This window comes from Monodon monoceros, unplaced genomic scaffold (genome assembly GCF_005190385.1).
Source record: "Monodon monoceros isolate NGI ecotype Baffin Bay Population unplaced genomic scaffold, NGI_Narwhal_1 Super_Scaffold_16, whole genome shotgun sequence".
NCBI lineage: Eukaryota > Metazoa > Chordata > Mammalia > Artiodactyla > Monodontidae > Monodon > Monodon monoceros.
In genome coordinates, this window is record NW_021703772.1 from 12193614 (window position 1) to 12265702 (window position 72089).

General features: G+C 38.3%; 2 long non-coding RNA genes across 3 annotated transcripts; both read left to right on the forward strand.

The window, feature by feature from the left end:
• Positions 1-4359: 4359 nt before the first annotated feature.
• Positions 4360-58804, forward strand: LOC114897167. Of its 2 annotated transcripts, none has more exons than XR_003794021.1 (3): positions 4360-4474; positions 58180-58230; positions 58603-58804. It is a non-coding gene; the product is annotated as an uncharacterized LOC114897167 (long non-coding RNA). The 2 variants fall into 2 exon arrangements; XR_003794022.1 differs by lacking the exon at positions 4360-4474 and adding an exon at positions 57144-57177.
• Positions 58805-60930: 2126 nt separating this feature from the next.
• LOC114897166 lies at positions 60931-71984 on the forward strand. The gene is made up of 3 exons (XR_003794020.1): positions 60931-62130; positions 62260-62403; positions 70287-71984. It is a non-coding gene; the product is annotated as an uncharacterized LOC114897166 (long non-coding RNA).
• The last annotated feature ends 105 nt before the right edge of the window (positions 71985-72089 follow it).

Here is a 72089-nt window from a genome sequence, read left to right on the forward strand (position 1 = left end):
ATAGAGTTATTTTTTTTTTTTTGCGATATGCGGACTTCTCACTGTGGCCTCTCCCGTTGCGGAGCACAGGCTCCGGACGCGCAGGCTCAGCGGCCATGGCTCACGGGCCCAGCCGCTCCGCGGCATGTGGGATCTTCCCGGACCGGGGCACGAGCCCGTGTCCCCTGCATCGGCAGGCAAACTCTCAACCACTGCGCCACCGGGGAAGCCCTCTAACAGAGTTTTGAAGAGGGACCTTTTAGGGTGGCTTTGGAATGTTTAGAGATACACATTGCCTGGCACTTCTGAAAGCCAGGTAGAATGCCTTTGTTCTGTGTCCTTACGAAATGGGTATATTCATGAAGGGGATGCAGAAAAGAGAACACTTTTGCTCCACACTAATTATCAACAAGGGGTCCCTTCTCCTTAGGCCAGTGACTACTGAAATTAAAATATTGGATACAGGAGACAATCACCCTGTATTTGTGGTTTCAGATCAACCTCAGAGTGCTAACCATAAGCTGAGCAGCATGAGGAGTATAAAGATTAAGGAACAAACACACAAATGAGAAAGATGGTACATGAAACAAAGAACACTGCAAAGCCATCAGTGATTAACTGTCAAAATGCTGTGGAAGTCGCATTTAGAGCATGCTGGCCAATAGATCATGGCACCTGGCAAAGTCAGCTGCAGCTGAAGAAAAGCCTGAATAAAAGGGACTTTTATATAACCACAGTTATGTTTCAGCAACTCAGTGACAAAAGTTGTCACCTGGCAAGGAGTATGAAGTGAAGACATGAGCATTAGTAGGGGATCTGATACATGTGTCCGCTCTGCACGGAGAAGCTTGAGCAAGTCTCCGGTCTGCCCTGGGTCTCATTCTTGTCACTCTAAGATGTTTCTTGATGATTCAGCTAAGGGCACTTGGTCCACAACCGCAGGAACCAATTTTGCCTGCTTAAGCAGAAAAGTGATTTACTGGAAAGATGTGTGGTTGTTCACAGAATCTAGTAGAATGCTGATGGAACCAGGTTCACTTTGGGAGTCTAGGAAGTAAAAAAAAAAAAAGCAAGAATGTCACCCCTGGGATGAATCCAGCTTTTTTGCCCTTTGCTCGAGGATCAACTTTCAGGCAGAATCCGATCTGCTTAGTTTGAGTCACGTGGAGGAGACTGGGGATGGACAAGGTACTTTGCTTGGCAGACCCTCTAAACTGTATCCAGTGAAAAAAGTAGAAAAGGAGAAATGGAATATCTTTTGCCACCTTCCAGTCAATGCACAGCACTATTCTGACTCTGAGTGCTGGTAGTTACATTATCTTGGACAAGTTAATGAAAATCATTTGTATCTCTTTCCTCATTTGCAGTGACAGTGCCTAATTCAAAGTGTGGTTGAGAGGTTACATTCATGTAATTATGTTAAATCTTCCAGTGAATGGAACATAGTAAACACTCAATGAATAGTCTTTTCTTCCTCTTAATCTTTGGAGGAAGGACTGGTATATGGTTTAGGATGTGTCACAAATATCTACAAGTATGTTTTTCTATGCATGGCCATGTTAATGGCTTTCTCATGTCTATCTATGCTTGTCTATTCATGAGCGTGTCACTATCAACGAATGTTTATCAGTACTTCTTTGGGTACACAGTGCTGAGATACAAAGATGTATATATGATATGGTGTTCTGAGAAATTGTAAAATGCTAAATAAACATAAGTTAATAAACACATCAGTTATAAAACATATGTGGCAATGTTTCCAAGTGCTAAGTAAGAACTTCTAAGCAAAGTGTAACCACAGAAGTTTATAATGATTATATAGCTTTTTTTTAAAGAAAACTTAAAAAATATTAACTATATCATATACTCAGAAAAGCCCACAGGTCATAAGTAGATGGCTCAATGAATTTTCAAAGTGAACACACCCATGTAACTACTACTTGGGTGAAGAAATAGAACATTTCTAGTGGCCAAGAAGGATCTCCTTGAGCTCTGCTTATTCAGTAGCCATCTTTCTGTAAAAAATACCTTCACTTCTACCACCTTGGGTTCATTTTGCCAGTTTCTGAACTTTGTGTCAGTGGAATCGTGCAGTGATAAATTTCTTTATATATGGTTTCTTTTGCTCAACATTATACTTGTGAGATTCGTGCATGCTGTTGTGAATAGCAATAGTTTGTTTCCACTGTTGTTCAGCATTCCATAGTATGAATATATTAATAATTTTTTATCTGTTCTACTGTTGGTGGACATTAGTGTTGTTTCTGATTTGAGCTATTAGGGATCGAGATGCTATAAGCATTCTTGTAACAGTCTTTTGCTGCACCCATGCATGCATTTCTTATGAGTATGTTCCTAGGGATTGAATTGGAGGGTTTTAGGATATATCTTCAGTTTTAGTAGATATTATTTTCCAAACCAGTTGTACCAGCTTATAGTCTCACCACCAGTATTTAAACGTTTTAGTTGTCACACGTTTTCCTCCTTCTTAACTTTACCCTTTGCTGTGGGTGTGTGGTGTTATCTCGCTGTAGTTTTAATTTGCATTTCCAGCCTAATAACTGTCCTTACCATCCTTTCCTTTCTGTTTATTGAGCACTTGGATATTCTACTGTGAAATGCTCATTCATGTATTTGCTCATTTTTCTCTTGGGTTGTTAAATTTTCTTATTAATTTGTAGACATTAAAAAATATTTTGGACACAAAATAATATAAAAACCTTTTCCTTCAATGTGTGTTGCCTTTGTAATCTCTTAATTAATTGATGAATTGAGGTTAATTCATTTTTAATAAATTAAGAAATTAATTCTTAATTTTAATATAGTATAATTTATCAGTCTTATCTTGCATGGTTAGGTTTTTGTTTGTATCATGTGTAAGATAACCATCAAGGGGTTGACAAGGTGTTTCCTTCTGAGGGCTGTGAGGACAATATATTCTATGTCTTTCTCCTAGTTATCTTTTTGGGAGACACAGTTCAACACAGAGAGGGGTTCTATCAGAGCACATTGTTATCCAGAAGGGTATAGTATTTCAAGTGGGAATATGGGGGAAATCAGACATTTTACTATTTTATTATCATATTTTATCATATTTCATTGTCATGTGTGCATCTATATACAGGCAAAAGTTGAACGTTAGGGTATAGGACTATCTGGTGAATGTCTATTTTTCTTCTACTGAGTAATAATTTCTATCTTGATTCCTTTCCCTATCCCTTCCAGAACTGCCTGCAACAATTTGTATGCTAGATCCTGTCCAAAGATGTTTTGAATTTCACTATTATTATTGTTATTTTTTAACAAAAACAATCCTGTGAATTTATTTAGTATACATTTTTAAAGTGTTATTTCAAATCAGTGAAAAAAAGGAAGGGGTTCAATAAATAGTATTGGAAATTTATTGGAAATTGGAAACTAGAAATTTAAGAGAAAAATTAAATTGAATCTATAACACACAATTCCAAATTTCCAAAGCAGACTAAAAGGAAAACATTTAAAAGTATCAGCGGAATCACTTTAGCACAAAGAGCGACCTCCTGCTCAGCAGGCATGGCGCCAGAGAATTTCACTATTATTTTTAATGGAGGGTCTTCTCACCTGCAGCTGGCTGCTAGCTCTATCCATCTCCTGTCCGCGTCACTATCTACTTCCTCTCAACGATGGGCAATGGGCTTCCTGACCTTATGCGCTTGCATCATTGGAGCTGAGAACATTCTCTCCACCAGCAGCTCCTGCCCGCTCCACACTCCTGTAGTTTCTGTCAAGCTACTAGATTATGGAATTAATCTTGCCCAGAGGAAGGGGAATTTGAAAGAGCCTTAGGCCAGCAGCTCATGGTGGCTTGTTCCTTTATGATCCCGTTCTGTGGCTCTTACGTTCCTTTGTGAGCACAAAAGGAAAAAAAACCTTCCTTTCCCTTCACATACAGAGCCTAGACCTTTCAGTCTTGCACTTCTATCTCTGAGTCCTACTCACTTCCACCTAATCTAGGGCCCTTTAAGAGACTCAGCCAGATGAGAGGACTTAGAAAGAACAGATGTTTGCCTATTGGGGCCAGATCACTAAGACGTTCCTGCACGTATATTCTTCTCTCAAATATTTTTTGACATCTTCTTTGTTAAGTAAGCCCCATTCAGCTACCCTGGCCTTGTTCTCCGAATATGTATGTATGCTTTATTGCTGTCTCTAGTTCTGTCCAACCAAGAAATACTTTTCTCACCACGCTCCATTTTCTCTTTTCCCTCTAATTTCATCACTCAAGCTCTGGGCCCAGCAGTGATTAGCACTCTTTGAAGCACTGCCCTTGCTGTAACTTTGGACTATTCCCTTACTTAGAGTCAACACCCCTAGACTAAAGTCCTCTGCATGTGCCCCAGGGATCAAGACTGGAACCTGCCTACCTTCTTCTAAGTGTGGATTTAGAAGCCTTTGCGTGATGGAGAAAGACACCTCTTCCAGGTGGATGCAGCCGTGCTCCTGGACGCACTCCATGGTGAGTGGAGACGGATCCCCCCACTCAGTCACTCTCCCTGGCATCTTTATGCAGTGAACAAACTGCATAAAGAATGGGAGAGCCCTGTGCCTGGACCTCTTCCCTTTTTCTCTTGTATGAATCCTGCCCTCCTTTAGTTGCTGCCCCCGCCTTTTTTAACCTTCAAAAAGTTTATCTCTTGAATATCCACATCCAAGCCTTTTAGCTCTGGCCCACTTTGTCACTAACTTAATCACAGTGGTGGATTCAGGAGCAATCACAGAGCAACTGAAATAGCCATTTAGTCATGTTGGGGGTGCGAATCGGAGTTCCCAGAATCCTGGACGGGAAATTTGATGCCTAAGACCCGAAGTGCAAAGATATACATATCTATTGAAAGATTGGGTCCGGTTCACATTTACTATTTCAATACCCACAAGTGATTGAGATTTCATAAAACCATAAAGGAGGTAATAATATTATTCATAACAGTACATAAGTGCACTCAGAATCTAGGTTTTCTCATTGATTCAAGACAAAACATTAAGACAGCCTATCTGTTATAAAAAGGTCTTGGTTTATTAAAAATCCATTGTACAGTTGAAGTGAATTGACCACTTTTCTTGAAAGACTGTTTAAATATAGCAATAAGAAAATGGATGCATATTAAAAAAAAATTGGGTGCCAATAGCTGGTTCTGAAGCTCATTAAAACAAATGAAAGACTTGGAATGTTTTCTTTATTTTTTTTTTTTTTCTTTTTGGCAGAAATTACACATCCACATTGCAAGCTTAATGATTCTATGTTTGTGATTAAAACTTGAGTAATATTTTTTTTTCCTTTGAAGAACATAATAAATGCATGTGGCCTCCATAATATTCGGTACTTCTCTGTCGTATGGTAGAATTTCTGGGTGCTTAAAAATATTAACTCCTTTGCATAATAATACTCAGGAATAATTTTTATCTTATGGCTCCCATTATATCAATGAGAAAATAAAAATAAAAGGATTGTGTCAGGTCGGTGGCAGGATCTCACAAATTCAGTCACACATGTAACCCAAGCCCAGGGTTACGGCCCCCTGTGGGGAACTGGGAAAGACCTTATCGGATTAGTTGCCATATGGGCTCATGAAGTTGAATCATAACACCTCGCCTCCCTTCCCTGCTTCCTATCGTATGGACCTTCCGTGGGTGATATTAATTTATAAGAATCCGTATGTAATTCCAATTACGCTTAATCTACACAGAATTAAAAACACAAATCTTGTTCCCAGAGGCAATGTAGAATGCACTATTGATGAACGACTTATCTGTTCCCTGCTTTCCAAACATACCAGTTTATTAATTCCTTAGTATGTTTTCTCCATTCCAATGCCCTCCACCCCCAACAGAAAGCAAATCCAAAAATAAGTAGTTGGTCCCTAAATCGAATAGGGGCAAAATCAAATCGAATCCCGTCCCAGGAAACCCTAACATTTTCTAATCAATGGGCCTCATTCCTCATTCCCGCAGTCCTTGGTCAGCCTGGCAGCCAGCCTGGTTGGCTCTGGGCAGCAGGGCACTAAAGGATGACCCTGGTTGTCTGTTTCACAAAGCTGGAGGTTTTGCTCAGTTGCTTGGCCAATCAAATAGGATTCTATTTAAAATAGCATTTTTATTTTTCAACCTTGGCCTCTGAAGTCTTCCAGAATATTGGAAACCTGTTAAAGCATAAACATATGTCACACAGAGAGAGGGATAGTCAAAGAAATCAGGATGGCAGAGTCAAAGATGCAAATTAAAACCCAGGAAGAATCAATTACATAGGCACCAAAGGTCTGGTTAAATGATTAAATGAGACAGAAGTTCATCTTGAGATGAATAAATTACAGGAATGTGTGAAAAAAAAATGAAGGCACGAGAGACTTGTGAAAGGGAGGATGAGTGAATAGCTGTGAGAGAAGAGAGTTAATACAGGTGATGTGCACACGGTCTCAGGTTTTGGTTATTAGATTGATTAAATATGCAAAAATGTTGCCATAGCCTCTGGGTAATTGTACAAAACATGAATGCAAACGGTGGACTCCCACTGCTAGAAGAATAACAAGAGGAAAGGCTTTGCATTCCTCAGGGGGCTGTGAGCACATGTCTCTGGAAACACCACACTATTCCTCTTTGTACCCAGTGCTCTGTCCTCAAGCTTCATCATGACGAACTGAGCCTTTTGGTCTCCCTCCTGCCTGGCTGAAGAGCCCTGGGTTAGGCTGCCTTATAATAATCTCTGTCATTGTGTATGTTTCCCTAAGTGCTTTCATGTATATCACTTAATGCTTAAAACTATGTGAGAATGGCAAGCATCACTACAGTTCCAGCTTTCTGGGGCTGCAACTGGAAAACAGAGAAACTTAGGTAGCCAGTCACATAGAGCCAGGAGCTGCCCTAGGGCTGCCATGTGCAGTTAGGCAGGTTGAGCAGCACACAAGATTGCTGGTTAAGAGGGTGAAAGGCGGCTATAATGCAAACCCTGTTCTCTTCACCACGCTGTGCACCTTGACACAAGCTTTTCTTCCTGGAGGTAGGGGCATTGTTTCCTAGTTGGCAAAGGAAAAATTTAAAGACCAGCAGTGGCCCTGAGCTGGCCTTGGGTCTCCCACTCTGGTTTGGTCCTGCCCTAAGTTAGTTCTCTTCCTTCCTCTCTTTTACCCAATTCAGGGTCCTCCCTTCATCTCAGGCTCAACAGCCTGAAAATACTACCATGCTCAGTTATCTAGGTCTTTTAATTGTTTCTCAGGGTTTTTTTTTCCACGTAATAATCCTTTTAATTTTTTATTGTTCTTCACTGTTTCAAAGGGCTTACATTGTCTTAAAAACAACCTCATCCAGAAATGCTTACCCTCACCTCACAGAGAAACACCTCAGGGAGAATTTCTCAAGGGTGGGAGGAAAAGCCTGGGTTAGAGGCGGATCAGATCCCTGGTTTCAGGCCTGCTCACCGTGCGACATTGCCTCAGGCCCAACTCCATAAGAATCTCTCCTGGCTTCTTTCTAAGTAACTGTACCTATTTTTACCTCTTCCGTGAATCTATTCATGGTTTCATCAGATAGGCCAATAATACCCAGCTTCTTCCGTGCTGAAATTTGATGAAATGTCCACTTAGTTTTGGCCCAAGGCAAGGACCCTGGCTTAATTCCTTTTGTTAACATTCCTACTGAATGCTGAGTTTCCATGGGATCTGTCACTCCTCCCCACTCGTCCCCACCTAAACCTCTAAAGGGGCCAATCGATCCCATCTCCATGTTTCCTCCCATCAGACTGAATCGATTCAGAAATCATCTCTGTGGGCAGGATAGAGGAATGAGTTTTATTTATGGTTATAAATAGGATGTGGCTGGGATCCAACACCAAAATGCAGTTCTGATTATCTACCTACCCCGTCCCAGTCTGCAGAGCTGGGGGACAAAGCTTCCTATGAGGCGTGGGGACCTAGAGGAGGAAGAAAGGGCTTGCCTGAAGGGCAGGTTGTTTCCAGAAAGAGATCCCTGAGCAGCATGCGTTGTCCCATCAGGCCCCCCTGGCCCCCACCCCTAAGGGAGGCTCTTGCCACTTTCCTCCTCACTGGGGACGAGAGGCTGGTTGATGGAGAGAGAGGCAGGAGCTTCTTCCCGGCTCTTTCCTTGGGAAGGCGGAGGGAGTGGCAGAAGAGCCAGTTTTATGGGCCACGGAAGGACTGTTGGTGGCAGGATGTTCTGGTTCCTAGGAATGGAAACGGTCTTGAGGTGGCCTTAGGTGAGCCCTTTCTCAGAGCATCTCTGAGGGCTTCCGTGTCCCCTCCGTGGGGTGCATGGCCTCCTCTCCAAGACACCTCTACTGAGAAAGACTTTTGGAGTAAAATGCGGTTTATGGAGATTGGGCAACCCTCCTGGCTACTGTGTAATGGGAACTCCCGCTCTGTGGGTGTATATGAGGAGATGCTGCTCAAAGGGCAGGGGGGAAATCTCCCCTCTCTCTCTCTTTCTATTTTTTTTGTAAGCTATTAATGATTTTGCCTGACAATTCCCTGAGAAGAATTTTCTCTGTATGAATAGCAACATGAAGAACACACTCATTATGAAATTATTTATGCTACTGGATTACTCAAAAGCCAGAAACAGTGGCCTGAGACCCAGGAGACCGACTATCATCCTGATATTGGCACTAACTACCTGTGGGGTGCTGGCTACGTCTGGAAATGTCTCTTAACCACTTTGGATGTCAGCGCTGTAATCTGTATAACAAGATGGTTAGGGAATTCCCTGGCGGTCCAGTGGTTGGGACGCAGCCCTTCCATTGCAGGGGGCGTGGGTTTGAAAGATACATGTATATGTATAACAGAATCACTTTGCTGTACACCTGAAACTACCACAACATTGTTAATCAACTATACTCCAATCTAAAATAAAAAGTTAAAAAAAGAAGACGGTTATATCAGCTGGATCCTTCCAGGCTCAATGTCTCCCAAGTCATGAGCTCTGAGATCTTCAGAACAGTAAGAAGGCTCCTGGCTGGTGAGGTATTAAACATCAACTCGTTCATCTCCATAATGATTTTTTAAAGCACTAGGAAGGAGTCGAAGTTGACACAAATGCCTGGAATATCTCTAGTTGTCACTGTCTTAGCAAGAGGCCCAACGGCTTCCTTATCTGATTTACGAGTGGAGATGTTTTATTTACAAACACTGTCTAATCAGAGAAGACACAGCACACCGCAGAGAAATGTGATGGTAACAGGTTCAGAAGACTGCCGAGTAATACTTCACAGGTAAATTATCTCTGTGAACACAACCTGTTGCTGCTGAGAACGGGTTATTTCTTTAAGTCTCTGGAGCACTAAAGAAGACATTGATTTCCCATAGATACAAATCAGCAGAGAGTGTGAATATACATTTTATAGGAAAATCTATATAGGAGGAAATAAGGGAAGAATAAATGGAGTTCTTTAGTGGTGAGGATTAAGTATATGAAAGACTATATTGTTATAGATGCTCACTCCTCATTTCTGTGGGATGGTAAATGAGGGCAGCTTACAACAAAGAAAGGAACATTTTAACTGGACAATGTCCATTTTTACAGAAATGTTCAGGTAAGGGGAAAAAGTGAGACAGCACTAAGCCAGATTCCAGGAATATATGTGGCAGAGGTTTTTTCTTTAAAGTTCAAAATTGGTATTCTGCCCCCCCCCTTTTTTTTTTCCTAAGGAAATATTTTGAAAACTGAAACTTGTACTGGGAACTAGTGACCAGTCATAAGTCTTTTCTACCCTGGAAACTTGGTTGACATCCAATTTGGACAGATTAGCTAAGTGTTATTCCAATTATAGTCCAGCCTGGTTTTTGTTTTTGAAATTGGGTAGTTTTATTACAATTAATTCACATTAACTTCAGCTAAGAGAAAATATTACACCATCTGTCAGAATTCCCAATTTTCTTTTAAGCTGGTGACCTTTTGTAAGTCTTGATGGTAGTATACAGCTTGTTCTTGCTGTTGAATCTACTGAGGTTAGATTCTGTTTATTTCTGAAGCTACCAAGTAGACCATCTCCAAACAATAAATATTTATCCTCTTTAAATGAAATGTGCAACTTAAAATTATAGAAAGACTCAGAAGTAAAAGTGACTTGCATAGGCTCACACAGTTGGTTCCTGATATGGGCAGGACACCTCTTCTCTCTGTTTATGGAGAAGAATTTTGGAGAAGAAGTTTTGTGGTTGCCATGATTTTGAGATAAATGGATACTTGAGTCTCTCTTTCTGTCACTTTCTCTCTGTCTCTCTCACACACACACCCAACTTTTAGTATATATATTATAGGCAGAAAGAAACCAAATGTATTACTTACAATTATAGACAAGTCTTACGTGTCTGGGAAATTCAACTTGAAAATACAATTCATCAACAGTAAATGGCAGTAGGGGGATATGAATGGCTTGAGGCCACTTCCACATTACAAATGCATTGGGAAATCCCAAGCCAATTTACTATCTGTTGAGTAGAGGAGAAATTTCGGAAAGACTGACTCTAGTTTGAGATATAGATAGATAGATAGATAGATACAGATATAGATAAGTGTATGTATGTACAGGCACAGACACACACATACACACGGTGCATTTTAAGAAAACAACACACATACTGCTCTATTGCACTGTACATCTCCAGCGGCCATCATTCACATGAAGTACAGTGTGAATGGTAACCCCTACCCATGCTCCTGCTCCAAATTGTACAATGTGTAGTGCTGGACATTACTTTTGAATATGTCGGAGTTTTCATCACATAAATGTTTAATTTCATCAGGCATGTTTTAAGATTCTTTTAAAACTTCTTAATCATGTATGAGTTCTTAGGTATCATTTTTTATGAGTGAACTCATTTTGCCAGAAAACGAATTGTATTTAGAAAATCAATCTAATTTGGATGAGGCTGCTGGATTTGACAAGACTTACTTCAGAGGTTGTTAATTTGTTATAAGTAGATTTAATGTAGGTGAAACCCATTCTACTTGTTGGGAAGATAAACAGTGAAACCAGGAAGTTCCCCAATAGAGCATAAGCTAAGACAATTCTCCCCTTGGCATCTACTGTGATGTCTGGAATTCCTAATAATAGTCATCCCTTTGAGTCATGGCCTTGTCTGCAGAAGGGCTCCTACAGGGCCTTGTTAAAATTATGATGTGCCCTACTCAAGTGGGGCAACATGTACCCCATTAACCATTATTGTTAATTCAACAAATAAAACATTTATTAAGAATCTTATATTTTCCTGACAGTAAGCTTTGGTTCATGTATAATTCCACTTACTTCCAAAGAGAAGTTGAACCAACCTAAAGTAAAAAGCCTATACACACAAACTTGTTCTAAAAGTGTAATGATAATTATCTGAAAAGGCAGATGACGAGAAGTGTGTATGTTTTGATGGGGTGTTTGAGTGCGTTTAATAGTTGTGTTTGCAGAGTGTCGGTCATGATTTACTATTCCATTAGCTAGAAGCATGATCTGCATGGGATAAATTCATTAATATGCATTTATGGTCTTTCCTCCATCTCCCCACCCCTGGTGCTAAACAATGTTCTCAGAACCATTACACACTTTCCACAGCTGAGTAGAAAGTTTTGAGATGGACAAGCCCCCAGTGTGTATTCTGGTTCTTTCCTGCTTTTGCACATATTTTTCCTGTTTAGCTTCAACATGTTGATAAGTTTAAGGGATGCCATTTCTCTCTACTTTTTTTTAACCCACATTTGATTGGAGAGTCAGCACTTATTTTCTCTTCGGAAGTCCTATCTCATCAATGGAAGCTCTGTGAATGAGAGCAAAATGCACAAGCGAATTCAGGAGGAGGGATTAAAGATTCAGAGTTTATATCTGAGAAGAACACAGATTCGAGGGACTGTAGAATCACTCATTCAAAGACAAATATAGATTTAAGAATCAATTATTTATGTAGAGGTTTTAGTTCAAAAACCACAATTATATAATTTATTTTTCTATATTCCTCATGGATGTTGCTTCTTGTGTGATTGGAATGTAAGGGTTATGTATATTCATTTAGAAGAATGAAGTGTGTGTAGAGGATATTTGTTTGAGGTGTCCAGCAACATGTGCTCTTTCCTTCTCTTTGCTGACCATCTTCTACTCTGTCTATTTGATTCAGTTAGGCTGTCATATCTGATGCCAGGAGTGGAGTCTATGACTCAAGCTTGGCCATTCAGTGCATCAAAGCACCTTAACCACAATGAGTATTGCAGAGGCGGAAAGGAGTGAATCAGGGAATATGCAGGAGCTCTTGGGAAGAAACATTTTCTCTTCTCTGTTGGATTGAACATGGGAGAGCATGAGCTTGGAGTTGTCAGTAGTCACCACAAGGAGCCTGAAAATTAAGTCAACACAGTAGGAGGCACAGTCAAGAGATGGAGAAATTTCAACTCTAGGGCTTTATTTGAGCCCCTGGATCAAACCATACCTGAAGCTAGAGCTCAAGTGTGGGCATTACCAATGACAAACTCATAAGCCCCCAAAAGGTTCTGGTTAGGTCTATCAACTTCTTCAACTTCTTAAACATAAGCAAATGCTGAGGTCTTCAGACATAAGGGTTATTGAATATTATCTCGTTTTTTAAAGATTTGTGAACTTTAATGAATTTAATTTTTATTCCCTCCCTTTAAAAAAAGAAATCACTCAAAGATTTCAAGTTAAATTACAAGAAAAGCTATCCTTCTGAATTCCTTCAACTACATGTAGGCAGTTTTACCTTTCTAACTTTCACAATAATTTGCACCACTTCTGTGATAAAGTTATTTGTATGCCTGTCTTACAGGCATACAGTTTAAACTTTAAACAAGTTTAAAATTCTTTGGAGAAAGAACCGGTCTTGTACATGTTATAACACGTTCCTCTCATACTACACCATATACATTAATTGAAGTTACTTGAAAGCATGTGTGAAGTCAGATTATGGATGTTTAAAATTCAGGAAGTGAGCCAAAAAATTAGGTAAAGAAATTAAATGTGGAGCCAAGATTTATTGATACTTGAAATTAGCCATTTTTAATCGTTGACTACCCAGTAATGAAGGGGAAGGGACATATGTGGAACCAGAATAACAGCTAATCCTTGTATAAGATAGGCTTTGTTTCAAAACCATTCAAAGACATGTAGTTACACACAGTTATTTACTAAAAAGGTTGATTTAAAAAGGTGGTGAATTTTCTCTACTTTGTCATTTGTTTATGTGTATATCTCTTGCACTAGACTGGCAGCTCCTTAACTTACATCCGTAAGGCTTGATGCTCAATTCATATTTATTGAATGAATGAATACAGTATAGAATGAATGAAAGATTTTTTTCCTCTTATCTTTATTGCTCATTTTAAGCATTTCCTTCTATTTTTTTCCTACTGCTCTCTACTGTTTCTGCCTGACATTTGGGTGGCTCATTGTAGGGTGTGTGTGTGTGTGTGTGTGTGTGTGCGTGCACTTGCATTTTTGTGTGCGTATGGCAGCAGTGGCGGGAGTTAGGGGTACTGTGAACCTTGGATCTTTCTAGAACTCTTTAAAAATATTTCTGCCTCTTGCTTCAGTTCCCTGTGTGTATATTGCATTTACATTTTATTTCAGGTCTCAGGTGAGGTATCAGAGCACAAATGGATGGCTTTGATTGTGCATATTTTGGGTGCATTGGTTGGGAGGGTGAAGAATATAGGAGATGCCTGTGTTCTTCACATTGCCACAGAACTGGCCTTGCTCACAGGGATTCTGGCTTTGTCTGTGTGAAAGGAACAGCCAGACTGTGAAACAGTTTGCCTGTTTTGGCCCCTTACATTTTTGGATCGTTCCATAACCCAATCAATTGTGTAGGAATTGGCTCTAAGTTTGCCCAAATGTAGTAAGCTGAGTACATAGGCACACTTAGGTACTTGCATGGCCACCCCCACTGTGCCTGGCCTGAGCATCTTGTAGACGAGTCCAGACTCTTAGTGATTCAGGACGTGCACGGACATCATGGGAGGCAGGAGAGAGTTAGGGTTAATGGCACAAGCTCTGAAGTTGGACTGTCTGGGTTCAAGCTGAGGCTCTGTCACTTACTAGCATGTGGATTTGAGTATGATATTTGCCTAATATGTGTTTCAGTTTCCTCACCTGTGAAATGGGGATAGGTCTTACCTCACTGGGGTTGTTATAAAAATTGAGTAAGATAATCCATGAAACATGCTTAGCTTAATGCCTGCCAAATAGTGACTCTCAGCAGTTGTTGGCTATGATCCTGTCATCATCGCCACCACCATCATCACCTCCATTATTATTAGCATCAGCGTCATCCATAGGACAGCTCTTCTTGATAACTAGGCCAGAGGAAGGAGTGTTGAAATTTGAGGAAGGAATACGAGATTTCATGTCAGGGCAGATGATCTTTAAAAGTTGGGGACCACATGTAAATCAGGTTAGGATTAGGGTTTAAGCGCCTGTGGATGTACTTGCTTCTTCTCCTTGATGAGATCAAAGGAGATCAAAAGCTGGATCAAAAGCTGGATCATGATTTGTTCACTGAAAATCTATAATAGTCCTTAGGTAATTTATTATGGGTAACTTTTTGATGGTGAGTCGTAAATATTACCTTTGTGTAAAAAGACATATGCAAGCAAAAACAGTCACAGGGATTTACAAAAGGCAAGATGGGGAAACAAGTTAAGAAGATCTCTCTCTCTCTCTCATCTATCTATCTATCTATCTATCTATCTACCTATCTAATAATCTATCTATCCATCCATCCATCTAATATATCTACCTATCTATCACTGGTCTTTATATATAAAAGCAGCTTTTTTGGGTTTCTGGTTTCTCTTTTCTCATATAAATCTTGGGGATCTCTGTCATATCTTTATATCATAATTCCTTTCTACTCCAGAAATGACAGCAAAACAACACTTGGAGAGAAATGTATTCCTATGTGAGCTACTGCATGAGTGTATCATATAATATGTGGTGGGTGCAGCTGTGAGGTCTGCTGGCAGAGGCAGGATTTGAAACAACTCTGGGAGAGGGACCACTCCTACTGTCCCAAAGCCTGGGATGGGTGGAAGGAACACATCAAAACACGTTCTCTAAGTAAGCAACAAACTAGAAACCCTTATTGTGCCTTTGTGACTCTATCAGTTTGTTTTTGAGCTGTGAGTTGTCCTTAAGTGGAAAGTATAAACTGCAGTGATTTCTGAGGACATCAGCTTCATTATTCCCATGTCCAGGCTCACTCAGTTTCCCTCCTCCAGACAACAGCTTTGCCCAGCCTAATGCTGCTTGACTGTTTAGAATTCCTGACTAGTTCTTCCACATTCTTCAACCCAGAAGGTATAATAGTCTTTTATGGAAGGGCCACCTTCTATTTACCTTCTGAGAAGGAGGGAGATTAAAAAAAAAGAAGGAAAAGGTGAGATACAGTGACAAAGGCACAGAAATAGCCAAGACACTGGACAGAGACAGGAGAAGCTGATCCACATATTCCAACTTTGGGCTTGAAAGGAAATAATACTTTATAAGTCCACACAGGAACTGCAATTCTGCTGGGTGTTTTTTTCTCCTATGGAATATGTTCCTTTTTACAGAGCTGAAAATTACTTTTCCTCTTCTCTAGGTTTCTTTCTTACCCTTGGTTATGTTCCTTTATAACATGTACTTCTCTTTCTCTTTTTAAAGCTTTGTTTTCCTTTGTTCTCCTTCCACAAGACCTTTCTGGTTTTCCCTTGCTTTCTTTAAATTGCATGTGTGTGTGTGTGTGTGTGTGCTTGTGCATGTGTCTGTTTGAATAAGAGTCTAAGGGGGAGGAAATTTAAAAACTGGGGAAACCAACTGAGTTTGGAAAAAGTTATGTTCTATGAGGCACATTCTTTTTGCCATGTGTTTTGAGACACATATCCTGCTCAGACGTGCAGTATACCAAAAGAGTGCAAACAGTGGGAAAACTGTCTCCCTTTCCAGCTTCCATATAGGTTACATGGACCGAGATCACAGCTTCTAGGATGGAGAGGTAACTTTTCTGCTTTTAGGTGAAAAGTCAGTCAAGAGACAGCACTTAGCACCTGGTGCTGGAGTCTGCAACAGGACACAAAAGTTATTTAACAAGTTGCACAATGAAAGAATGTTGTTTGTGCAAGACCTGATGAGCAGAAGTGCTTATTAGGTGTACCTTGTTAAATCAGTGCCTGATTTAATCATAATGATTGTCTTTTGTGGTGGGGTTAAATTACAGAGCATCTGCTATGTAAACAGGTAGACAATTGAAGTCCCACTGGAAAGAAAATCACCCATCTGGGCGCTCCTGGAAATATCTGATTCCTCCAAGGTAGAGAAGAATTTGAAAAATCTGACATTACAGCATTCAGGCAGCTGGGGAAAGGAGCTGCAGCTTTTACTCCAAGACACATATACTTTCGGTCTAACTTTCACTCCCGCAGGATGAAAAGCAAACCCAAACACAGCTAACTCATAATCACTTTTCCTATTCTGGAAAACCCTTAAGAGCTGCTTTAAAAGTTATGGTTCTTTCGGGTTTCCTTGACTTTTAAGTCTTAGGTAGAGCCTGCAATTGTAATTACTGTGCTTCTCTCTTCCAAGACCTGAAAAATTTAATGGGTACCTCAGGAGAAAAGTTTAGTTTTGTTTTAAAACTGTGCTATGTTAAAGCTTGGAAATATTATTTATTTTTCATTTCAAATCAAAGTCATTAAGTCATTATTAAAAAAATGTTCAGTGTTTGGAGAGTAAGGTCATATACCTCAAGGTCATATGAAAAGTTTTACAATGGCAATTCCCGTGGAACTTATGAAATCTAAAATACAAGGGTTATTTTTATTCTTTGAGATTATTTTAAAAGTAATTGAAAGATTCTTTTTTCTTCTTAAAGAAAGAATACACATACAAATGCACACACACATATACACTACATTTGGAATGACTAACATGATTTACCAAATAAAATTTATCAATGATCTCTTTTTAGCAATTGTCTTTCTTAATATGTAAAGTTCTGTTAGATTCTGCTGCATCATTTAGTACCTGTGAGTTGAAATAATATTTGAAATATTGTTAGATATCATGTAAAAGGAAAAAAAGAGGAAATCAATTCAAAATAAATACTAAATATATTCACACTCAAATGTAAATGATGCCAAGAAAAAACAGTGGTGAAAAGTTTTATTTTGGAGTAGTGCTTTGGCTCTCTATAATTTCATGCTTATAAAGCACACACATTCTATCTAAATTGGCTCCAAAAGCCTTTTGTGTCGTTATTCATGACACACACGCCTGGTTCTGGACCTCAGTTTCTACCCAACACCCAATATAACATAAACCTTATAAGTGTGAAATTAAGTTAAATGACGTATGTCCTATAACTGTTAATAAGTATGCAAAAGCATGACTTAATTTTCTTGATTTTTTTATTATGCACTATTTTATTTTCTAATAAATATGTTTTGCTTAAACCTCCAAAAGACAGGAGTTTGAGCAATATACGTCTGTCTAAACCCTGTTCTGCAAATAATTTTTGTTTGCTTCCCTAGGAAGTATAACTTTTGACCCATTTGAGATGAACTCTTCCATCTGAAAAACTTTGCTCTCAAAAGTGATGGGTTTTGGGCTTCCCTGGTGACTCAGTGGTTGAGAATCTGCCTGCTAATGCAGGGGACACGAGTACGAGCCCAGGTCTGGGAGGATCCCACATGCCATGGAGCAACTAGGCCCGTGAGGCACAACTGCTGAGCCTGTGCGTCTGGAGCCTGTGCTCTGCAGCGGGAGAGGCTGCGATAGTGAGAGGCCCGTGCACCGCGATGAAGAGTGGCCCCCACTTGCCACAACTAGAGAAAGCCCTCGCACAGAAACGAAGACCCAACACAGCAAAAATAAATAAATTAATTAATAAAACTCCTACCCCCAACATCAAAAAAAAAAAAGTGATAGGTTTTAAGATGTAAATCAAACACTAACATCTTATTAACAATTCAAAAGTAACAAGAATAAAATATCTCAACTTTCACTATACCTCTAGGTTTGAAGGCAGTCTGTATTAAATGACCAAGGTGTGCAGTGAAATTTGAGTACCATCCCAGACTGTAGGCAAAATATATTTCACATGTCAACCTTAAGATACAGCAATGTATTATAGTCTGCCTTCTTAGAATGCCCTTCTCTGTCCTTCCAAGTTACCTACTATTCAAGGACAGATCAAGTGCTCCTCTGTGAAGCTTTCCTCACAGCTCCTGTCTGATTTCCATCACATGCAGGAGTTTCCCTCTGCCATGTTCCCAGCATAACTCTTCACACATCTATTGTAGTTATTGTATTATAATTATTTGGATGTGTATATTGCTAGATGGTATATTATTTGAGAGAAGTGAGCATGTATTTAGCTATATGTTCTCAAAACTGAATCCAATATCAGGCATAGAATAGATGTTTAATAAACATTTGTCACATGGAACAATACATTCAGCAGGAAACTTCAAGTCCTGTCATCTGGTAATCAGTGGCTTTCAAGGTCTCTGTACAGTAATGTTCTGTAAAAGCATTTCTTTTCATCAGAACTGAGAACACACACAAGCACAACTGACAGTTTTATGACACAGCATTTTCCTTCCCTCAGTAGGTGTGATGTACACTGATTTTTTTGTATTGCATTGTATCATATTCCATTCCATTTCATCCAGTCCTACCCTACCCTATTCTATCCTATTCTAATTTTTAAATTTGGCTCTAATCTACTACATTGATTTCCTGAATTACTTGGTAACCCACAGTTTGAAAAACACTATTTCATCTTTGTGGCTTTTGGCACTCTATTTTTAAAATTATGGTTTCAAGGTAATCTGTCCTATTTTTAAAGGCTTTCAGAGATTCAGATTATTATAGCCGTCTTCTAAACACTTGTTCCACTGGAAATAATCAATGTAGAAATAAAATGTTACTTCAAAATCTTCCTATTAGAAAATTTCTTCCAATGCTTCTCTAGTATATTTTGTTCAAGAGATTAGCAAAATTATCTAGTGCTGATTTTACCCAGTCTACTACAGTGTCCCATAAGAGGTGCTAAGGACTGAAGTATTAAAAAGGTCATGTGTCCTGATAGTTGACTGGAAGCCATGACACATAGCATATCTGAACTCATGTAACAAGAAATCAGTTACCAAGAAAATTGCGAAAGAGTTTTCTTGAAATAACTACATGGAACACTCAAAGTTAAAGTCTAAGAAACTTGTAATTCTTGACTCCAAACCCACAGAGAAAAAAATATTGAACAAAATTATTTCCATGATCCAGGAAGTTAGTACCACAAATCAACTTACAAAAACATTTAACTACACACCATGGTCATCCCATCCTGCTGTGCTTCAGTTACAATGGGGTGACTACTCACAAGGAAACCTTCACTGGAAAATGTATAGTCAGGAGGCAGATCCTTTTCTCTGTGAAGTCAGAGAGAACTAGTCAACTTCTTGCTGATTTTCATGATCTTATCTACCATACATGGGCTCTTCAAGTAAAGATGGTCCTTCTGAGTAACTCAAAGGGATCCCTTTTGGAAATGACAATGTTTTTGATGTTTTGTCATGCCTGAGCTAAATATAAGCACTGCATCTTACTATCCTTAATGTGGGGCTTTTGATAGGTAGGTAGATACCGTCTTTAAAATCCAGCAGAGTCAAAAATTCTTTGACTCTCCTAACTCAATAAAGTTTTATTCTCTAGAATTGCACCGTCCAATATGGAGGCATAAGCCACGTGGGACAATGGAAATTCAATTAAAATTGAATAAAATAAAAATTCAATTATTGAGTCACAGCGGTCACATTTAAAGTGTTCAATATCCATTCCTGCAGGAGGCTCTATTGAACAGCACAGTTCTCAATAGAGAATGTCTTATTTGGTTAACATCTGATTTCTTTGGTCGTTTGTCTGATTGTTGAAAAGGAAAGGTGGCAGGAGGGTTGAGATGTGATGGTGGAGACTTGTTCATTCACACAGGAAAATATTTATTTTTGACTGTATAATGGCCTCTTATCTTACAGTCTTTATTCCCTCTATAAGTGTGTCATTGACATGGGTCCATTCTAGCTCCTGATTTGATCTTTCTCCTCACTGCTTCCAGAGGTACACTGCTCAATCACAGGTCAGTGTAAGTCTATTTTTTCTTAAGAAAACTTCAAAATGCTCAGAGTACCTTTTATTCTTGTTTTAGATTCGACCTGGCATGAATCAGTAGCTCTTAATCTCTTCCTCTGTGTAGCTTTGTTCTGGTGACACTCTTAGCCACCTACCCATACATCTTTAGTCCTTGGCTGTCACTGTTCCTTGGAGCTCCATGAAAGGTGTCAATGCCTCTTGGTTCAGTTTACATGACAGAACCTTTGTGAAAACTTCTGTGATCCCGTCAAACTCAAACTCACCCCTACATTTTTAAGTGCTCACAGCATTTTACTTGCACCTCTACTACAGCACTTTTTTTCCCAGTTAGAGTTTTACATGTCTAACTTTCTCACTGGATTATAAGCTTTTTGAAGAAAAAGAGACCCGGCATCTTTGTATCCTCCACAGCTTTCTACACATAACTGCTTAACAAGGTAGAGAGAGAGTTAAATTTAATTTGGAGTGAGGAATAAAACAACTGGCTAACTGAAGTTGAGTGAGAGTTTGCTTCAAGAAACACTGCTGGGAGTTTGGTTGGGTTGTGAAGGATGCAGACAGGAGGAGGACTGAACTTACCACAAGAAATCTAACCTTGGCCGCCCTGAAGAGCATAACAGAATTGTGAGGCGGCACTGCAGGCTGCCAATGTTTCATAGGTCACAAAACACCACAAGGCATTCCTCCTGATGGAGATCAAGCTCAGGCAGCATGAGTCACTCTCTCCCTGAGCTCATGGGGCACTTAATCCACAGCTCTACTCTGTTCTGTGTCCTTAGGCTGGGCACTTTTTGCTGTCAATGCCACCATCTTACTCCATCTCCCCTCCCCACCGCATGCTCTGCTCCATCCATCCTAGTTCCTAGTTTCATACATTCCATAAGGAGGTTCTCAGTAAACTGTAGCTGAATGAATCCAACTGTGAGCTAAGAAATGAGTGAAAGGTGGCCACAGGTACAATGTAAAACATGTAAGATTGTCAAGTACAAATAGGAATGCAGAACATGTTGCCAGAGTTATTTTATTTATTTTCAAACAGCGTGGGGTCTTTGGGTCATCTCCCCCATTTAACCCAGCCATATCTTGGCATGCCTGGAATTCTAAATGCTGTTTGATCAATCATCACTTTTTTTTTTCCACAAAAGGGCCTGTTTTTACTAGAGATAAAACTCTCTTTCCTCATCTTCAAAAGGAAGCTCAAAATGTTTAAAAAAAAATTCCTCCCTTTGACTTTTCTCTCTCTATGTTTCCTGGGGTCAATGTGAAGTGAATTTGGAGACTCAGAGCTGGGAGTGTGAGGAACGTGGAACTCTTCCCAAGAGTGGGAGGGAAGTTCATCAAAGCACACTTGTGGTCAAGGAAGCTTAAAAATAAAGCTGATTTCTAAAGGTGAAAAAGAAAACATTCATTAAGCTTTCAATAAGCTGCTTTTTTTCTTAAGAAATTAGCTGATTTACTTACCATAAAAAAAAAAAAAAAAAAAGCTGTGGGCAGAGGAATACGTAATCCACTCTTCCAAAAGGATCCTTTGAGTAAAAAGAACACATAAATTCTAAGAAAAGTTAGTTAGAAAGAACAGTTTATTCTCACTGGTGCCTTCTCATCACATCAGTATTTATTCCCTCCAAGTGCACTTTATTTATTCATTTTAAACCATCATAGGTGTCTACATTTTGGTCAGGACATAAAGAACTTTTCTTACCACGAAGACCCTTTGGGGACACCACGTGGAGACCTCAGCTATCCTTTTAAATTCTCAGAACTCCAAAATCTAATGTCTGCAGAGACAAACAGGAGGGCTACTGCAAGAAGGCAGAAGCCTAAGTAGTTAGGATGTAGGCTTCTTACCAAGAAAATCACTGGGCTGTTCCAACACGAGCTGGTTTGCCATCAATCCATAAGATGGAGATAGGGTGTGCCAGTTTCAGACTGTGTAACTTCTATTTACTGAAACTGTAACACATATTCATTGTAAGCTACAATTATCCACAGTTTAGTCTGTTTATGAAACCGTTTTGTGGTTATTTATTAAAAATAAAATTTATGTGTGCTTATTGAAGCTATATTTTGGCAGGCAAAAGAGGCTGGCAGAAATTTTTGAGTCAACAGCCAGGCTCCAGCCACTCTTTATGTCGTCATATAAAAACCTGTCAAATAATATTTAGTTTTTAATCTTTAGTTACAAACATAGGGTTCGTAATGAAAATATTCTGTGAGTAGTTCTCCTTGAAACAAGAACCCGGGTGTTTGGATTTCAGTAAAGGTGATAATTAAGTTTCTGGCTTCTTTAGGGGCAATCTGTTATTCCTTTCCTTCCACCAACTTCTATTACCTGTTTTTTGTCCAAGTTCCTCATGTCTTTAAAGAGCTGTTTCATAATGATTTTTAAAAATATAAGCTGTTTATCTATCAGTTCTAAAATCCAAAACCAAATATATTAGCATTATTAAGAAGAAATTATCCTGCCAATATTGTCATGATTGTCTTCTATTGGAGATCTTTTGTATGCAAATGGATTATTTATTCTTATGAAACTTTTTAGTTATTTAAATTACCAGTCTTACTTTTCTAATGCCTTCTAAGAAGGAGGTTCTTTTTAAACAGACCACAGGTGTTGACTTCAGGAATGTATAGTTCATCTTAATGAGATGAACTTACAAATAAGCCAAAATGACAGGAGTTTGTTGACAGGAATCCTGAATGGAAAGAAAAATGTCATTAAGTAAAGGACCTTTGAAGTAGAGAGAAGAAATATACTATGAACAGTTGGAATAAAGTGATTCTTTGCTTTGAATCTACTTGCGAAAAAATCAGAGGGAGAAGAAGGACTTAGTATGAAATTATTCAAGAAGAAATCTTTCCTGAAAGGGAGTTTCTGAGATGTGATAAACAGGAGTTGAAAAAAGACTGCCCAATGTGCTTCTTGCTATTGCCTGAAATACCTTCGGTGTGAGTCATCCGGAGATTGTTGCGTAGTTGCCTTGAAAGAATTTCTGATCCCAGATAGACATTTTATGTATCAATTGTCGCCTGTCTCTCCACCCCCTTTCTCCACTAGAATTTGGCTTTGGTTCTAGTAGGAGAGCTGTTTTGAGGGTGCCCTTGTTGATAGTGATTTGATCCTGCAATTTAACATTTGTTGCCAAGCTTGCAAGTTCAATTCCATACATGTTTTATTTATTGGGCATTTTCTGTGAGAAAAGTTCTGTGCCATCTGCTAAAATGAATGTCAAGTTTTTCTAACACAGAGCCATTCCTGGAAGAAGCTTATAAAGTGATAAAATATATCACTCATGAGCGATCTGTATACCATAGTCTATGGGAGTTTGGGTACCATTAACATGATGAAACCTTATTTTGTATCCATCATGTACAAGAATCCTGAGACCTGGAGGAGTTTGGTGTATTTGAAGACAGAGACTCAGCATGACTGGAGCGGGAGAGTGGCAAGAGAGGGATCTGTCTGGATCAGTAGGACCCCAAAAATGCCATTGCAGGGTTTCAAGCAGGGCAGCAAAAGGCTAGCGTAGATTGTGCTCCTGAGGAAGCAGTCTGAGAGAGCTGAGTAGGAAGGATGTTTACAAAAGAGTGATCTTGGGCTTAATACCTGTAGAAGTTTGGGAAAGAGGAAGGATTCGCTAGAGAAAAGAGGTGATTTGGGGTTTGAGCCCAATGACAGCCTTGGCTGACCACACAGGGAGGAGTGTTCCTCCAGAGTGGTGCAGTGATGCTCGCTTATTTGGGCATTACTACCTCCACACTCAATCATAATTGGATAGGGGCCTCCCCAGGATGGGGTGGCACCTGGGGCAAGGCAGTTCTCTGCAGCCAAGCGAACCCTGAAGGGGCTGACTCACTCACATCACACTCAACTTCTGCATAATAAGTTCTTCATTGAAGCAGAATCTGAGTGGTGTGTCTCAGTGTCCACCAAAAAGAGTGGATTGGGAACCCAGTTAGGTGCTCTTCGAGCTGTTCGATGGGAGATGATGATAGTTTGAACTATAGGAGACTTTTGAGTTGCAAGGAAGAGAATGGAATCAAGATATTTTGACATAGATCCTATAGGAACAGAGGATGGATTGGATGAGGGGAGTAAGGGAGAGAAAGGTACCAAGGATAAATCTCAGAGTTTTGGCACAAGCAAGTGGGAGGAGAGATACCATGAACAGAGAAGGGGAGTGCTCAAGGAGAATTGTAGGTGGGGGGAGGGTAGTGATGGGATTAGAGAGCTTTCCTCTGCACAAATTAAATTTAGTATGTTGGTGATTCAATCAAGTGGAGACATCAAGCAGAATGCTGGATGCATGATTCTGGAGCTTAGAAAAGAGGTCTGCAGTGTTGCTTTATATTGTTGCTATTATTGGTACAGAGCCAGTTGAAAGTGCTAATTCCCAGCAAGGGGATGTGGTAAATTGGAAAGGAGGTTCAGCAGAGAATCCTAGGGAATAGCTACCTCTAGATGTGGAGGAATGAACAAAAGAGACTGAGCTACCATGTGAGAGGAAGGAAGAAAACAAAGACAATGTGATGTTGTGGGAGTTTAGGAAGAAGATCACTGTTAGCATCTCTTTTAATACTAATAAGGAAGAATGTCTATTTTAATGTTTATTGTTCATTTATTAACAACTTTGCTGAAACATATTCAGCATATATAATTCATCCATTTCAAGTGCACAATTCAATGATTTTATTTATTTTCTTTTAAAGTAAATTTACTAAGTTGTATAACCATCACCATAAATCAGTTTCATTAGAACATTTTATCACCCAAAAAAGATTCCTCATGCAGAGTCATTTGGTTTTGCTTTTCTTTTGTCTATTGCTTTCTATTTTTTTAAATATCGATTTTTTAAAAACCTTTTTTTGATGTGGACCGTTTTTAAAGTCTTGATTGAGTTTGTTACAATATTTCTTCTGTTTTACGTGCTGGCTTTATGGCTGCGAGGCATGTGGGATCCTAGCTCCCCAAGCAGGGATTGAACCTGCACTCCCTGCATTGGAAGGCGAAGTTCCAACCACTGGACCATCAGGGAAATCCCTAAATATTGATTTTTAAGAACTTTACAAAAAGATATTAAAATTTTGGGGGCATAGACTTGAAAATACTGTTTTTTCAGGTTGTCATTTATCTTTCAATCTAGTTTGTGGAGATAATTTGCTATGTAGAAACTTTGCAATTTTATGGAATTAAATGTACTGATCTTTACTTTTATGGATGTTTACTTTGTTTTTGAGATTATTAGAAATTCTTTTTTTCCCAAGATTATAAAGATATTTTCCTACTATTTTTAAGGTTTCATTTTTTATACTTTGATTTCTAATTCATCTGGAATTTGTTTTGTTTTAAAGAAAGATATAGTGATCCATTTTCACCTGTTTTTCCAAACTACTGGTCAGTTGTTACAAAGTCAATTATTCACTAATCCATCTTTTCTCTGTTGATTTGGTGAAATTACCATATTCTCTCCATTGTTGAATCTATTCTTGCCTTAGTGCCATGCTGTTTTGTTTACTACTCCTTAGCAATACATTTTAGTATCTAATATCATAAGACTATAATAGCAATTAGCTAAGTATTCATGTGACAAAGTTGATTCAGAAATTCATTTACTCTCCTTTTTCTAGTGCCCCCACCCTTTGCCTTTTCTTTCCCTTTGGCAGCAATCCAGCCCTCACTCCAAATAGATCCTGTTCAACCTCAGGCTTGAAGTCTATTTGTTTATTTCACCAAACGTCCAAAATAAATCTGATTCTTCAGTCAGACTAGTAATTAGGAAGTTTGACTGTTTTGGTTGCATGAACATCCAAATTGGCTTGACTGCCCAGTAATCTGAGGGTAGCTCACCAACATCTGTGAGCAACCCATTTTGTGGGTAACATAAGGTAAACAGTATCTTGTGATACCTGAAAAGGAGGGCTGACTATTATAATTGCATTGGCCAATTGATATACTCAGTTGAGTTCTCTGTAAGTAACAGATTTTTATGTCAATTTCATGTGGTTTCACTGTCTTTCTGGTAGTCTTCAAGTAAATCTGGAGTTGAGGGTTATTTTTCCACTGACTGTTTAATGACATTGGCTATCTTTATTCCCTTCATCAGCTCAAAGTATTGCCCTGATTCTGCAGAGCAGTTTTTGCATGCTTTTCTTTTCTAAATTTCTTTTTCTTTCATCCAAGAAGGCTTCTGTCTACTAGTATGAAGACCCTGAAATTTCAACGACTGTGGCCTATGAAATGAAAAGAACTCAGGAAAGGATAGGAAGTGGTTTTGCAGCAAGCTCCTGTACCTCATTGTTCATGAGTACCGAGTGCTGTTGCAAACGATTCTTATAAACACCTTTTCTTTATATAGATGAGGAGAAGTTGTAAGTTACAACCAATGTTGTACAGGTAGTGTTTACACCTTAATCAAAGTGTAGGGTAGAAGGGCTTTTATATAGAGCAAAAGTCTAGGAGTAATCATGGTGGGGTAGTCAAAGGACCAGAGCTTGTGCCTGAGGACATGCATTCAGCTCTTGGCTTAGAGACCTCGTGCAGGGGGATTACCTTCTCCAAAGCCCTAATTCCTCAGCTGTGAAAGGAAGTGATAACAGACACTTACCTCATAGGATTGACATGAGTATAAAATAACATGTGGATGTGTTGTAGGATAAGAAACTATAGAAATCTTGAGTATAGAGATTAATTTCTAGCTTTTCCTTGTCTTGGGAATATTCGTGTTAACTGAAGGCAAAGTAAATAATGTGGTTCATCTCAGTTAAGATGCCATAGATTGTAAAATACATAATTATTTTATGTACCACTAGGGGAAACCGCTCCCAATTTCAAAAATCAAGTATAAAACATAACTTGATTTCTGAGATGATAAAATCTGAAATGACTGTGTCTTAGAATGGATGAAATGCATTAAGTACAGACAATATTAAAGATTTGGACCTACTGGAAAGAGAGTCAGTCTGAATTTGTGATAACTCATACCTGTAGAATCTTTTAATAGTTTGTAACTTTCAAATTATAATAACTGAAATAGATTAAAAGGTCACTAGACTAATTGCCTTAATGAATAGATCAATGATTTATAATTAGCATGTTTTACAGGAGTAAGAATATGACCATTGTTTGGGCCCATTATAAATCTGGGCCACTTGGCCCAGCTGGGCCCTGAGCTGGTCCTCTGATTGGTATACAGTATAACTGTATAGCATATCAGTGCAGCATAACTGCTGTACATTATATATGAAAGATGTTAAATCCTAAGAGTTCTCATCACAAGAAAAATATGTTTTCTATTTCTTTACTTTTGTATCTATATGAGATAATGGATGTTCACTAAACTTATTGTGATAATCATTTCCTGATTTATGTCAGTCAAATCATTATTCTGTATGCCTTAAACTTACACAGTGCTGCATGTCAATTAATACTATCTCAATAAAACTGGGAGAAAATAAATAAATAAGATAAAAAGTGTCTTTTCTCTTCCGAGATTAAAATTACAACTGAGTTTCTTTCTCACCTCGAGATTTTGCTTTATCCACTCTCTTCTCAACTTTTTCTACCAGCTTTTTCTATTTTGCTTACTAGTGGGTTAACACTTTCCAAATTAAAAAAAAAAATCCTTATAATCTGCTACTATTTAGAAGCAAGACAGTCAAGTGGATAAAAGCATGTTTCTTCTCTTTTATTCTTATCTCACCATCAACAAAAAAAGTTATTTTTCAAAACCATTGCATTGGGCTGACAGGTAGAACTATTGAAGGGAAAAATAGTAGTCACTGAGTTGTGATGTAATAAGGAGCAGGTCAGATCATGCAGGAATGTAAGGTCTTTGGATTTTCAGCTAGATGAGGTGGGAAGACATTGCACAATTCTGAGGAGAGGAGTGCCATATTCTGAAACATGTTTTTAAAGGATTACTCTGACTGGTTGACTAAAAGTGAGGTGATGGTGTGAGAAGTGTCTCAATAATCCAGGTTAGAGATGGTGTGGCTTGGGCTTTGCGGTATCAGTGTAAAGTGGTGAGATTTGAGGTATATTTTGAGGATAGAGTCAACAAGACTATTGATGAATTGGATGTGAGAGAGAAAAAAGAAGGCAAGGGAGATTTGAAAGTTTTGACCTCTAGAAGCTAGAAGTATGTGGTTACCCTTACCAGAGATGGGAAGACTGTAGTTAGAACTGGTTTGCAGAAGAAGAGAAGTTTAAATTTGGTCATATTGAGTTTTCAATGTCTGTTAGACCAGTGGAAATGTTGAATATGTAGTTGAATATACCAGTGTGAAGTTTGCCAAGTGACCTGGGCCCAGGATATAAATTAGAGTTTATCAGGATAGAAGGTACTTAAAACCTTGAGACTAATGAGATCACCAAGGGAGTGAGAGAAGGATAAGAAGAAAATGAGAGTAAGGACTGAGAACTGGGGAATTCCAGGGTATAGTGGCTGGGAAATGAGAATGGAGACACAGAAGGAGGGATTGTTTAGGTGGAAAAAACACGGTGAAAGCCAAGGGGAGGAAGGGCTTGTAGGGAGGAAAGAACATGGCAAGTATGGCTGAGAGGTCAAGCCAGTGAAAGAGGTCAGAGGCGACCTTAACAGGAACACTTTGGTGGAGTGGTGGGAGCGAAACCTAATGAGTGGGTTTAGGAGAAAATGGGACATGAGGTATTGTTAAAGACAAGTATAGATAACTCCATAGAGGAATTTTGCTTGACATAGGAAGGATGGGGCAGTAATTGTAGGGGAAAGTCATATTAATATCAAGAAGGTTTTGTTATTTTTTTTAAGATGAAAAAAAATGCTTTATGGGGACTTCCCTGGTGGCACAGTGGTTAAGAATCCGCCTGCCAATGAAGGGGACACGGGTTCAAGCACTGGTCTGGGAAGATCCCATATGCTGCGGAGCAACTAATCCTGTGCACCACAACTACTGAGCCTGAGTGCCACAACTACTGAAGTCGTGTGCCTAGACCCCATGCTCCACAACAAGAGAAGCCACCACAATGAGAAGCCCTCGCACCACAACGAAGAGTAGCCCCCGCTCGCTGCAACTAGAGAAAGCCTGCACACAGCAATGAAGACCCAACACAGCCAAAAATAAATAATAAATAAATAAATTTATTTTAAAAAATGCTTTATGTATATGGAATGATACAGTAGAGAGGGAGAAGTTTATGAAGCAGAAAAGAGTGGATAGGTACTAGAACAACATCCTTGAGTAGGCAAGAGAGGATGGAAACTGGTGCACAAGTAGAAAAAGTTGATCTTAGAAGTGCACACAAGTTGGGGAAAGTGGACTGCAGGCAGAGTGTAAGAGTCAGATGCTGGTAGGTGGGTAGAAGTGATGGGGGAAGTTCTGTTCTGATTGTTGCTACTTTTTGTTAAATTAGGAAGCAAAGTCTTCAGATAAGAGTGAAGACTGGAACAGAAGTGTGGAATTTCCTAACAGTCACTCAGCAGGGTGAGAGGAGGGATAGAGATGATCTATTTAGAATGATTCCCTTGTATCAGGAAGGGCCCCCTAATGATAGTGACCACAAATTTAAGCTGATATTAGATTTTCTTTAGCCATATTTAGCTTTTCTGAGATAGGCCAGAAATGGGTTGAAGTTTGGTCTTAATCAGGGTTGAGTTTTTTGCCAAGTGAGTAAATGATAATAATATGAATATGAGTGATATGAAACACCATGTTCAAGGTATACTCAAAGGAGAGATGTGGTTCTGGTAAGAACCAAGGCACTATAGTTAAATCGAGGTCAGAGCGTGGGGTTCTTGGAACTGGATTATAGAGATGTTGTAGATTTTGGTAACAGTGAGGAAAACTTGAGCAAGTACCAGAATCACACGGAGGGCTTGTTAAACAGAAATTGGTGGGACCTACCCCACGTTTCCTGATTCAATATAGGTCTGAAGTGAGGTCTGAGAATGTTCATTTCTAGCAAGTTCGCAGGTGATATTTAGAATGAACTTTGAGAACCACTGGTCTGGTGTATGAGAATGGTAAGTAAATGGCTGAGACGGGTGGAAGAACATAACCATCAGAATAAATTGGGTTCAAAAATCTAAGAAACCAGAATATTGGAAGAATCATCTATTTGGAGGTAGGAAATGTCAAGGAGAGAGGAACAGTATGTCCAGGAGCTAATGTCATTGAGAAATGAGGGGTATGGCTACCATAGGAAGAGGGGCTGGGTGGGAGAGTTTGACAATGTGAGATTCAAATTTGGATGTTTAAATGAAGGAAGGGGGACTGCAGGGCTCCATGGGTGGTTGTGTACCCTGCACATCTCTAGGGAGCTTTGTCTACATCATGGTTCTTGGGAAAGAGAATGGTCTGTAAATTTCATTGAGACCTAGGAATACACTTACTTCATTAATTCCAAGCCCACGAATATGTAGGCTGTACATATGCTCTAATTATCTCTGCCCTAAAAGGAAAATTCTTCGGCTTGCTTAAAACTGTGGAGCATTTAGCTCTGCACTGAGGTAACCAATGAGGAAGAAAACACATAAATAATCACACAACCAAACTCCTACACAGACACCCCTGTGCTCAAATTGGAATTAGTTCTTCTGAAGTCTAAAGTCATGAAAGTTGGGTCCTTCAGGTTCAAAGAATATCACAAATCCCTCCCAGTGAAGATGAGACAAAAGTAAGGGGTACACTTTTGGATATTTGCCATTTAATTTTAAAAGTCTGCCTAATAATCCTGTGAGGCAGGAGGGTAATCTCAATTTAGAGTCTGAAGGAACAGCAGCTCACAAGTATGAAATCTGCTTCCTCTTCACTGCCTTCTTTTTTTTTACTTCCAACTTTTCCCTTTCTCTCCATTTTTATTGTATATATCTTTTGGCCAAACACCATACATTAAGATGGATTTATAAATGCCCAACTTTTACTCATTTTCAGTCTAGCTCTGAGGGAGGACAAGAGAAGTTGAGGGAGCAGATAGGAAGGCACCTGGTCCTTCCCTTTAGAGAGGTTAAATGCATCCTGTGTAGATCCAGCGGCCCTAGTGAGGTGGCTCTTGTCTGTGGGTGAGGTATTACCTGCTGGGGGGCACAGTTCTCAGAAGTGTGTAAGAAGTATTTGATGGCAGACCAGAGTTGGCAAGTAAAGTGGGATTTTAATTTTTATATTTAAAAGCTTCTGCCTTTACTTTCAGGCTTATTTTATAGTTACTGCCAACAAAACGAAGAAACTGCTTTACAACATGAATTTAAATTGGCGGGTGGGACCATAGCACCCTCAGAACACTGGTACAGGGCATTTATTTTCAAATAGCCATGAAAATTCATATTAATTTTAATTTCCTTAGATGAGCTGAAATTAAGAAAATTATCTGAGCACGAAGAAAACATTGGGTTTAAACTAAGTTTGGGTAAGGTTTTTGTTTAGAGTATCCCTTTGTGTTTAAGTTTGTCTCTGTTTCCTTGGTTGTTTGGCCATTTGCTTTTCCTGCTATTGCATTTGAGATTCTTTACAGAGAAGTTACATGTTTAATATTTTCCGTAGAGTATGTGATATATCTTAATTATGTTTCGAGCTTGTTTTTATGAATAAATAAAATACACTCAATCTGTAATAACAATATATAAGTAATTGAGGAAATTGTATGTGAGGGGTGGTATAAAGAGTAATTTACTTTTCGTGGCTCTTCTTTTAAAATATTACTGAGATATAATTATACACAATACAATGCATGGATCTTAAGTGTTCATGCTGAGGAACTTTGACAATTGTATACAGCTGAATAACCAAAACTGAAAACAAGATTTCCATCACTACAGAAAGGCCAATCATGCCCTTCTCTAGTCAATACCCAACCTCCTTGTCCAAATGGTGACGAATATCTTGATTTTTACTATTTTATAGTACTTTTGCTTATTCTTGGAAGTCTAAGTGTACCATAGATATGTATTTTTGGTGTGTGCGTGTGAGTGTGTGTGTGTGTGTGTGTGTGTGGCTTTTTTCTCTCAACGTACTGTTTAGGATTTATCCCCACATAATTAATATTTTGAGATCCATTCATACTGTGACCTGTATTAATAATGCATTTCTTTTTATTACTAAATAATTCTAGAGTATTATCTATCTTACAGATCACAGTTTGGGCATTTTGGTTGTTTTCATATTTGGGCTATTATGAATAAAGCAGCTATTAATATTCAGGTACAAATCTTTGCATAGACACATGTCTTAACTTTTCTTAGATTCAGAATTTAAGAATGCCTGGATGATATGTTAGTTGTATATCTAATCTTTTAGGAAACTGCCAGACTGTTTTTCAAAGTGGTTGAGCCATTTTACATCCCCACCAGCAGTGTTTGAGGGTTTCAGTTCCATCCTTGCCAACACTTGGTGTGGTTAATCTTTTAAATCTGAGCTCTTCCAATAGGTGTGTAGTTCATTGCGGTTTTAAATTTTCATTCCTTAATGGATAATGATGTTGAGTATCTTTTCACATGATTATTGTGAAGTGTTTGTGTCCAAATCTTTAACTCGTTTTGTAATTGGTTTGTTTGTTTTCTTATTATTGAGTTCTGAGAGTTCTTTATGTGTTCTTAATACAAGTTCTTTTTCAGATATATAATTTCCATATTTCTATTCCTAGTTTGTGACTTGTCTTTTAGTTCTCTTTACATTGTTTTATGAAGAACAGAAATTTTAATTTTGAAGTCCAATTTATTAATTTATACTTTTATAGATTGTGCTTTTGGTTTTGTATCTAAGACATCTTTGCTCAATCCAAGGTCACATATATTAGACCACTTGAAGTTGTCCCAGGGTTTCAATATTCTGTTCAGTTTTTAGACTTATCTGTTTTTTGCATGTGCTTTATTTTGGATACTTTCTAATGCTAAGTCTTCAAGTTCACTAATATTTTCTTCTGCAATTTCTTATCTGCTGTGAATTCCATCCTGTATACTTTTTCATCTCCCAGTTTATAGTATCATTTTTAGAAATTTGATTTTGGGTCTTTTAAAATATCTTCCAGGCCTTTACTTAACTTTTTTAACATAGGAAATATTTTTGTAATAACTGTCTTAATGTCTTTGATAATTTTAACATTTGCTTAAGTTCTGGGTTGGTTCTGATTGGTTATTTATCTCCTTATAATGGGTCATATTTTTCTCCTTCTTTACATGCCTGGTAATTTCTGATTAGATGCCAGACATTGTGATTTTTGCCTTGTGGGTGTTAGTTATTTTTGCATTCCTGTAAATATTCTAGAGCTTTGTTCTGGGTTGTAGTTAAGTTACTTGAAAACAGTTTGATACTTTTGGGTCTTGCTTTTAAGATTTGTTAGGAGAGGGCTTCCCTGGTGGAGCAGTGGTTAAGAATCCATCTGCCAATGCAGGGGACACAGGTTCGAGCCCTGGTCTGGGAAGATCCCACATGCTGCAGAGCAACTAAGCCCATGCGCCACAACTACTGAGCCTGAGCTCTAGAGCCCGTGTGCCACAACTACTAAAGCCCGTGTGCCTAGAGCCTGTGCTCCACAACAAGAGAAGCCACTGCCATGAGAAGCCCGCACACCGCAAAGAAGAGTAGCCCCTGCTCACCGCAACTAGAGAAAGCCCGTGTGCAGCGACGAAGACCTAAAGCAGGCAAAAATAAATAAAATAAATTTATTTAAAAAAAAAAAGGATTTGTAAGGAGAAACTGGAGCAATGGTTGGTCAAGGAGTAATTATTGTCTACTACTGAGACAAGACCCTTAATGCATTCTCTGCAATTCCCCATAAATCATGAAGTTTCCAGTGTGGCTGGTGGGAAAATGTACTATTCTCAGCTCTCTGTGAGAGTGAAGAACTGTGCCCTCTAATCGTTTTGGGTAGTTTCCTTGCATGCATGTGCTTATCAATATTCAGCTGAATATTTGACGGAGAACCTCTGAGGAACCCCAGGGCTATTCCTCTGTGCAGCTCCCTCCTTTTCTAGTACTCTGTCCAGAGAACTTTAATTATGCTCTTCTCCCTGAATTCTCAACTCTTTCTTAACTTAGGGTGTTCACTGGACTCTACAAGGTGTCTGAGTTTTCCTTCCCTGTGCTACAAACTGGAGGCAGTAAGCTTGGGGTAATTGTAGAGTCCACCTCATTTGTTTCCCATCTCTAGTTTGTAAACCGTTGTTCCATATATTTTGTTAAAAATAGTGTCTTAGGAAGGAGGGTAAAAACAGTTTCTGTTATTCCATCTTGGCCTAAAGCAGAAGTCATCTTTGACTCTTGTCATTTTCTGCTTCATGTATTTTGAAGCTCTGTGTTTGGTGCTTACACATTTAGGACTGCTCTGTCTACTTGGGGAATTGATCTTTTTATCATTATGAAGTGTTTTTCTTTGTCACTGACAATATTGCTTGTTCTAAGTTCCACTTTGTCTTATACTGGTATAGTCAAACCAGATTTCTTACGCTTAGTGTTTCTTTTGTGTACCTTTTCCCACCTTTTTACCTTCCTCTTGTCTGTCTTTATATTTAAAGACCCTTTTTATAAAGGACATACAATGGGTCTTGTTTCCCCCCTCAGTCTGATAATATTTGCTTTTTAACTGGAATGTTTATTTAGCTATTCTGTTTAATAGATCTAGTAACATGATTGTGCTTAATCTCCTATCTTTAAATTTTATTTGATTTTATTTATCTCATTTATTTTTGTTCCATCTTTTCTCCTTTCTTTTATTATTTTGAATGTATCACATATTTTAGGTATCCCTTTTGGGGGTCATCTTCTTATTAATTTTTCTAGATGTTGCAATATGCATTTTTATGTTATCACAGTTTACTTCCAAATAAAATTAGCAGTGTAGAAACTTTAATAATTTCAATTACCCTCTTCCATTATTTGTGCTATTATTGTTTTACATTTTATTTCACTGCATAGACTCTCTTCCTTCCAGTACATAGATGTTATTTTTATTTTAAATTGGTCAATAGTTTTTTTAAATATATTTTTTATTGAAGTGTAGTTGATTTACAATGTCGTGTACAGCAAAGTGATTCAGTTATACATACATATACATTCTTTTTTAAAATATTCTTTTCCATTTTGGTTTATCATAGGATACTGAATATAGTTCTTTGTACCACACAGTAAGGCCTTGTTGTTTAAATGGCCAATAGCTTTTAAAATTCAAAATTATATTAATATGTAAAATCATAGAATGAATTATTAACATATGCCTACCCTTTTGGTATCCTTTATTCCTTCTATGAGTCTGAGTTCAATCTGGTATCATTTTCCTTCAGATTAAAAATATTCTTTTATCATTTCTTGTAGTATATGTCTGCTGGAGATGAATTCTCTGTTTTTACCTGTTTGAAACATCTTTACCTAACTTTATTTTAAAAGAATATTTTTACTGGGTATAGAATTTTAGTTGTTTTCCCTTTGTATAATAGGAAAATTCTGAGTGAAAATTGTATTAATTTCACATCATAAAAATAGAAGAGGAGAAAAAAACAAAGTTCCTTAGGATGGCTTGTGAATATTTTCTGAATCCTTACATTTAAAACTCATTTTATGACAGAATTGAAATTTCCATTTTAAATTCTAATAGAACTTATGAATTGATTAAATTTGGGTTTACTGTAGTAAAAGGTAAAATTTATATATAATGACAGGAATCCTTTCCATAGCAAGTAAGTTATTATCTCATCTATAGAGTTTAGAGGTAAGAAAGTAAAAATATCAGGAAATAAGGCAATGGATGCTTGAATATCCATAGGTTTTACTTATAGGAATCAACAAGGCCAGAACATTATTGTCGAAAAGTTCTTTAAAGTCTGTCTTAAATAAATACAGTGATGTCTTCCAGTTATGAGACCTATTACTACAAAGAATATGAAAATATATGAATACAGTTGAAGCCCATTTAAATTATTTGGCTTTTAGCTGAAACTTATTTAAAGTATGTTTTAGTTGGTTGTGGTAGAGATTGTGCTGTTGCTCCTAGTTATTTGTTGCCCTCTTTGTGTGTTATTTGTGTATTCCTACCTATTGGTATAAGAGCCACAGTGCCATTTTGTAGGAGAGGTATGCATTCCCATCCCACTGAGTCAGGTTTTGTTGCTGGTCTACTTAAGCTAATGAAATGTGAGTAGCAGTAGAGGTGACTGTATGTGAGCTGAAACTTCAGGAGCCATTGTATGGTTCTTCCACTGCTGTTTCTTTCTCTTTGTCCAAAATTAGAATAATGGCAACTGTGTGCATCTGCTCACTGAATTGTTATTTAGAAACACCGCACCTGAAATTTTATTTGAGTATAATTTAAATATTTGGAAGCTATGGTTGACACCATTCTTTTATAATTTTAACATATGTGTGGAAACTGATAATGAGTTGACAGTTATTTGGAGAAATAAGGCTATCGTATCAGGGCAAAGTTTAAGATGTTCTAATAAAAAGACCCCTATGATATAATGGCTTGAAAAGAGAGAAGGTTTTCCATTTCTCATGTAACTACCAGTCCAATCTAGCCTGGTGGGGAAGCTATGCTCCCTGAAATCATTAAGGGACTTGGTTTCCATCCATCTTATTCTTTCACCAAATGGGTTACAGATCTTTTCTGGATGATGGAATTGGGGCACTGATTTATCTATATTTACAGTTCACAATAAGGGGAATGATAAGAGTTCTGGGACATGACATTCTCTCTTAAATAAACAATTTAGAAGGGTGCACAGATGATTTTCACTCATATTCCACTGCAAAAGATGGTAAAAATGGTAAAAAAACTCTAGCAAGTTTCCCATGATTCCAGCCAAAACTAAAAGAAGAAACTCTATTACCATGAGGAAGAAGAGAGTTGATAAATGTAGACAGCAATCCTCACCTCACTATAAGATGGGAATCCAGATCATTAGGGCTCCATACACATTGCATTTTTCAGAATTTTTGAGTTGAAAGAGACTCTAGAAGCTATTACACTCAGCCTCCTGTGAGAGACAAATATCTATCTTAATCTTTAGCTTTCTGAGAACAGAAAATTTAAAGCTCCTCTTCGTTGTCTACTTTGTTACCCTGAGACACTAAATCATGAAGTTCTTTACAATGCTTGGCACATAGAAGATGCCTGATTCAAAACAATATTCAATGAATGCATAATATATTTATTTGGCTTTTAGGAGAGTGCTTGTTAGAAAATATTCAATAATGTTTGTTGAATATGGAATGAGTGGGTGATTAGGTAAATTCTCAATTGTTAAGTGTAAATAGGCTTCCCACTGAAAATGGTGAACTGAGAATGTGGATTTATTTCTTCTGCCTCCAAAGATTGAATAAAAATGACAGTAAAGGAATAAAAATCAAGTATGATCTTAGAAAAAAATATAGCTTGGGCAACCTTAAGCGAGTAAGATATTTCAAACCTTTTCTTGAATGATGAAATATAGAACAGCCATAGACTTGAACACTCTCAGAGAAGGATGCAGCCAATAAGACTTTCAGGTCTCAGTGACTGCAGGGAATGAGCCACTGAGGGAATGAAGGGAATGAAGCATGGGAATGAGAAGGGGTTGAAAATGGAGGGACTCATATAATGTCTGTATATCGACCAATCAGCTCTACCCAAATCCCTTTCTTCCCTTACCTCCTAAGAGAAAAATAAATCAGTCGTGGGTTTTTTTTTCCAACTATACAAGCCACTCCCCCAAACTGAAGTGCTTGTTAAAGAAATTGAATCAACATCAACCTTAGGGCCTGTGGTGTGGAGTGAGATCGATGTCCCAGTGCAAAGCTTCCACACCCTGTGGTCTGGGCTCTCAGAAGAGAGCCACTAGCCTCAAATTGGCAAAGAGCTTGTGAATCCAAGAGCCTCACAGCACACATGGGAAAGACATGGACATACCGCCACAAGAATAAAACCACTTTTTTAAAAATTGAAGTGTAGTTGATTTACAATGTTGTGCTGATCTCTGCTGTACAGCAAAGTGACTCAGTTATACACATATAGACATTCTTTAAAATATTATTTTCCATTATGGTTTATCCCAGGAGATTGGATATAGTTCCCTGTGCCATAAAGTAGGACCTTGTTGCTTATCCATTCTAAATGTAACAGTTTGCATCTACCACCCCCAAACTCCCAGTCCATCTCTCTCCCTCCACCCCACCCCCCTTGGCAACCACAAGTCTGTTCTCTATGTCTATGAGTCTCTTTCTGTTTTGTAGAGAGGTTCATTTGTGCCATATTTTAGATTCCACATATAAGTGATATCATTTGGTATTTGTCTTTCTCTTTCTTTTAAAATGGCTCTTAGGAATGGATAAAAGATAGAAAAGGAGCTGTTACCTTTTTCAATGGACTGAATTGTACCCCCCCAACCCTCAAATTCATATGCTGAAGTTCAACTCTCAATGTGATTATATCTGGAGATACCATCCTTAGGAGGTAATTAAGGTTAAATGAGGCCATAATGGTGGGGCCTTAATTTGATAGCACTGTGGCCTTATAAGAAGAGGAAGAGCTCTCAGCCATGTGAGGACCCAACAAGAAGACAGCCATCTGCAACCCAGGAAGAGAGCTCTCACCAGAACCCAACCATGCTGGCATCCTGATATCAGACTTCTAGCTTCCAGAACAGTGAGAAAATAAATTTCTTTATTGAAGCCACCCACAGTTGGTGGCATTTTGTTATGGGAGACTGACACACCTTTCATTATGAATCCTTCTTTGCTCTTTGATTTTTAATAATTTGTAGATGTCTACATTGCTTTGAAAAGCCATGACAAAACAACAACCAGAGCGACAAGAAGAGATAAGCAAGACCTTCCAGCTGGTATAGAGTAGATCAATCAACTTCCTTTTTTAAAGTTGAAGGACAGTCCCAAAGAGCAAAGGATTTACCTATGGTCACCTAATTTGAAATACAGCCTGTTTAAAACCTACGATTTTTTGATTCCGAGTCTGTCACTTCCAATGTTTGCTACATATTCTGTAATATACTTACATTTAAACACATTTACTAATTCAAATATTTTAGCCAGTTTGAAAATGTATACCACATTCTGATTTAAGATTGCTTGGTTATATACGATGACTGCAGAATTTTTTGATAGCTTGAAAGGGAAGTTATTTGTATGGATTGCTTACATGAGGAAAATAATATGAGATATATAACATAACATAAGTTTCCAAAGAGTTTAGAAATAGGTGAGCATTTTCACGTGAATAGTTATGAGAAATTGCCTAGTTTAGTGAAAACTTATGAAAAAGTTGGAACTGTGGCTCTTTTACATATTATCTGTGTGACAATGGCACTCATTGAACTTTTCTGGGTCTCAGTTTCTTCATCTGCAACATGAGGATAAGGCTTGAACCCTACAAGGATGAACTAGGTAATGAATAATTTTTGATGAGGTGCCTCATACTTTTGTTCTTTTGATTGCCGACCTTATTTTTCTCCCTGCTCTGACAAGTAGTTAGTTTCACATATCCATTCATTTCCTTCCTGAATCTGTTGAAGAGGACTCAGAAAAATAGATTGAGAATTCTAGAATATTATACTAATGCAGCCCTCCTGATATTCCCTTAATTGGTCTCAGACGCTATTTGCTAACTCTTGAATTCAATATAGATTCTTTGCAAAAGAAATAAAATGAATTTAACATTATGTAAAAGTTGTGTTTTTTTGTTCTAGTGTTAGTTTAGAGGAATCATTTTCCTTATTTTGTATTACAAAAAGATCCTGTAATATGAATAAAACTACTGTAACAGTCATACGAAAATATCAAGCAAATAACATTTTGTGTCCAAATGCATATTAGTCACTATTAAGTACTCACTGGTGTAGGGTAACAGCAGTCCAGCCAAGCACCTCCAATGATCATAGAAAACGCTCCTATTTTTTTTTTCCTTTGTCACTTTTACATCTCTTGTTGGAGGAGTTGCTGACACAACAGGGGATGCTTACGTCCCAAGCAAACTAAATTTTCAGGACCAGCGATCCCAGGGAGGTACATGATTCATTGCCTTCTCTGCGTACCTGTTTTCTTTGAGCATGCAGTCAACTGTGCTTTTCAGTGTTCGTTGGTTTGTGCCAACCTCCTTGAACCCAACAATTTCCTGACTTGAAACCTCATATGATCTCTTTCCGTATTTACCCTTTGTATTGAAGGAATTTATGTGGTTGATCTCATTTCTGAAAATAGGAAACAAAAAGGAAGAAAGATTAGAGTTTATGGTAAGTTAATTACCCACCTACCTGTTCCCACAGACGTGGCCTTCCCCTCCGACTTCTCAGGGTCATCAAAATACAGAACCTGTTGGGTTGCAGCATAGCGAAGCTAAGAACAAGGACTCAAGTGTCAGATTGTACGACCTTGGATATATAATTAAGTCCTTTATTAAGGAAGCATTTGTTTCCTTATTTGTGATATTTGGATAGTAATATTATTACCGCATAGAACATTTGTAAAAAGAGAAGAAATAATGGATTGAGGGTGCATGGCATTTTCCCTGACTCATAGCAAGAAGTCAGAAGTGCTGGCTCTTATGGCCATAGACCTGTGCTTAAAAGAACTTCTTATTTTTTAAATACGTATTTGTGAAATAAGGATGAATGCTGGCCAGGAGAATCCCACTATACCTTACTTGTGGGACTATTAATAAACTATTAATAAAAATGCTTAATATACTTCTCTGTAGAAGCCAATACTAAATTTATTTCACAAACAGTTGAGTTCCCAGCATCTATGTGTAGTGTTAGCAAAGTAGACACAAATGCAACCCTTTCGCTTTTCAGGAGCTCACAATCTAGTAGAAGTGATGGACCAATAAATAAATTGCAAAGGTTTAAACAATGAAATAAATTACAATGACAAAATTCCTGTTGGTGCTGAATTTGCCTCCTCGACAAATACAGAAAGTCAAAGTCATCAAGAACATAATGCAAATGTGAGTTTTATTTTAGTTTCGAATTGAATAATCTAATGAATCAGGATCAATCTCGACACATCTTAAATGCTCTATTTGAAGATACTCATATTTTTTGGGTAGAAGGCAGAAAACCACTGCATGTATTATATTGCATTGCCTTACATGGTTTAGGGAAGTGAGGCCAAAAAACATCTACCGGATATTCTACTAACTGTTGTTTATGTGAGCCAACAGAAAGAATTAGTTTGCACATCCATATCAAATGCCCACACTCTCCACTCCCCAATTCTTTATATAGCTGTCATGAAACAAAGATATGCCTAATTGGCTTTGCCAGCAGTAAGGGATAAGCTTTTTTTTTTTTTTTCCATCTTCGTTGGCCGCAATTCTCATTCCTAATTTGATACAGAACACTTAGCTTCCTTTAACAAAGATCCCTGTTAAAATGAATCCATATACAGACGCATTTTTGCATGTAGTCTCCAAAAAGCAATGGCATGCTGGAAGTCTCTGGTGTTGTGGAAACTTGTGATTTAGGACACGTGACTGGCATTTCTTTTAGGGGTGTAAGTGGCTCAAGTGGCTCAAGATAGAATGCCACTCTATGCCTGGTATTACATTATGCACCGTCAGAAACCCTGACACTGATTTATTATTGTTACTGATGTGTATTACACCATCTAATATCTTAAATGAAACAGACTCTAACTCAGTTCCAAACATTGTTTCACTAATAAGAAACAACCCAGACATATTAACATAAAGTAATTGTATTCAGCCTAATTAAATTTTGTTTCTAACATTTTAGGGAACCCCACTTAAATTTTTCCTTTATTCTGTTCTCATAGCTTCCCCTTAGAAGTCAGACTTTAATAATAGGACAAGATAGCTGGGAGTGTGCATCCTAACTTCTATTGCCCTTTGTATAATAAAATTAAATTTGGCTGAATCTGTAAAATAGTGTTAATATGTAGTTAAACTGTACATTTGAAAATCTTGTGACTTTTTACCCAAGTGGTGGATAATGTTATTCCGGTCATAAATGAATGGGAACAACTGAGAATTTTATGATCACAAGTTAATTTTTTAATGTTGTTTACTACAGAGTTTGTTACTGAAGTTTATTTCTGAGCTATATATTTATTTACAGAAATATGTATGCAGTAGAGAATGAAGAAAGTAGAAAATCTTAGTGTTTCAAGAGGATTTTTATGCCACATTACACTCAGAGCACTGCATTCACCATTTGTTCCTGTACTTTTTTGCACTTTTAGCCACCTTTTTCCTTTTCTTCTTAGGATAGTCTTTTTTTTCCAGGATATTCTTTTGAGAGTAGATTTAGCTGTTAGGTCTCATTTGGTTCCAAGAGATACATAGTTGAACCTAGCTTTCTTAGGCAAAATGGGCAATTTATTGACTCATGAAATGCACGGTGTGTAGGGCTGCCTTCAGGTGAGGCTTGAGTCAGATACTCAGATGATGGCATCTTCTTTTTCAGTTTCAAGATTCAGGTTCCGCTTGGGTCTGTTCTCATACAGCTCCTCTCCTTGTACTATCAAAATGGTTGTCTAATGATGCGTTATAGTTTCAAGTCCAGCTAAATGGAGGAAGAATCTTTTTCCTAGAAGATCCAGCCCAAGTCCATGCTTCTGTTTCGTTTTGATTGACTGATGTGCACGTCTCTGGACCATTCACCATCACCAGGCTAGTGGTTTACATTTGCCATATTTCCACTTTTGAGTGGAAGTAATAATACACTTGGCTAAGGGTGACCGGAAGGTAAATGCCCAAATAATATTCTGGAGCTAATATTGGAAAAAAGGGAAGGGTATGCAGAGCCTGAAAACAAACAAACACAAAAAGCCCATTGCGGAAGGGGCTTTCGGGTGTCCCAGCCAGTGACAATTGAGGCTGTGGTATGAATGACTGGGCTGAAGAATGATTAAGTGTAGGTGCCCTTGGAGATACTCAAAACTTTCCAATGTGTGCACCTAATATTCCTAGAATTCAGTTTACCAGAGTGACTGTGGTCACTCCCTGAGGAATATGATTTTGGGCCACAGAGGTTTTCTCAGTCTGGAATCGTAGCCTGAATAACATGCTACATGGAATGTCAGCTTCCCTTTCTTCTCTTTTCCTTCACCTCTGCTATTTCCCTTCCGTTCCTCTTTAAGGTGTGCCCTTTCTCACCCCTTCCTTATCACATTTAGTGCTCAGATAACTCATATTGTGGTTTCTACTAGCCTAGTGCAAATTTCACATAAGCTTTTCAGGATATAAACTTTTGAAGCCTGACCTTGACTAGGGAAAGAATTGGCAAACTGATTTCAATGGCAAGAAGTGTAGTGAATGCAGAGGCCTCTTTCTAGGGTCAGTGGAAATCTTTTACCAAATACACGTATGAAGCTCACATGTAAAGCCAGCCTTGATGAGAAAGAAAGAGGGTCTTGGTTGAATGCAGTTGAATACAGATCATATTTTAGAAGACTCCAGAAGATTTAATTTTGGAGTCATCCCTCTACCTTGATATCTCTCTAGGAAGGGTACTGAAATAATACTGTATTCTCTACGTTTTTGATTCAAAAAAGTAAGCTTTGAGGTTTTATTCCCTTAGAGAGTCAAGAACTAATCAGCCTTGTAAAGAGATATTTTAAAGGAGCATTTCACAGATTTCGATGTGTATGCAAATCACCTGAGAATCTTGTTAAAATGCAGATTCTGTTTGTAGATCTGTGATTCTGCATTTCTAATAGAAATGCAGTGGGTGATGCCAAAGCTGCTGGTTCCCAGACCACACTTTGAGAGCAAATCTCTAGTAACTGTGCTGATAGAGTAACCACCAACCACGTGTGGCTATTTAAATTAAATAAAATTAAATAATTTAGTTCTTTGTCTCACTAGCCACATTTTAAGCACTGAATATCCATTCATGACTAGTGTTGCAGCACTGGGCTGCACAGAGCAGAACATTTCCATAATCTCAAAAACATCTATTGGGCAACTTTGCTCTGGAGGATGGACAGTCCAACTCTAGATTGAGTGCAATGCTATAAACAGGACATGGCTTCTTGAAATTTCAAGGTAGCTCTGTTTCCCAGAGAAGTTGTCTATGTTTTCAGAAGGTCCAGAACCAAAGGTCTAGCACTTACTAAGCCCTGGTGTAATCTAAGCTACAGGAGATTTCTCCTGAGATCTTTTCCTGCTCATACACAAGATTCCCAGCACCCATCACCACACCCCAGCAAGACAAGTGCATCCAATTTAGTGCTTGGTTTCAGTTATTGGCCATGATTCTCATCTTGGTACTCTTGATACATATTTTGATTAAATAATTTAAAAACTGTAGAGTAGCTCCTTATCTATCGAGAATTCTTATCTGGCAACCACACATATTGTAACACAGGTAAAAACTGAGAATTGAAAAAGGCTCTTAGTTATCAAACAACAACCACAGACAAAGACTTAGCAATGAAACAACTAAACATGTACCTATAAAACACCCTATGCATATGGCAATAAGTAGGTCTTGGTGGTAGGGGAAGAACCCAGTCTCTGTCCTCAAGGTGGGCTTATGAGGCTTTGACTTTACACACAGTTAGCTCTTGTGTTATTAGAGCTTATTAATTTCAATGTCTTAGAGGAACAGGGTATGCAAATGTCCCAAGTGACGCTTAGCTGCTTCCAATTTAGCTCTGAAGCTCTTTTCCAGTGTGTAAATGTCAGTATCTTATGCATGGCACTTGAGAACGCCTCCTGAGCACAGGAGGACTTGTGTCATTCAGCCAACCCTGTGCTTCGGATTCGCTTCAACATGGACAGGACCTTTGTGGTGATGAGTACAGGACACACTTCTCAACACTTCTCTGTTATGGAGACGCGGTTTGGAATTTTGCGTCACACCGTCTCCAGTGCTGTTCTTCCAGAGCCACATGAGTCTTTAGTATTTCTGTCTCCTGAGAGCTGGCATGACAAGTATACATTTGGCCTTTGAGTGTGCTTACGTCAGATCACTGGCCCGCGTGAGAACATGGGGTGAATTCTCTCAAGTTCCTGTAAGGATAAGTGCAGTGCCTTTTGGCTACGGGTTAAGGTTAAGAGCCTCAGTGAGATTCTGCCTCACAATGGGATAAATGCACAATTGAGAAAGGAGTTAGAGATTACCAGTGTTTCCTCCACTGAAATGTTGTCCAGCCATGAGCTGAATAATCTCAGGGATGCATGTCGGTGACTTGAGGTGGGGGCCAATAAATATCATCTTTCTTCCCTCCTGAGATTGGAACCAATGGGCACTAGAGTCAGATCAATAAAGTAAAAATATCACTTTTATGATTTTTGATAAGGCTGCTGGAGAGTGGGCCTTAAGGGCTGTAGAAGGCAGCTTCTGATATGACCGCCAAAGATACCCACCTCCTGGCATTCAAATTCATGTGTAATCCACTCCCCTTGAGTGTGGGCAAGACCTAGTAACTTGCTGTAACCGATAGAATATGGCAATGGGGATGATTATAAACATAAGATCGTAGCTTCCATCTGGCCAGTAGGCTCTGCCTATTGACTCTCTCCCTTACTGGCACTGATGAAGGAGACATTCAAGTGACAAGAAATTGAGGGCAGGCTCTGGACAACAGTCAATGAAGGATAGAAGCTCACAGTAAAATATCCTGCAAGAAACTGATTCTGTCAACAACCATGTGAGCTTGGAAGCAATATTTCTCCAATTGAGATTTCAAATGAAGCCTCAGCTCTGGCTGACACCTTGACTGCAGCCCTAGGAGAGACTCTGCAGCAGAGGGTCCAAGTAACCCATGTCAAGATTTCTAACCCACAGAAACTGTGAGCCAGAGAGAGAACAAATATCATATATTAACACCTGTATGTGGAATCTAGAAAATTGGTACCGATGAACATACTTGCAAAGCAGAAATAGAGACATAGATGTAGAGAACAAACCTGTGGACACCAGGTGGGGAAGGAGGGATGAGATGAATTGGGAGATTGGGAGTGGCATATATACACCACTGGGTATGAAATAGATATCTAGTGAGGATCTGCTGTGTAGTGTGGGAAAGTCTACTCGGTGCTCTGGGGTGACCTGGATGGGAGGAAAACCCAAAAGGGAGTGGATATGTGTATACATATGGCTGGTTCACTTAGCTATGCAGCAGGAGCTAGCACAACCTTGTAAAGCAACTATACCCCAATTAAAAAATATATATTAAAATAAAAGAAACTGTGAGATAGTAAATTGCTTTAAGCTGCTAAGTTTTGGGTAATTTTTTCCTAAGCAATAGGTAACTAATACAGGTGTGTTTGCCAAGTGGACTTGCTAGTACTCTGCCCCTAAAGTAGATAAATATACCCCCTTACTCTCTGGGGGTACTGAGTGACTACATACCTCATCTTCTATAACTTGTAGAAACAGAGAAGACAATACGCTTTTGTTAGGCAGGTGGATTCCAAATCAACTGAGGAACAGAGGCGATTAGTTCTTTTTACCAAACTTACCTACTGATAAGTTTCTTCTCCCACTGGGGAAGAACGAGGGTTGAGAGAAGCCAGGACCTTTACTTCAAAGATGGTTTTCTCTCTATGCAAATGCAAGTGGATGAGCTTCCTTGAGTCAGTTGGTTACCTAGTGTTCAGGTAAGTAACTCCACTTTTACAGGTAGGAGTGAGTTGGAGTCATAAGCCAAGAGTATTTAGGAAAAAAAACTCTTCTCATGTAAGTGAGAGTAGTTAAAAAAATAAGTACTTTTCTATCACAGTGAGAAACTCAATGAGTCCCTGGCATAGAAAAATCTCCCTTGTGCTGATTTGAAATCTCACATTTTATTTTCTTGTCCTAGATTGATGTCTTTTATTAAATGAAAATTCTGAGCCCTGTCTCAAGAGTCAGGTCTCAGTAATGCTTTAAGATCCATCTCTTAAGATGTGGGATACACACACACACACACACACACACACACACACACACACACACACAGGAATATTACTCAGCTAACAAAAAGAATGAAATAATGCTCTTTGCTGCAACATGGATGGAACTAGAGATTATTATACTAAGCGAAGTAAGCCAGACAGAGAAAGACAAATATCATATGACATTGCTTATATGTGGAATCTGAAAAAAAAAGACACAAATGAACTTATTTACAAAACAGAAATAGACTCATGGATGTAGAAAACAAACTTATGGTTACCAAAGGGGAAGGAGGGGAGGGATAAATTGGGAGCTTGGGATAACATATACACACTATAGTAATAACCTATAAGGGAAAATAATCTGAAAAAGAATAGCTGTGCTATACACTGAAACTAACATGACATTGTAAATCAACCATAGTTAAAAAAAAAAAAAAAAAGAACCATCTCTGCCCTCAAGTGACTTACAGCCTGGGAGGAAGATATATTTGAAAACAAACAACTAGAACACACTATTGATTCCCCTGGAAGCTGGCTCTGAGGTGAAGTTTAATATGTAAAATGTGTATTGGGAAATGTCCTTGGAATCAATACAGGCCGAAGGGAAGAGGATGATGCAGTACTGGGCAGAGGGAGTTATTGAGCTGAGAGGGAGAGTCTCAGCTGATTGCATAAGAGGCTCTGGCATGGAAATGGTGCACTGGAGTTGACCAGATACACTGAAATAGCTTGGCCTTATATGCCACTGGATCCTTCATTGGATGTGGGCCACCCTGACAGAGAAGTGATCTTGAGAAAGGTTATTCTCTGCACCTGAGGGAATCCCTACAGGGCTGACAGCTAAGAGCAGTGTACCACCAGCCCTCCTAGTACCTGAGGCAACAAGTCCTTCCTTGATGAGGTAATTTAGAAGGCTGGACCCTCAAACCCCTCTCTCAAAAGGTAGGAGTAAGACTACATGACAACAGCTCTCTCCAGTGTAGACATCCCACACAATCCCCTCTCTCCACACTCAGGTCCATTTTTATTTACTCCAAGTGGGGGAAGTGGTTTAAAAAGCTCAGGTTGGTTATTTATTTATTTTTTTAATTTTTAAAAAATTTTATTGAAATAGAGTTGATTTACAATGTTGTGTTAGTTTCAGGTGTACAGCAAAGTGATTCAGTTATGCATGTATATATCAGGTTGGTTATTTCCTTTGCTTCTGTCTTCTAGCCTAGATCAGCCACACACCCTCTATGGCATCTTGTGTCTGTTGGAGGGGGTGAAGTTCCCATTGGAACATCCTTCTGTGTATAATTAGGTGCAAAATGGCCATTCAGAGGGAGTCCCTGGCTGTGAGACTGAAAGGTTACCTGGGGTCAGTCTGCAAAGTAAGCTGTATATTACAGTAAGAAATCTGCACTTTTGGGTTACTGAGACACTATTAGAAGATTATTCTCCACAGCACCCATGGGCCAGGTCACTGGTTTGACCCAGGTAACGGGCGAGAGTGTAGAGCATGCGCGGAAGGAGGGAGAGATTGGAAGCATGGAGACAAAATTAAGAGACCAGAAAGCTGTGGAAGAGAGTGGTGATGAGGTCCAGAGCAGAGCAGAGGCAGAACAAGAGCAGGTATGGGGGCTGGGGTCTCAGGGGGGATTTTGGAGATTAGACTGACAGGATTTGAAGACTGAGTAGGTATAGGAGGTGAGAATGAAGTTAGACTGAATAAGTTTTTCAACTTGAGCTAATTTGTCTGGGGGTAGGAGCATTGAAACTCTTTTCTATTTGGCAAAAATGTATTTATTCTAAAAACATGTAAGATATGCTATTAATGAGGTAATATTATATTGTTTTCATGTGTGCATTTGTTTCCAAACAGTTTTTCAGGCATAGAAAATTTGAGTGGACATTAAAACATTCCAAAAAATTAACTCACAATTGATAATAAGAATGGCAGTCATTTCCTGGGTATTTTCTAGGCATTGGGGCATTCTCCTCAATTCATCTTATGAAACTTCACAACCACACTGCTATCCTGTAGATTATTATTATGCCGCTTTACAGATGGGAAAAGGAAAATGATGTATCCACAATTGGAATGACCATGGTCTGACTTCAAAGCTCATGCTTTCTTCTTATAAGCAATTCAAAGCCTTACTCAAGATGGTATCAGTCTTTTCCCGGGCCTATCCCCTGGGCTACTCCATCTCTGCTGATAATGTGTATTCTCCATTACTGGCAACCAAAGGGTTAAGGGTGAGGTAGCTGATTCTGCAGGCAGTCTACGCCAGTAATTTGTGGTATGGAATGTTGATGTGCTGAGAAAAAAAGATGTTGTAGTTGCCAGGATTTCTTGCATAGAAACAAAACTTCCATTCACATCCTGCTGAATTTTTCAGGACCTAATTAGATGTGCGACCACATATTACAGTTTGTTCACTCAGTAAGAGCCCAGATGGATACTGATAAAGGTTAGGAATAGGATTTTCAGCCTTTTAAATTTTTTTTTGATCTTAAGAATTACAGATTTGTTCAATGTTAAACTTTGATTTAAGTAGTACCTTTCAAACTCATGTGTCCTCTCTCCAGTTTACCGTATAATATGTTACCTTTGAATAGCACTCTGTGTTTTACCAATAACTCCCTCACATGGAGTCCCACTTGATCTTCCAATAATGCAAGACTGAGTGACTCAGAGGGCTGAGCTGTCAAATCTCACCCAGCTACTAAGAGTCAGGACCAAGTTTCATACTTGGCACTTCCAATTTCAAGTTCAGTACTCTGAAAAATTTTTTCACCACATTTAGGAATTTTGTTGGCCAAACAGTAACCAAAACCACATGATGTTAATTTTATTTTTCTCATTTGTTGTATATCAACGTATAGAAGAATTATTTTAATTCTATTACTGTTAAAAGCAGAGTTTGAGTGGAGTGAATGAAAGTTTGGGTGGTTTTTTAAAAATTTTTTTGCTTGACCTAGAAAAACAAAACAAAACAGAGAACAGGAAATAGATTCATTTTTTATAGTGCCATGGTACTGATGACATCCAGTTAACTCAAGGATTTGCATAGAGTTTGCATTGTTTTTGTGAAATGTTGTGGAAGGCTATGCTATTGAACTGAGTTATGACCTTAGAATTTGGACTTTGAAATAAAGACAAACAGATAAGTCTTGGTGATATACAAAGGCTGGCCTCTTTTGCCTTAGATTTGCAGACAGGGATTTCTGTGTCATTCCATGATTAAGGGTGCCAAATGTAGCCAGGAACTGTTTCAGCAATCATAGATGTTGTTTTTCCAATTGGGCCAATCTGCCAGACTGGCAGACAGAAAACTAACAGAAATATTAAATATAGACAGCTTCTATAGCTGAATCTTGTTTTTCCCTCTCTCTGCTGGAAGCCACGATAAAATAGTAGCCTGTGTGGAGGTCATTAAAAGCATACACAGATACACACACCTCGTTGTGTATTTGTACCGTTAAATTAAGTCTTTGTGGACTCCATACTGGATGCCAAAACAGTTGTTGCGGACGTACTGGGTGACTGAGGCAGTCCTTCATTCACCATGTTCTACCCAGACTCTCTCTCCTGGCTCCCAGTCACACTGTGAAGGATTCCATTCTCTGTTGATCCACACACCTTGGGGAACCATTTCAGGGGAAGCGCCATGCTTGAATTTCCAAATTCACACTCTTGAGGTCTTGTAAATTTGATGGATGTGTGCTTGGAGAACTTGATAAAAGAGTTGGTTTTATTTCCAGGATTTGTTTCCATGCATGGTCCACAAAGATGCATAATTATGTGCAATTCTTTTCCTGGCCACAAATGTAACAGAAGTGAGCTCAGTTAGTTTCTGTGACCACAATTTATGTAGAGCAAAACCCTCTCCTCAGATTCAGAGAAGTGATGATGCAATGATATGGCAACATACACATGTGGCTTCCCCAGATGCTCCTGGAATACAAAAGGGCCTTATGCAGCGTGCGTGGCACCTTGATCTTCCTTGTTTTTTTTTTTTTTTTTCAGTACGTGGGCCTCTCACTGTTGTGGCCTCTCCTGTTGCGGAGCACAGGCTCCGGACGCGCAGGCTCAGCGGCCATGGCTCACGGGCCCAGCCGCTCCGCGGCATGTGGGATCTTCCCGAACCGGGACACGAACCCGTGTCCCCTGCATCGGCAGGCAGACTCTCAACCACTGCATCACCAGGGAAGCCCTGAGCTTCCTTTTTTAATGAATATCCTACTACTACTTTCTCAGCTTTCTTAGGAAGAAAAGAGTTTTAACAATATGATGTAAAGAGAACTTCTGTTTGGTAGAATTGATCAATATTCCCTTAGGAAAAATATCTTGCAAATAATTTTATCTCATAGGTAGAAAGCATATAGAGAGCAGTGGGCTCCATCATACCTGATTAGAAATGACATTTTCCACCTCCTCTTTCCTTTCCATCAGTAAAACTGGCAAATGAGAGGATGATATATTTGGAAATCTGTCTTCTTTACATAGGGCTTGAGAAATAGTACTCGCCAATATTAAAAGTAGCATTTAATGTACATGTTTTTATAAGGATTGGGAATTAGGACTTTTTTCTCTGTTTAACGAGTTTGGATTATCTGATCCTTTGATCAAAGTAATGAGTGATTTTCAGGAGCAGTAAACAATGTCGTTTTTCATGTAGAACTCTTTGCTTCTTGCCAGGCTTAGAGATGTGACTCTGAATTGAAAAAAATTCCTCCATTTCCCCTTTATTATGTCTGAGAGGTGGAGAACAAGAAGAAGGGGTTAGAAAAATTTTATGCCTCAAGCACTTCACACACCAGAATAAAGAGGTTATTCATATGTTGGCAGTGTTTATTAACTAGTTTGGTCCGATTTCTCAACCTAGATTCTTCACTCTTTTATATATATATTTTATATATACATATATTATATATATATTATATATAATATATATATATACACATACACATGTATATAAAACAGTGTTTATATATATATAAAACACTGTTACGTATATATATAGCAATGCACTCCCTATACTCAAAAGGGCATTTGTGCCCTAGTCATCCTACACATGTGGGAAGACACCATTGCAATCGTTCTCTTCAGTATGGGATATTCCCTTTGCACGGAAGACCCCTTCTGCCCCGCAAATAAATGCTTGGTTGGTGGTTTAGAACCATTTGGTATATTTTAGAAATAACTACTATTAATTTTCTATGGAAGTTTAACATATTACCACAGTTTTGTGGCCTAAAACAGCATAAATTTACTGTCCTACAGTTTTGCAGACAAGAAGTCTGATGTGGATCTCACTAGGCTAAAATCAAGGTGTTGGCAAGCCTGGGTTTCTTTCTGGAGGTTTTAGGGGAGAGTCTGTTTCCTGGCCTTCTCCAGCTTCTAGAGGCTGCTGACATTTTTTGCTTCATGGCTCTCTTCCATTTTCAAAGCCAGCAATAGAGTGTTGGGTCCTTCTCACATTGTATCACCCCGACCTCAGCTTCCATCACTGCATCTCCTTTTCTGACTTTGACTTTTCTTTTGCCTCCTTCTTCCATTTCTAAAAGTCCCTTGTGATTACAATGGGCCCACCCAGATAATCCAGGATAATCTCAAGGTTAGCAAACTTAATTGCATCTGCAACCTTTATTCTCCCTTGTCATGTAACATGACATGTTCATAAGTACTGGGGATTAGGGTGTGGACATCATTGGTGGGGGCATTATTCTGGCTACTGTAACCTCCCCTCATTTTAGATTTCCTAATAAAGGACAAAAGTTGAATTCTTGAACTGGATTAGCAAAAGTTAGCTGATCTTGGCAGAACTGAAACTGGTATTTCTTGGGTAAATGCTCAGGAGCCTCGTATCAAGCCTGGGAATCATTGTATAGAGTAGGTATGTATGACTGTGTGAGGGCATTCTGCAGAATCACGTCAGAACCAAGACATGTGGTCTCTGGGATTCCCAGAAGACTGTTGTAAATGACACTGCCCTTTTCTAATACTAGTACAGTAGCCTTAAAAAGGAGTAAGTTGACAGTTACTGGCTACGTATTCTTTGGTTCTAAATGCATTGTCATTATTATTATTTATACAAATGATTATACTGCATGAACACTAGTAATTTACCAGCATGTTTGTCTTTGAAAAGACAACATGGTTCCTGAGAGGATGCTCCAGGCCCCTGGGTTTCTACCTTTGCTCAAGCACCCACCGAACCTTGCCCATCTGCGGGAGGAGCACTTCCATTAGATTGGACCATTTTAGAGGGTGTTTCAGACCAGGCAGCTGTCTTGGTCCAGTTGTTGAGATGTGCTTTCAAGTCTCCTGAATTGTGCAATTTCCCCTTTTCTCATTTGAATCTTAAAATTCTAGCTGTGTATTCAGATTTTAGATTTGACCTCTCCCCCTCTGCCCAGACTGGACTCCTGGACTTGGGTACTGAACTCAGCTCTTTTGGGTTTACCCATTATCTGTGATTGGGCCAGTAATCCCAAATTGGATTTTCAACATTCTTTTGTTTTCTCTATTCTTACCCCTTCTTCTACCTTTCTTCACACATTTGGGACCTCTTAAGGCATATAAAACTCTCAGTCGGGTCTCACTGACCTTGCCAGATTCTATCTCAGCCTTTCTAATCTTTCCCTTGCTGATTTCCCTTAACTTTGACCAGACAATGGTAAATGACCCATTAATGTAGAAGAAGATGAAGTGAGGCAAATTCTGAAAGAGCACAGTACACGTAATTTCTCAGAAGCACTTTATAAGGAGTTGGGAGTACAGGGAGTTACTCTCTCATATTTTTATATCTGCAACAGCTAGAGCAAGGCTGTGATAAAGAAGGAAATCTTAATACCATTCACTGAATAGGGAAATGGTCATGATCAGGAAAGAAGATTTTGGCCACAGAAATCTGAGTCACTGTATTAAAAAATGTCTCCCTTTAAACTGACAGGTTATTATTTTTTTAATAAAAAAACATTTTTTTTGGCTTTTAGATGGAAACGTTTCTCAGATTTCTAATTACCTAGAAGTAGTTTTCTCCAGGATCTTTTGGAAATGAAATGAAGGATACAGAGAGGAAGAGAAAAGTAGCTGAAAGCCAAAAAAAAAAAAAAAAAAAAAGCGAGTGTTGTGTTTCTTTGGAATATTTTTAAAACTGTCAACAGTGTTTGGGGCAGTTTGGGGACACAGAGACACACTCTTAGCAGTAGCTGGAGTCCTGTTGCCTGATCTTGTCCTACCTAAGCGTTAACTTGCAGATATAAACAAGCTCCCCTTTCCACTACCCAAGGGATTGACTTCAAAGTTGAGGTTCTCTACACCCTACAATTTGAATTTGCACTACTTTTGGTTCAACTGTGAAATTGTGGTATGCTAGAGCTTAACTCAGTCAGGCTTACTTTTCCTATTTTTCCCTTGCAGCCAGTTTGGCATTAGCTACATCTTAAAACTGGTTTCACACTCCATTGTATCAAAGGTTAGAGGTCAATTTGAAACATGGCAGGAGTGGACAGTAATAGCATTTGGCACCTAGATCCCCCTTTTATACACTGTGAAGAATTTTAGAAACACTAACCTCAGTGGGGTTCTCAGATTAGTTCTGTTTTGAATTAGTCCCTCCAATCTGGGTGGTAAAATGCTAGCAGGGAGTTTAAATGAACTTATTCAAGCTCAGAAACAGAGTGCTTTTCGAAACTGATATGCATATTTAGAATGTAATTCTTCATTGCTTTTCTATCACGCTCCCTTCCTATTGACCTTCTCTGGAATCAAATGCATTCTCTGACATTTGTAAATCTTCTATACCTGGAAGGAAATGTCATTTAAGTACAATATTTTTCTATATTCTTCCTCTGTTTGGTGGATGGAGATTTTGTTACTGGACAGAGTGCATCAGGACGGGAAGAAGGGAAATATCTTGTTCATGATGGTTTATAAAGTTATTGGAATAAAAGGAGCTGCAAAGACTTCCTTGGGAACTAGTCATCAGTGGTCCAGGAGGGGGATTCTGGAGGCTTGGGTTTGGAGGGGGAGCAGTTCATAACTGATGCTGAATATTCACTTGATAATTTCTCACTAGGGAATAATGCTGGACAGCCCCCGCTGCCGCACCCCCCCCCCCACTGCCCTGCAAATTAGATAGGGGCTCAAGACAATCTGAAAAAAAAAAGCTCTAAACTGGTATCTGGCCCTGAAAGTTTCACCTGGAAGGGAAGTGGCTTGGTAAAAGATGCTCTTTTTTTTTTGAAGATGAAATGTAAAAAAAAGTCTCAACATTCTTTTTGATGCTTACTGAGCAGTAGTGGTGGTATCTCTCCTTCCTGATGGATTATTCGTTCTGGGAAGAAGACTTCAAACAGTGGGAACTCCTGAGGCAACCATCTACTTTGTGTCTGAATAGTTCTTTTTCAGAGATATGCCATCCCTAGTGACACCCTGGATGGCTGCAATCTAGAAGTGCCTCAGGGAACACTTCTCAAACTGTATCTATTGTGAAGGACTAGGTTTTACTCTTTAACCCCAAAGAAAGAAAAGACACACAAACACAAGTCTGCTGATCAGGCAAATCAATTCACTAAAAAGTTTCTAAATAGTTTCTTTCAATTTTTATACTTCCACCACTATGGACAGGTAATAACAGTTGGAAGACCAGCATTAGTGCCTGGAACAAACTTTGAATAGCACTGACCTAGGTCCCTTGGTAGAAGGTCATCTTAGTTCTACTCTCTGGACCAGCTAATATCCCTGCTGAGCCATGTGATGGAAACTGATATTCAAAGTCCTCTCAAGTTGCTTTGTGAAGGAATTTTCAGTAACAGTCCTGCATGCCACCTTGCTCACAGACCAAAGTGCCCTGAAATAAGGGCTTGCTTCATTGCATTCCTTTCATTAGGATGCGTTTTCCTGCTCAGAGGATACCCTTTGGATTTCCTGTTTCATCTTGCTTAAAATGTTTGAATTCAAGAATTTAGAGAATTTGGCAAAAAGTCCCATATTCCTTTTGAATTTCTCCCATGTGACATAAGGACAAATATGCAATTGAGTATCAGAAAGAATAGGGGTACATAGTTCGCCAGGGTAGATATGTAACTCAACGTTAATAACAATTCTGGGTTATATTAATTTGCGTTCATATATAGGCAATGGGACTTCTGAGTTGAGGGAACAATTGCACAGTTTTAATACAGGAAGCCACTTGTCTCCATATACATAGAAACGTTACTTTAAAAAGGATGACAATAGCCACAAAACCTGATAATAAATAAACCTGTTCTTAGAGTTTTATTCTGCAAAACCAACTACTACAAAGCTGTGTCTTTCCAATGTGTGTTAGTCCTATGTCTTAATTGTACAACTTGAGGAGCTTTTAATTTTTGTTGTAACCTCTTTTTTTCTTTCTACTCAATTTTTATTCCTCCTAGCTCTTTTTGTTGTGAAATTAAGAACTCAGTGATAGTCAACAGGGGCGTATTGGGTCTTTGAGGGATCTTTCTGAAGCCATTTTTGACATTTAGGACAAATCCTATTCTATGATTACTGAGAATTTGACAAAGTCAAACTCTCCCTCAAATGTATTTATAGAATAACACAGGAACTGATTGATTGGATTTTCATCACTTAACTAAATATAGCCTCGACTTAAAAACAATGAACATCTACTTGGCAGTTAATCTTATCCTAAGGCAAAATAGAGTTGGTAAACTTGCAAGAATCCAAGGAATAGAAAGGAAAACTTGCTAGTAGACAAAGCAAAAATGTACTAATCTCTCATCTTTTATTGGAAGGTAGGTTTCAGGTGGCATGTCGTAAAATAAGGCAATTAATTGAATTAAGGGTCTCTTCACAATATTCAACTAACATTTAGCTACCTCTAAGCACTTTAAGGAAAGAGAAATAAAAAGTATTCAACCTATCAATTTCCAGAAAAATAATCTCTGCCTAAACACAGGACATAAAAATTCACTTTAGGAGCGACTTGCCTGTCATGTTAGGAAACTTATCTGGATGCCCTTAATTCTTTTCAGATGAATACAAAATAATTTTCTACATCTGTGGAAGGTGTAAAATGAGAAAGTCTCATAAAACACCGTTAATAATCAGCCCAATGCCCTGCAGTTATTGGCAGAGTTTGATAAAATGGAGCTTTTTGGTGTTTTTCTCTTCTTTTACTTTTAGAGAGGAGAGGAGCGGAGAAGTCCTTTCGCTTGGCAGAAGATTCGGGGAATGGATCAAGGCAGGGAGGTATCAGATTAACACTGACCCCACCCATGGGTGGGTGGTGACCCCACCTCTCCATGAATCAGCACACCTCACCTTAAAAAAATCCAGGTGTAGAAATTAAAGGAGAGAAACCTGTAAACCTCACCCTGTGTTTCTGGAAGCCTTACAACAAAATAAAAGTTTCCATTTATCTAGAGTAACTTATTTAGGGAAGAAGTTTATCCAGAGCATATTTCTACCAATTTTAGTTTCAATAAAACAAGGCAAAAAGGAAAGCTAAGGTTCTCAATTTTTGCATCATACTTTAGGGGAGCTCCATGGTGGTCAATAGGTTTATTGATTCCCTGAAAGATTAAAAGTGCTGACTCTTTCATTAAGTCCCCTTCCCAATATCCCATCCTACTTTTCATCCTAGGACCTGTGCTAGGGTTGTGGGACAATGAAAGCAAGCCCCTTCGCTTCATCTGTACCCAATCTGGTGAAGGGAGGTAGACAATTACATACAGCACATAAGAAGAGGTAGGGATATTACAGGAGTACCTAGGAGAGGCGTATAATCCCGGGTTTAGAATTTCCAAGATGGCGCCCAGGAGGTGGTGATATCTCCCTTGGAACCAGATCAACAGAATGCAGTTTTTAGGTGGGTATCTTGAAGGATGAATGGAAGTTAACCAGATGAAGACTTCACACTGGAACATAGCTGAACAAATAGACATACTGAAAAGGCAGGTTGGGTTCTGGGAACTGGATTGGAGGAAAACAAGGCTGGAGGGAAGCAGAGTATGTCCTAAGTCTACAGGACTAGAGATCTTAATCCTAATAAAGAACCACTGAAGACTTTTAAGGAGGAGCAAGACACAGATTTGTGTTGTGAATAGATTATGTGAATGGCAGGGTGGAAAATTGATACTGGGGTGATATTAGTCCAGAGTTCTCACCAACTGTGCATCTCTGAATCCCATACCTATTTTGACCTGTTTCATGTCAGTGACTTGTGACCAGTAATCTTTCCCAACTTTTCAGTAACACACACAAGGAGGAGTGGGAAGAAGAGGAGACAGCAGAGAAGGAAAGGTAAGCAGGCTCAGTCTCTGGTAGAGAGAACTACAGTCGTCCCTTGTGTTGGCAGGGGTTTGGTTCCCCCCCGCCCCGTATATCAAAATCCATGAATGCTAAAGTCCCTTATGTAAAACGGCGTAATAAATCGACCCTTCCTATCCGCGGGTTCCACAACCTAGAATTCAACCAAGCGCGATTGATTCATTGAATGTTGGATGCAGAACCCTCCAATAGGAGGGTCTACTGTACTTTAGCCAGGGTCTATGGCTGCAGGCTCCTCACGCTACTTGAGCAACCTGAGAGGGAAATACAGGGATATAGAGTTCATTCACCATGCCCTTGGCGGTCTAGTCTTCCTCTGAACGTGGATTGTGGCTGTCTCTCTAGGCTGCTGCGACCCAAAGTGTGATCCCCTGGATCCTCAACATCAGAATCATTTTGGATTTATGGAAGCGCAAAATGTATCATTAATACCCTAACCTGGACCTACCAAATCAGAAACTGCGTTTTAGTAAGATTCCCAGGTAATTTTTATGCTGTAAAGTTTGAGAAGCAATACTTTAGAGCAATGTTTTTCAAATTTTTAAACCAAGACGTTCTCGCATAGCCAGAAATTCATTTTTCATTGCGGCCTAGAAAATGTGCACGTGTGCACACATGCAGCTGAAGAAACAATTTTCAGGAGGTTAATGCTGTATATTTTATGCTATGCTATCCAAACAAACAAACAAAAAACAAAATCTCCCCCAAAATCTGCTCAATATCTACTCCTGTGACTTCATAATTCACGAATAGTTTGTGACTTATTTGGTTTGTGCTCCCAAAGAAACCAAAGTAGTATAGCCCTAAAATAGAATATTGGAAGTAGTTTCCCTGTTTGTAGGAAAAATAAATTAAATGGAAAACAGTTTGTCAATTTAAAGATTTTTTTCCTATGCATTTTTTTTTTTTTTTAAAGAGCTGGCTTTTGCCAGTAAACATAAAGAATAAAGGAAGAGGAAACAAATATTTATGGGAAAAAAATTAGTAGAGCCATGTTTAGTTTAATAACTTAAAACATTAGTGATGTGCTTTTGGTTGAAATTTTATGTATCATAAAATTATTGTTTCTTGCTGAGACACTTTTCTGGATATGGAAAAGATTTGGCCACGTGATATCATTCCATGTATTAATATTTAATACCACCAGATTACAGTTGAGAGTCATTGTTCTAGAAGAGTATTTCTCAAACCATTTTTGATAATGGTGTGGATTGGCAGAGCAAAAGACCCCACAGCCCACTTATTCTATCCATTCCCACTCTACAGAGGGAAGATAATATAGTAATAAGAGGGAATGTGTCACTGTATAAGCAAATTTTTGCGGTTTGCCTTAGCAGAGTGGTAGAGATGACTCGTCTTTGAATCACAATGTATACATGACTTAAAGTCTGGTGATTGAAAAATTATGGTCCTCAAATACCGTTGATGGAAGCATATATCACTCTACACTCTGGGGTTAACCAAAAGATCCACAACAAAGTCCAACGTAAATGAAGAAGCTAAGCCAAAAGTAATTCGTAAGTACACGGCATTTGGAAACCGTGACCAAGTTAAGACCACATCGATAACCAAGTATGCTTCCTGAAAACTGCAGGCACTCCACAAGTTGTGCTCAATTAGAGTTACACAACCTTGCCTGCATTACATGGCAATGTAGGACCCTGAATTAGAGTCATCTAATTATGAGTTTAGTAGAGTAAACTCTACTAAAGCAAGAGCTTAATTTTGTAAATACACCATTTCAATAACTTTAACTCATTCATTTAGTAGGTGGCCAACATGTAATCTTTGAATGTATGTAATAACAGTATATGAATTATGCATCTTTTAGCTGTAAGAACCAAAGAAAGAATGTGCATTATCAATGAGGCCCAATGTGGATTATAATCCAGATTTTCAGAACTACCACTAGAGAATCATTCATTATCAAGGCCCCAATGAGCTATCTAGTGACAACTCTGCAATTTCATGGCTTTTTAAGGTCTTTTTGTTGCTGTTTTTTTAATTTTATTTTCTGTTTTTCAGAGAATACAGGAAAACCCACTGAGATTTGCCTGGGAACTAAACCTAAGTAATTCCACATAGTTCCACACTCTTCACCTTGTCTAGGCCAGGGACTGCTAAAAGGTTTCATCTCACGAGTGAAGTCTGATTGATTTGTAATGGATGTCTGAGGGGTTGTGTTGAAGCCAGAAAGGGGTATCTTGTTTGATTAAGGATGTTGGCTGTGGTCATGGGACAGCGGAAGGGCAGCTGCATGCCTTGTCTTGCCCTTTCTGCTCCAGACTTTCTTTTCCTAAACTCTGAGGCAGGACATGGGTCCTCTGTCACTTTGTTGAGGTCTGCTTCTGGCATATTATTGATTAATTAAACTTTGACTTTCTCCTCACCGTGTCCAGATTCAGCTAAGGTTGCCAGATAAAAGACAGGATGCTCAGATAAATCTGAATGTCAGGTAAACAACAAATACATTTTGGGATAAATATGTCCCAAATACTGCAAAGGACAAACTTACGCAAAAGACATTGTTTATCTGAAATTCAAATTTAATTGGTTACCCTGTATTTTTATTTGCTAAGTCTGGCACCTTAAATTCCGCAGTTAGGGTACTTGACAGTGTCTGAGTATCTGAATTTATATGTTACTTACCTTCAACTTCTTCAGGGTATGCAAACTCACTTAGCACCAGAATAGTTTTGTGTAGCCCAGAGTGACCCAAGGTAAATATGCAAACTAATCCTGAATTACAAAAGTTTGATAAATCCTAGGAATGTGGCAAAAGAGAGTGGGGGAGAGATTTAAAGGATTAGGGGTCAGTGGAATGTACGAGTCAGGAATGTTCAATATTGTAGGCTGGGATTAAGCTATTTGGAGGAAGCTGAGGTGGGTGAAACCAGTTGGCTTAGAGGTGACTGTCAGGGTGGGATTTAAAAGGAGAAAAGCAGTGCAGCATTGTGTTTGATTCTTTCAAAGCTGCAACTACTTCCACATTAGGAGTTTCTGGGAAAGGGGGAGGGAGTAGGAACAAGGCATTTCTTAAGACTCAGGCTGGCGCTTGGACTGGAATGGAGATTATAATTCTATGTGTGATTCTGAAATATGGCGGCGATAATCTTTGGAGTCCTGCCAAAGCATTCCAAAACATATTCTTAACACTTTAGAAAAGAGGGGTGGGGAGAAAACATTTAAGCACAGAATGCTCGGAGAGATTCTTTGTACTCTCTTCTCTCTCCTTTTTTTTCTTTCTATCTCATCTTCACTCTATCAGCTTTCTGGGAGTAAAATCTAATTGTTGGTGTTTGTGTCAAATGAATTATGTGTATGCATGTATGAATATAGTTTAATTTAAAACCATGATCGCTTTTGATTGTAATTCAGAAGCATCCTAAGCTTTTAATGCAAAACAACAGAAAAACTGGGAACCAGAGTTTAGCCAAAGATTAAATTTGTGGCCAGCCATGGGAAGATTTACAGTTAAGCACTACTATTAAGACTAATTTCCCCAGTGGTTCCACTAGATTTTCTGCATGCTGAAGAGTTACACTGGAGTATGTCAGATCTTAGTCATCTTGGTAAATTGCATGAAATAAACAAGGTATGTGATGACTGTAGGTTGGAACAGTGATTTGAGTTCTGTATTATGTATCTGAATTTGAAATTAATGTTTGACTTTAAGGCTTCTTAGAAAATCCAACACATCTTTCTTTTGTCTTACGCGTTTTGTTTTATTAAGCCTTGAAATAACCTGCAGAGTGTCCAAGGAGTGCAAAGGAAATGGGGTTAAGGATATTCATATGATCACTTTCACATCAAGTCTAGATATTCAGCAGTTTAGGAGGAAATGCAGCTACCAGCTCCCAAATGAAGCTGCTGGTAAACTGGCTATCTTACCTTGCCTTCTAAGAACTCTCTTCCCTCTTCTCTTTTTCCCTCTTCACTTTCTCTCTCTCTCTGTAAAGTTTTCTCACTATGTAATGGTCATTTTTGCATTACTTACTGCAGGGTCCCCAGGAAGGTGAAGGCAGAGGAAACAGATTATGTGCCAGGGAGCTGGATTTCCTCTAAAGCCTTTTCCATCGAATGAAGCTTCCTCCTTTCACAGGTTTATAAACAGCCCTTCCTGTGATTTTGCAGCACTGGAATATGGTGAGTCCTCCTGTCAGCTCAGTGCAGCCAGGTGCTCAGCGTCTGCTGCAGTGAGCTAGTGCCTCTGCAAGCTGCGTGCTTGCTATCATACTGACATTCTCTCATCCTCCGGGGAACCAGGAGGCTCACTGTAACGTACAACGCTCCCCACTTGGTCATGCAGGTAGCAAGAATATCACATTAATATGAAATGCTGATGCTCTGCTTCTGCTTTGCTATTTTTTTCCCTGATAAGCCTATCACAGTGATATCAAAAGCAGCAGGAAGCCCAGCCTTGGTGGTACATTACTGCTTTGTGGCCAAGAGGTCCTGGAGGATAGAGCAGAGAGTTTTTCTTTTCCCGGAGGAGTGAGGGCAAGTCCCCTTTTCTTCACATGATTTCGTTTTTCCATATAACTGTTGAATTTCTGGCATGGTAGGAAAAGCATAGTGATAGAAGTCTTTCTGGATGGAGAAACTTGCTAAGCCCATGCAGATACATGTATAATGGAAAGCGTTAGCAGTCAGTCCTTACTCTAAAGGTAAAAACAAATATTGGGGAAATCATCCCGTATGCATGATTACTAAATTCTGGATTGTCCAACTACTGCATGTGGCATGAAATTTAGATCAGTGGAGAGCAGAGCAAATGTTTTACCTGAATAATTATGAATTTCATTTGTAAATTACATTAATGAGTTTTCACAAATGGCAGATTTGGTGATATCAAAATTAACCCTGTCTCATATTTCTTCGTGATTGTATCCCAATCTAAGTGTATGCCAGATACACCTCATTTCATATGCTTTATACAATAGAAAACTGTGTACGTTGAATTTTAATAAAGCAAACTACATTTTAACTCTGTGATGGTGAAACAGATGTGTGAAGATTGATATTAATTTAATGATTACTATGTGCCAGGCACAGTGCTTAGTTCTTTATATGAATTTTCTAATTCGAATCCTTACAACAACTCCATGATTTAGGTACTATAATAATTCCCATTTTATACATGTAGAAATTGGCCCAGAAAGGTCAAATAACTTATCAGTATCTAGTGATGAAGTTCAGATTTCAACTCAGACAGTCTGATATTCCTGGGCCACACAATGACTAATATGATCTTTCCAAGATGTAATCTCACTACATCTAGCGCTTTATTGTAGTTGAAATCTCTTTGCCGTCCACAATTCTGTTAAAGCATCATCAATCTCTTCTTTTTTTTTTAAATCTAGGATTTAAAAAAAATACACTGTTCTGCTCATGGGGTGTTAATAATTATTTGTTGTTATTTTTCTTCTTATTATTGAACTTGTTGACTATAGCCAGGACACAAAATAATAAAATGCATATCAAGTATAAAACTGACATTAGATTTTTGAAACTCATTGTTGACCATATCAGCCACACTGATAAGAATATGCAGTCCTCTCCTCACAGCTGCTTGACTTAGGTTTCTCTTATATTTTGAAACTTATAAACATCTTTCTTAGTATCCACAAGAATCTATTTATAATGTTCACACACTTCAATGATTCACTGTGGTCACCACTTGTAAGTAAATATCTCACTTCCTGGATAGATAATGAGATATCATGAATGAAGCTGGTACTATGAATGAAAGGGTTACCAAGGAGAGGAGGCAAACCAAATCCAGGATTCAAGTATACCTTCTTTCCTTTCATTGGTCCCTGAGATGAGTAAGGAAACTGCCCAGGGGATTTGAGGGAACAACCTTTCGGCTTTATCACTAAAAGGGAATACTTGATCAATAGAATTAAGGTGTTCAACTATGGTGATGGTTAAGGAAGTGCATGTAAAACTAACAACGATGTACCATGTCATGACTCTTAAACTGTCAAAGATGAATACAATAGTAATTTCTATGGGTTCAGGAAATGGACACCTTTTGCTCAGCTAGTAGAACTGTAAGTTGGTCTTCTCTTTCAGAAGAGTAATTTGTAATTTGGGACACAAAGCCTCAAAATACTTGTTTTCCCTTTGATTTAGTAATTTCATATTCAGGAATTTATCCTAAGAAAATTATCAGAGATGAGGCAAAGAGTTATGTACAAGGATGCTTATTGAATATTTATTTATAACACTGGAAAATTAGAACCAACTCAATGTGTGGCAATAGACAGATGGTTAAATATTATCATAATTATGCTATGAGATAATATGCATCAATTCAAATTTTTGAGCAACATTTAATGACACAGAAGAAGCTATGACATTATATTAAGTGAAAAGTACCATATTTAGGATAATCCAAATTTTATAAGTAAGGAATAACTATTTTGGGTATAAAAAAATTCCAGAAAGAACCAACTCTGCCAACACCTTGATCTTGGACTTCTAGCTTTTAGAACTAGGGGAGAATAAATTCTGTGGTTTAAGGAAAAAAAAAATTCCAGGAGGAAAATGAACCAAACTGTGAACAATGATGTAGTAGAGTTGAGGAATTTTAATTTTTTCTTTGTAATTTCTATACTTTCAAAAATTTCCAGATCAGCTATGTATTACTTATAATTATGAAGGAACAACAGAAGTATTCTCATACAAGTGATATTTGTCTTTGGTGATGACATTAGTGCCTTCACATGGAGAGGAAGAAAGCACTCCATATGTACACAGTGCCATTCAATGATAGACGTATCTGAGGATCACTTCCACAAAGTGCCCCACCAGTCTCTGTCCTGCTCTCAAAGTCCCAGTTCTGGGTTTCTGTGGCATGCATGTACTGTGAGTACAGCATTAAAAGCTCAATCACTTCCTTTGTAGGGTGACAATGGGAATTGATCTTTTGTTATTCCTTGAGGATTACTTGCTAAAATGCTTCGTTCATAACTATGCATGATTTGGAAACTTCCTTCTCTTCAGAAACAGCAAACATGTTAAACTGTAAGCAAAGTAAAGAATTTTGCAGACCATAGTCTTTCTCAACTGCTGTGGCATGAACTTAGACTTACACTCACGGGGATATTTTTGAAAAAGGAATTTGAGCATCATGGAGTGGAGAGAGAAAACGACCACTTCCATAGAAACAATAACATAAAGTTCCTGATTTCTGTGTCTACTGAATTAGAAAAAGAATTATTAGTTACTGTTAATGGAAACTCATGCAGTTATGAATGCAATGTAAGGTTGCAATGTTTAGTATTTCTCCAAGGAAATTGTTTTCTTTATCCCTTTTTAATTTTTTAAATTGAAATATAGTTGATGTACTATATTATATTCAGGTGTACAAAATAGTGATTCAATATTTTTATAGATCATATGCCATTTAAAGTTATTACAGGGACTTCCCTGGTGGTCCAGTGAATCCATGCTTCCACTGCAGAGTGCACAGGTTTGATCCCTGGTCGGGGAACTAAGATCCCGCATGCCACGTGGTGTAGCCAAAAAAAATAAATTAATTAAGTTATTACAAAATAATGTCTATATTTCCTTGTGCTGTACAATATATGCTTGTTGCTTATTTCTTTTATACATAGTATTATGTACCTCTTAATCCCTTACCCTATCTCACCTCTCTCCCCTTCCCTCTCCCCACTGGTAGCCAGTAGTTTGTTTTCTGTATCTGTGAGTCAGTTTCTATTTTGTTATATTCCTTCATTTGTTTTAATCAGGTTGTTGGTTTGTTTGATATTGAATTGTATGAGCTGTTCATATGTTTTGGATACTAACCCCTTATTGGTCATATCATTTGCAAATATTTTCTCCCATTCAGTATGTTGTCTTTTCATTTTGTAGATGGTTTCCTTTGCTGTGCAAAAGCTTTTAAGTTCAATTAGATCTCATTTGTTTATTTTTGTTTCTTTGGCCTTAGGAGACTGATCCAAAAAAATATTGCTACAATTTATGTCAAAGAGTGTTCTGCCTATGTTCTCTTCTAGGAGTTTTATGGTTTCAGTTCTTACATTTAGGTCTTTAATCCATTTGGAGTTGATTTTTATATATGCTGTGAGGAAATATTCTAATCTTATTCTTTTACATGTAGCTGTCCAGTTTCCCTAGCAATACTTATTGAAAAGACAGTCTTTTTTTCATTGTATATTTTTGCTTCTTTTGTCCTGGGTTAACTGACCATGGGTTTATTTCTGGGCTCTCTATTCTGTTCCATTGATCTATGTGTCTACTTTTGTGCCAGTACCATGCTGTTTTGATTACTGTAGCTTTGTAGTCTGCAGTCAGGGAATGTGATATCCCTAGCTTTATTCTTTTTTCTTGATTGCTTTGACAATTGGGGTCTTTCGTGGTTCGATAAAAATTTTAAGATTATTTATTCTAGTTTTGTGAAAAATGTCACAGGCATTTTGATGGGGATTGCATTAAATCTGTAGATTGCTTTGGGTAATATGGATAATTTAACAATATTAATTCTTCCAATCCAAGAACATGAGATATTTTTCCATTTCTTTGTACATCTTCAATTTCTTTCATCAGTGTTTTATAGTTTTCAGAGGATATAGATCTTTTATCTCCCTGGTTAAATTTATTCCTAGGTATTTTATTCTTTTTGATGTGATTTTAAATGGGATTGTTTTTGCTTTCTGGTAGTTCATTTTTAGCGTATAGAAAAGCAACAGATTTCTGTATATTAATTTTGTATTGTGCAATTGTGTAAAATTCATTTATTAGTTCTAAAGCTTTTTGGTGGAGAATCATTGGTTTTCTATATATAGTATCATGTCATCTGCAAATAGTCACAATTTTACTTCTTCCCTTCCAATTTGGATGCATTTTATTTCTTTTCCTTCTCTGTTTTCTGTGATTAGGACTTCTAATACTATATTAAATAGTGGTAAGACTGGGCATCCTTGTTTTGTTCTTGAATTTAGAGGAAAGGCTTTCAGCTTTCCACCATTTAGTATGATATTAGCTGTGGGATTGTCATAAATGGCCTTTATTATGTTGAGATATCTTCCCTCCATACCAACTTTGATGAGGGTTTTTATTGTGAAAGGGTGTTGAATTTTGTCAAATGCTTTTCCTGCATCTATTGAGAAGATCATGTAATTTTTATCCTTCCTTTTGTTAATGTGGTATATCACATTGATTGATTTGTGAATATTGAACCATCCTTGCATCCATGGAATACATCCTACTTGATCATAGTGTATGATCCTTTTCATATATTGTTGGATTAGGTTTGCTAATATTCTGTTGATTTTTCTGCCTATATTCATCAAATATATTGGCCTGTAATTCTTTTCCTTTGTAGTGTCTTTGTCTTGTTTTGGTTTCAGGGTAATGTTGGACTCAAAGAATGAATTTGGGAGTGTTCTGTCCTCTTTAATTTTTTGGAATAGTTTTAGAAGGATGGGTATTGCCTCTTCTTTATATGTTTAGTAGAATTCCCCTGTGATACTGTCTGGTCCTGAACTTTTGTTTGCTGGGAGTTTTTTCAATTACAAATTGAATTTCAGTACTGTGATCAGTCTATTCAGATTGTCTGTTTCTCCCTGATTTGGTCTTGCCACACTTTATGTTTCTAGAAATTTGTCCATTTCTTCTAGGTTGACCAATTTTTTTGGCATATAATGGTTCATCGTATTTTCTGACAATTTTTTTTGTGTCTCTGTGGTATTGTTTTTATTTCTACGCTTTCATTTTTAAATTTGTTTATTTGGTCTTCCCTCTTTTCTTCTTGGTGAGCCTGGCTAAATGTTTATCTTTTCAAAAAACCAGCTCTTGGTTTTATTGACCTTTTCTATTGTTTTTTTTTTTTTTTGGTCTCTATTTTATTTATTTCCTCTCTGATATTTATTATTTCCTCCCTTCTGCTGACTTTGGGCTTTGTTTGTTCTTCTTTTTCTAATTCCTTTAGATGGTAGGTTAGGTTGTTTGAGTTCTTTCTTATTTATTGAGGAAGGCCTTTATCACTGTAAACTTCCTTCTGTTTTGCTGCATTCCATAGATTTTGGTAAGCTGTGTTTCCATTTTCATTTGTCTTGACATATTTTCTGATTTCCTCATTGACCTTTTTTTTTTTTTTTTTTGTAGCATGTTTAGTCCCCATGTGTTTGTCCTTTTCCCATTTTTCTTTCTGTGATTGAGTTCTAGTTTCATACCATTGTGGTCAGAAAAAATGCTTGATATAATTTTTATTCTCTTAAATTTGTTGAGACTTGTTTTGTTGCCTAGCGTGTGGTCTATCCTTGAGAACATTCCATGCACATTTAAAAAGAATGTGTATTCTGCCGTTTTTGGATGGAATGTCCTATAGATATCTACTAAGTCCAACTGGTTTATTTTGTCATTTAAGACCACCGTTGCCTTATTGATTTTCTGTCTAGAGGATCTGTCCATTGATGTAAGTGGGGTGTTAAAGTCCCCTACTATTATCATATTATTATCAATTTCTCCCTTTATGTCTGTTAATATTTGCTTTATATATTTATGTGTATCTCCCTTTAATTTTGATTTACTCCTTCCAGGATTTCTCCCAGCACAAGTTTTGCAAAGTATCTTACAGAAAATAAATGAGACAAATAAAATGCTATAAAATCACCATATGTTTTCTAGGAATAGAGGAATGAATGTTTTTTCCTTTCATTTTTCCCTCTGTTCCTCCATCCTTCCCTTCCTCTATTGCTCTCATTTACACTCTTGTTCTCACTCTTTCACCCTCTTGCTCTCTCTTTCTTTGCTTCCTGATTTAGGTTGTTACATAAAGTCTGATCCTACTTGGCCCTTTCGAGGTAAGAATATATAAAATTGTAGTTTTAAAAACAGTATTTTAACATGCATAAGCCATAACTGCTGTAATAGGAACATGTTCTCCTGTGTAAGATGGCATCATCTTTTAGGATTTAACTTGTGATATGTAACTTTGCTTGGACAAGGATATTCATAAAAAGAGTGCCTTTCTTAATTTTCAGATTTGGAGATGCCTTGTGGCTGTTTTTAAATGGTTTACTCACTGTGGATGCAAAACTAGGGAAAGTCTTATTTCTTGTTTCTTTCAATAATTTTAGCAAACATCTGCTAAGAGCTCCCAGGGGTATATTTTGCACAGAACTGAAAAATGACTGCTGGTAATGCTAAGCGCCTGCTACTTTCAGAATATGTAACCCAGCTAATATGCATTACAATTTAATAAATCCATGAATGGATATTACATGGAGATTGTAGACCAGCTGTTCCCTGCTAAAACAAGCCAGAGGAACAGGGTTTGTAGCTAGAGGGATTCAGGTTCAATATAAGGAAATTGAAGAAGTTGCTGGTGAGATTTTTGAGTGCACTATGAAGATCCTTACTCAGAAGGTTGAATGTTGTCACTGCTGGCCTGTGATTTCCAAGTCTTGCAAGTTAAAAAAAGAACAAAAATATCTATTTGGATTTTAAACTTAGATGAAAATTGTTGTATTTACTGAAACAAGTTCTCAAGCAGTACTGAAAATAAGGAGGAGAATCTCCTTTCAAAATTTCTAGAGTTAAAATAGAACCTATTCACCCTCTTTGTCTCTGTCTTAACATAGCAAAAACTGAATCCCTGCAGATTGTAGAAGTGATTTCAGGCCTTGTACCAAGCCTCTACCATCACAATTTTCTCACTGGACTTTTCAATAAATTCCCTGTCCATTACACTGACAACCAGAGTCAGACCTGGAGTAAGACTGAAGCAACAAGGTTCCTTCAATTTATACAGTAATCTTCTGATGTCGAATGCTTTCTTGTTTAGTGTCTCATTTAATCTTCTCAACAATCCTACAAAACAGGCATAGTTGTCTCCATTTCCTGATAAGAAAAGTGAGAATCATGGGAGGACCTGTGCAAAATTACCTGCTTTGTCAGTGGCAAAGCCAGGGGTAAAACCAGTTTTAAATCCTAGCTAAGGGCTCGTTATCGTATCTCAGTAATTTTGATGTACTCATCATTTTTTTTTTCCCCAGGGTGCTCCACCTTCTAACAATGTGGCTGATTTGTTTGGAATGAGCCTCCATATACACCTTCTAAGAAACTGAAACAAGTTCTCAAGCAGTACTGAAAATAAGGAGGAAAATTTCCTTTCAAAATTTCTAGAGTTAAAATAGAACCTGTTCACCCTCTTTGTCTCTGTCTTAACATAGCAAAAACTGAATCCCTGCAGATTGTAGAAGTGATTTCAGGCCTTGTACCAAGCCTCTACCATCACAATTTTCTCACTGGACTTTTCAATAAATTCCCTGTCCGTTACACTGACAACCAGAGTCAGACCTGGAGTAAGACTGAAGCAACAAGTTTCCTTCAATTTCAAAGAAAGGACTCAGACTGGAGCTTTCCAGAAAGCACCCTTGATGCAGAACATTCCTACTTATCCAGTCACTATAAGCATTGACAGTCTGGCTTTTCCACTTATCAGTTGTGTGGCAAGTTATTTAATATCTGTATGTCTCAGTTTCCTCATCAGTATAAATGTAAATAATAATAGTACCTACCTCAAAGGGCTGTTGTGAAGGAAAACTAATTTAACACCTGCAAGGTGTCTGGAGCAAACTGCTTGGAACAAAATATGTGGAGTGAAAATGCTGGCTAATATCACAAATTTGCCATCAACTCTAGGTGCCAAACTTGGCTTCCAAACATGTGACAAGATAGCTAAATAATTTTATAAAAATAATCTATAAATATACCTCTTTTAAAGGTACTGGAAGAATGCAGGGATGAATAAAAAGTGATATTCAAGAGGTTTGTTATTCAGTGGAGGAGATATAGTATATATGTACGTTTCTATAGTCCAAGGCACAATAAATAATGTAAGACCAGAGCACAAAGGAAGCAGGCATTCTTAATAGCTGGAAGAATCTGATGAGATTTGTAGGCGTGGTGAAACTTTGAATATCTTATTTGCCTGGAGTCTTCACGGTACCTGGCTCAGTGGCTGCTGCATAGAAGGTGCTCAGTGGATATATAAGGAATGACTGAGTGTGGCAGGTAGAGGTCAGAGGTTTGGGGAAAGCTTCTTTGGAGGAGAAAGAGTATAAACCAAACACGGAGGCATGGAAAGGATCCAGTTAGGAAGTCCATGACTGGTGGATTCATACGTTGGGGGTCCGTGATGAAGCAATCATCAACATAGATTTAGTTTTAGATATTGGACAGTCTTGAATGACATTCTACTGATTTAAATTATACGTGATACCAATGGAGACAAGCAGAACATCAGATAGTTCCAAGAAGGATCTGGTGTGATTGGATATGAACTATAGGAACGTGCCTTTTATGATTTTGAGGAATGTTAGGACGGTGATCTTATTAACAATATTAACAAGACCACAGCCACTCCTCTCATAAGGTTGCCCATGTTGTGGGTTAAAAGTTATTAGTTGAAATTTTTGTCCTCAACACCCAAGGACTCTAGTAAGATGGGCTTAGAAAGTGGCATGTAGACCAGAAGGAGTGTCTTTGCTATCCCTAAGCCTAGATTGTAACCTGGGGACTGTGCTCCTGCTGTCCTCGAGAAAGGACAGAAACTTTTGAGATTAGTGGACTGAAATATATATGAAAGAGAATTGATGAGTAAGGCAACTAGATGACTCAATCTCCCCCATGGGGGAGAAGTCCTGGGCTACTTTGCCACTCCTGGTCCATAAAAGGAGAAAGCAAAAGAATGAGCCATGCCAATGTGTGTGATCATTAATCCACAGTGACCCTGCTCATTAGTAAATGCAGCCCAGGCACATGCCTGAAATCTGACTCATTAAATGAGTGTTCTT